Source organism: Arvicanthis niloticus, chromosome 1 (assembly GCF_011762505.2).
Source record: "Arvicanthis niloticus isolate mArvNil1 chromosome 1, mArvNil1.pat.X, whole genome shotgun sequence".
Classification (NCBI taxonomy): domain Eukaryota; kingdom Metazoa; phylum Chordata; class Mammalia; order Rodentia; family Muridae; genus Arvicanthis; species Arvicanthis niloticus.
The window spans coordinates 94,227,498-94,298,065 of NC_047658.1; the positions used below are offsets into that span (position 1 = coordinate 94,227,498).

The 70,568-nt window shown below is 47.7% G+C and overlaps 3 protein-coding genes and 1 long non-coding RNA gene across 8 annotated transcripts; 2 read left to right on the forward strand and 2 right to left on the reverse strand.

Moving 5' to 3' along the window:
- The first annotated feature begins 2,591 nt into the window (after positions 1-2,591).
- C1H16orf54 (chromosome 1 C16orf54 homolog) lies at positions 2,592-5,305 on the forward strand. 3 transcript variants are annotated; one of them, XM_034515458.2, is made up of 2 exons: positions 2,592-2,747; positions 3,479-5,305. In XM_034515458.2, the coding sequence occupies exon 2, from the start codon at positions 3,572-3,574 to the stop codon at positions 4,247-4,249; it is 678 nt and encodes a 225-aa protein (XP_034371349.1). In that variant the 5' UTR covers positions 2,592-2,747; positions 3,479-3,571; the 3' UTR covers positions 4,250-5,305. The 3 variants fall into 3 exon arrangements, with proteins under 3 accessions (XP_034371349.1, XP_076799021.1, XP_076799026.1); XM_076942906.1 differs by having other exon boundaries at positions 2,618-2,747; positions 3,207-5,305; XM_076942911.1 differs by having other exon boundaries at positions 2,644-2,747; positions 3,521-5,305.
- Positions 5,306-19,406: 14,101 nt separating this feature from the next.
- On the reverse strand, positions 19,407-35,630 carry Qprt (quinolinate phosphoribosyltransferase). The gene is made up of 4 exons (XM_034484467.2): positions 35,455-35,630; positions 20,337-20,872; positions 19,951-20,082; positions 19,407-19,858 (listed from the first exon to the last, which is right to left on the reverse strand). Exons 1-4 carry the CDS (start codon positions 35,465-35,467, stop codon positions 19,640-19,642), a joined length of 900 nt encoding a protein of 299 aa, XP_034340358.1. The 5' UTR covers positions 35,468-35,630; the 3' UTR covers positions 19,407-19,639.
- LOC143444057 (uncharacterized) lies at positions 31,952-44,882 on the forward strand. 3 transcript variants are annotated; one of them, XR_013113583.1, is made up of 4 exons: positions 31,953-32,383; positions 32,506-32,840; positions 34,523-34,634; positions 38,349-38,900. It is a non-coding gene; the product is annotated as an uncharacterized LOC143444057 (long non-coding RNA). The 3 variants fall into 3 exon arrangements; XR_013113585.1 differs by lacking the exon at positions 38,349-38,900 and adding an exon at positions 44,613-44,882 and having other exon boundaries at positions 31,952-32,840; XR_013113582.1 differs by having other exon boundaries at positions 31,962-32,840.
- A 1,943-nt stretch (positions 44,883-46,825) lies between these two features.
- Positions 46,826-50,488, reverse strand: Spn (sialophorin). The gene has a single exon (XM_034489950.2). The coding sequence runs from the start codon at positions 50,486-50,488 to the stop codon at positions 49,283-49,285; it is 1,206 nt and encodes a 401-aa protein (XP_034345841.1). The 3' UTR covers positions 46,826-49,282.
- Positions 50,489-70,568: the final 20,080 nt, after the last annotated feature.

Here is a 70,568-nt window from a genome sequence, read left to right on the forward strand (position 1 = left end):
CACCACCTGGCTTAATAAATAACTTTTTGATGTGAAAAAAAGTGGAAAGAGTTGAGTATGTGGAGGGAAAAAAAAAAAAACCCAAGAGCTGAGCAGGTGTACTGAGCAGGTGTACTGAGCGGGTGTACTGAGCAGATGTACTGAGCGGATGTACTGAGCGGGTGTACTGAGTGGGTATACTGAGCTGGTGTACTGAGCGGGTGTACTGAGCAGGTGTACTGAGTGGGTGTACTGAGCAGGTGTACTGAGCTGGTGTACTGAGTAGGTGCTCTGAGTGGGTGTACTGAGCGGGTGTACTGAGCGGGTATACTGAGCTGGTGTACTGAGCGGGTGTACTGAGCAGGTGTACTGAGTGGGTGTACTGAGCAGGTGTACTGAGCTGGTGTACTGAGTAGGTGCTCTGAGCGGGTGTACTGAGCAGATGTACAGATTAAGTGTACTGAGCAGGTGTATTGAGCAGGTGTACTGAGCTGGTGTACTGAGCAGATGTACTGAGCGGGTGTACTGAGCGGGTGTACTGAGTGGGTATACTGAGTGGGTATACTGAGCTGGTGTACTGAGCGGGTGTACTGAGCAGGTGTACTGAGTGGGTGTACTGAGCAGATGTACTGAGCGGGTATACTGAGTGGGTATACTGAGCTGGTGTACTGAGCGGGTGTACTGAGCAGGTGTACTGAGTGGGTGTACTGAGCAGGTGTACTGAGCTGGTGTACTGAGTAGGTGCTCTGAGTGGGTGTACTGAGCGGGTGTACTGAGCGGGTATACTGAGCTGGTGTACTGAGCGGATGTACTGAGCGGGTGTACTGAGCGGGTGTACTGAACGGGTGTACTGAGCAGGTGTACTGAGCAGGTGTACTGAGCTGGTGTACTGAGCGGGTGTACTGAGTGAGTATACTGAGCTGGTATACTGAGCGGGTGTACTGAGCAGGTGTACTGAGCGGGCGTACTGAGTGGGTGTACTGAGCTGGTGTACTGAGCAGGTGTACTGAGTGGGTGTACTGAGCAGGTGTACTGAGTGGGTGTACTGAGCAGGTGTACTGAGCGGATGTACTGAGCTGGTGTACTGAGCAAATGTACTGAGCGGGTGTACTGAGCGGGTGTACTGAGCGGGTGTACTGAGTGGGTGTACTGAGCGGGTGTACTGAGCGTGTATACTGAGCTGGTGTACTGAGCGGGTGTACTGAGCAAGTGTACTGAGCAGGTAGGTGTACTGAGCAGGTAGGTGTACTGAGCTGGTGTACTGAGCGGGTGTACTGAGCAGGTGTACTGAGCAGGTGTACTGAGCAGGTAGGTGTACTGAGCAGGTAGGTGTACTGAGCGGGTGTACTGAGTGGGTGTACTGAGCGGGTGTACTGAGCAGGTAGGTGTACTGAGCAGGTGTACTGAGCGGGTGTACTGAGCATATGTACTGACACAGCCCTGTAACCCCTACACCAGGGAGGTAGCTGGAGAACTGCCACAATCTGGAGGCCAGTGTAGTCTACATAGAGCATTTCAAGCTAGAAATGATGCGTAGTGAAACCCTGTCTCAAAACAAATGGAAAAGATGTATGTGGAAATGCTGGCGGTGAAGAATTGGGCCTCCCTAACATGAACATGACCCATGAGCAAACACTCCCTCCCCAAAAACTGAAAGAGAAGAAAGAAGAGAGAACACAGCTGGGAGAAGGCTCAGTGCAACAGTGCTGTTTGACAAACACGAGGACCTGATTGAGGACCTTAGCATCCACTTCAAAACTACGGGCACCACAGTGTGCTCCTGTAATCTCAGCACTGGGGAAGCGGGGGTGGGGGGGGTCTTTAAAAAATAGCTGGGAACTGGACAGAGCATTTGATGCTCTTGCAGAGCACCTGGGTTCAAGTCCTAGCACTTACAAAGTGGCTCACAACTGTCCTTCAGTCAGCTTCCAAGAGATCTGACTTCCTCTTCTGGTCTCCTTGAACACCAGGCATACTTGTAGTGAAAATACATACAGGTGAGCTAAACACCCAAACACATAAAATAATAGGGTGGAAATCAATTAAGTAGACCTAACTCAGACTCTGGTCTCCACACACAGGTAGACACTACATGTTACACAAAACGTAACGATGGCCTAAACAGTGCCCAGTAACAATTACTCTCAAAGTATTTACACTGTGTTAGGTATAAGAAGTAATGAAGAGAGGAGCCTGGGCATGGTGGCCTAGGACTAAAACCAACACTCAGAAGGCTAATGTGGGAGGATTCGGGGCCAACCTGGGCTACATCTTTAGTCTCTGTCTTGAACAACAACAACAAAATAAAACAAGGACAGGGACTGGGCACCCTCCAAGAAGCAGGCAGAGGGATACACCACAGTATTCTGGGAGCCCCCGAGCCGGTCTTTGTAATCTTCCTCGCTCCTGGGTGAGCGAGCTGAGGTCTGGCGCTTGCCTGTGGGGTGACAAGGCGAACATGCTGGGGTCTGGGGCTTGCCTGCCGGGTGAAACTGACTTGAGCAGAGCAGCTGCTCACTCTGGCTCCACCTTACTCAGGAAGTGGTTCTTCACCACACTGACCACATCCCCAGGTTGCCTTGGAAACATTCTATGGGGGCAGGAAAAGTTGGGGCACAGTCGCCCAGCAACAGGTGGCAGCCTCCCTTCCGCCTTCTTCTGAGGCCAGCCCTCCAGGGCCTTTCAGATAGCTGCACACACCCTCCCGGCATGCACTGGGAAGAAGGGCTCCGAAGACTGAGAAATCCAAGATTGACCCAAGGTGACAGGTGAGGTGAGGGGTGCAGAAGCAACTGCAAATGGGGGGCTGGGGGCAGAGATACGGGCAAATACCAACAAGGGGGGCAGACAGACCAGTGACTGGGCAGAGCTGGGCGAGTTGAGTAGGTGCCGGGCCACAGATCTGGTACAGCCAAAAAGCACAACAGGGCCAACAGCTGGGCCACCTCCAAGAAGAGTGGTAAGGTGGCTGGGAGAGTGGGTACATACTGAGGGGAGGGGCTAGAAGGGGATTCTCTCATTCCAAGTTGCTTCACTTGAGGCTGAGGCAAGACCTGAGAGCCCCAGACCTTTGATCTGTCATGGGGTGGGGGGTGGAGTGTGAAAGGGGGCTGGGAGGGGAAGTGAGGCCTGTGAATGTGCAGGGGAGCCTCAGCCAGCTCTGGCTTGTTCTCCGGCCTCCCCTGGTTTGCTCTTGTCCTCTCTAGGTCCCCTTTGCTTCTCTCTAGTTTTGTCACCCATGTTCAGTAAGCCAATTAGAAGAGCCGAATTGACAGCTGGGAAAGCAGAAATGGAAAACACAGTCAGTGCGGCCACACTCTAGAGAGAGGGGCAAAGAGATCCAGCAGCCCCTACTTCCTGTCTGTCTCTGAGGTTCTGAAGTGAAATTACAGTTTAAATAGAAGGCCAAAGATTTGCAGTCCCAGTGATATGCAGTCTAACCACTGTCTTAGCCTGTGAGATGGTCAAGTTGGTAGAACCGTATTGAATCTCTTTCCAGGACACGGGATAGCCTCTGACTGGTGCCCTTTCCTTCTCCCAGTGGAGACATTCCCTGGCTCACCTATTCTGAGTCCACCACTCTGTCTCCCAGATGCCTGTGACTCCTCAGCAGCCCTCGGGGCACACGGAGGGGCTCCCTGAGCCTACAACTGAGGCAGCAGTGTGGGTAGTAATCCCCTGCGGCCCCTGTATTCCCATCATGCTAGGCCTGGCCTCTCTCACAGCCTTCTTCATCATAACTACTGCTGTACTGGCCGAACGCCTATTCCGCCGCCCGCAACCAGACCCCAGGCAGCGCGCACCCACCCTAGTCTGGCGCCCTGGAGGAGAACTGTGGATTGAGCCCACAAGCAGCGCCCGGGAGCGCTCTGAGGACTGGTATGGCTCCTCCATGCCTCTGCTGATGGACAGAGCTCCAGATCCCCCGACCCCTGGGGGAACCTTGGAAGGCAGAGCAACTGCTCCACCAGCCGCTTCGACCCCACACTCTTCACCCAGCTCTTTAGTTCCTCAGATCCCACCAGAAGCCCCAGCCCAGAGCACCTTCTGGAGACCTCAGACCCAAGAGGAGAGGCCCCATGACACAGGCCTGGTGAGCTGGGTTGGGCCTGAGCCGATGCCAGAGGCTGGCCTCCAGGTTGGGAGCCCCAGGGCTTGGAGGCTGAGGCAAGGGAGCCTTGAGCCTGACTGGGGTCTTCAGCCTCGAGTCACCCTGGAGCAGATCTCAGCCTTCTGGAAGAGGGAAGGCCGGACCAGTGTGGGCTTCTGAATCTTCAGAACCTGTGGGACTAACACCCACCTCAGAGGGGCTACGGGGTTCGGCCTCAGTCTTAGGCCTGACCTTTGCACTGGTTAGGGCCTTTTGTGTGGAAATTTCTGTCTTCTGCACCTGACTGGGGGGCAGACAGAGTGTGGACAGCCTGCACTCCAAGGCTTGCCTGAAGTTCAACTTAGGTTAAAATGCCCAGGCTGTGACTCTGAGAATTAAAGGCAAGGCTAGTTGGCTATCTGCCAGAGGCTTCAAGATGGCACTTGAGGGTGCAAATGTACCTAAGACAGTCTATCAGAATGAAGAGGTCATGTATGGGATGGTGACCAACAGCCCAGAGCTGGTGGTTATGATTGTCAGTCATGTGGGCAGGAGATGGCAGAAATCTTGCTCTCCAGAGCCACAAACCCTATCTGCGTCCAGTCACTCTCTCCCACACTGTGAGGCCCTCCAGCAGAACACAGAAGACAAATGCAGGAGGAGTCTTCGATTCCACACATGCGGCTTTGGCCACATGGAATTTGCTGAGCCAAGCTGGAGAGGCTGTCTCTTGCCTGGAATTGGGGACATAGACTCAAAAGGGATCGGTAGCTCCTCTTCCCATGGGCTTACGGCTGCACGCATCCTGCAGTGCAGTTTTGTCATTCCATGTTGAGAAAAGCGTGGTCTAATGAGAACTGAGTTTGTTCCAATATGGGAATGAAGATTGTCCCAGAGAAGGGACGCTTCCCAAACAGCCTTTGCCATCTTTCCCTCCAGCTTGCTGGAGTGCTCTCGAGAGCCAGGTTTGCTGTGAGGCAGACTTACTTATAGTGATCCTTGCCATAGAAACGGAGTCCCAGATATCTGTGTGCCCGCCAGCTGACTTCTCCCTTAGAAGAGGGATTCACAGTGGGAAAGTTCTGGAGCTTCCAGTCTCTAGAAATCTGAGTTCCCAAACTTCAGTCAAGAATATGAAGATTTTGCCATATCAGTTTACCTTTTGTTTTATTATTTACTTTATATTTTTACTTAAATTGGTTCATTGTTTGCTTAATAAATTTGTTTTAAGGCGAATCTTTTTTGTATGACCTCTGTAAATGGAAAATCATTATTACCAGTATTACTTATTACTTGCCACAAGTAAAAAAAAAAAAAAAAAATGAAGTAAGCCAGGCATGCTAGTGCCTGCCTTAATCCTAGTACTCAGGAGGCTGAGGCAGGTGGATTTCTGTGAGTTCCAGGCTAACCAACACCACATTGAGACCTGACTCAAAAGGAATCAGAAACATGAAAATAAATACAGTGTAGACAATGGAGTCCTAAGGAGACAGTGCTGCTTACAGGAGACGTTGCCCTCAAACTCTGTTCCTTGTTAAAAAAAAAAAAAAAAGAGGATGAGCCAGAGGTGGTAGGACAAGCCTGAAATCTCAGCCCTCTGGAGAGTGAGGTGAGAGATCCCTAGTTCAAGGCCACCCTGGGCTACTTAGTAAGACCCTGTTAAAGGAAAGAAAGGAAGGAAGAAAAGGCATGAGGGACAGGGGACAGAAGGGAGAGGTTTTTGTTCTATCTCTGGCTCATGAGCTAGGGAACAGGCATTTCTCACCATCAGTTAATTACGTGTATCTGTCTGCCTGCGTGTTGGTTTGTGCATTCATTTAAAAAAGACAGAAGAACTTAACCAGAGCTGCAGCCCACTAGACGGCCGAGGGCTGTGGGCATGGCAAGATAAATTCAAGGATGGATATACACTATCTTCCTGACGACTTCCAATTGCTATCCTGAGAACCATCCTTAGAGTCTAAAACTGAGAACATGGACTACAGGGTACAACCAGCTCAATAGGGAGGAATGAATAACAGCATAGATTAACAGACACATTAGCTGGGGAGAAGGCACAGCCCTGGTGAGCAGCGGTGAGCAGCGGTGAGCAGTGGTGAGCAGTGGTGAGCAGTGGTGAGCAGTGGTGAGCAGTGGTGAGCAGTGGTGAGCATGCTCTAGCAGAAGATGTTTACCCTCATAACTGCCTATAATTCCAGTTCCAGAGGATCTGATGCCCTCTTCTGTCTCCATGAACGTCTGCACACATGTAGGGCATACACACATGCACACACACATATACACACATATGTACACACATGCACACACAAGCACATGCATGCACACACGGAGTTAATAAAGAAAAAGAACTCCAGCTCTGGAGAGAAAATCTGCTCCAGATCAGAGTTCTGGTCGCACTCCTCATCATTAGTGACCAGAGTTCACTGTTAGCGTCTTGCCATCGGAGTTCTGGGGTGGCAGAGTCTCTTGACACCTGGTGGGGCCGCCAAGCTCTCCCCCTACTACAAAGTGGCCTAGTTCAGCCCCAGCCCAGGCAAAGCTTCTTTTCCTCTTTCATATGTACAAACCAACACACAGACACACAGGCATATAAATATTTAAAATAAAACAAGTCTTTATAAATATAGATACTAACCTGGGTGGTGGTGCATATCTTTAATCCCGGCAGGGACGGGCAGATCTCTGAAGCCAGCCTGGTCTGCTGAGTGAGTTCCAGAACAATGAGAACCACACACAGAAAACCAGCCTGGCCGGGGGCGGCGGCGGGGGGGGGGGGGGAATGCATTTTACATTTTTCCTTTATTTCAAACATTTTATTTTTATTTTAAAAAGATTAATTAATTTATTTTTCATTTTCTGTGTGTGAGTCTCTTGTCTGAACATGTCTGGTGTCCACAGAGACCAGACAAGGTCACTAGATCTCCTAGAACAGGAGTTACTGATGGCTGAGAGCTGCCACATAGGTGCTGGGAACCGAACCCAGATTCTCTGAAGGAGCAGGCAGTACTCTCAACACTCCACCCCACCTTTGCCTCTGTGCTCCTGTTTTGAGGTAGCCTGGAACTCACAGTTCTCCTGTGTGCTGGGTGGGAGTAACAGGTGTGCCGGGAGCACCTTCTCCTCTTCCCCACTTTACTTTAGTTGTTAATTTTGATGGTTTTCTCTTGATGAGTCCCTCCTTAATGTCTTTAGGAACTAAAAGCACAATAAACACAGTAACACTGTGTCCTTACTGTGCCCTTCTCTGGCAGCTTTGCCCACTGGAATTCTAGGTCAAAGCTAAGCTTTTATGTTCACTCCCCTCTGTGAGACAGACATTCCTTAAGCTTTGTAATTAGGGGCTGTGAGCTCAGCTTCCAAGACCAAGCTTGAGGGCACCCTAATTTGGATCTTAAATATCTGGAGAAGATCAACGCTTACAGGCTTGGTCCTCAGGGTTGTTCTGTTGGGAGGTGAGAAAACCTTTCAAGACAGGGCCTCCTGTGAGTTTGCTGGGGATGTCCCTCAGGAGCCGTTAGTAACCTGGCCCATCCGGTCTCTCTCTACTGTATGGCTCCCAGCCTATAAGTGACTTTGCTCTGAGAGCATTCCTGCAGGATGTGTGGCTGCCTAAACGCAGGCAAACGCACCTACTATTTTCTCTCAGTGGAAACATTCCCTCCAGGAAACTAGAGTCTCCCATCTGGAACACCCACCCCTTTTCTCCCCCCATCTCCTACCCCCTGTCTCTCCATCCCCCAACTCCCTTCCTCCCACCCCTGCAAGATTGTATAATGTGTAATGAGAAATGTCAGAAGAGAAGACTTCCTTGGAGCTGCCAGCCGATGCTGCTGTGGCTCTCCCAGGTTAGCCCCCATGCTGAGGTGGGTGCTTCTTTGACTGCAGCTGATTTACTTAGGTCCACCCATGAGTATAAGCTCATGGGCTCACATGCTGGATCTGGGTGAGTAACTTGTCTGTTTGGTTGTATTCTGTATACTATCTGGGATGAACAGGCATTAGTTCACAAGTCTTCAGGAAAAGCCTGTGATTCAGACCAACTGATGAATGGATTGAAACCCACAGACCTGAGACAAGGTACGCACCTGTGTCTGCAGGTCCATCTAGGCAGGCCAGTCATCAGGCTGGGCGGAGAGGATAACATGAGCCTTTGGGTTGAAGTCTAGTTTGAGCGGCATAATGAAATTCCTTTTCAAAAGAGAAAAAACTGAACTGAAAGAATTTTTGTTTCGAGAGGACAGAGGAGTTCTGTTAGGGATTTCTCTGTTTCCACCACAGTGAATGCAGATTTACCAAGTAAAAGCCAGAGACAATTTTCAAGAGTGGGGGAGGTTCCAGGGGAGGAATATCAGTTTTTTGGGGGGGTTGTTTTCTTTTATTTTAATTTCTTTTTTAGATTTTTCTATTTTAGTTTGTGTATGGGAGTTTTGCCTGTATGTATGTATTTGTGCCAAATATGTTTACAGATGGTTGTGAGCTACCATGTGGGTACTGAGAACTAAACCTGATTTCTCTGCAAGAACAGAAAGCACTCTTACCTTCTGAGGTATCTCTGTAGCCCCAGTTGGTTTTTTAAGACAAAGTCATGTCATGTTAGCCCGGGCTAGTCTTTATAACTACCAGTCCTCCTGCCTTATTTTCCCAAATATTGAAATGACAGACAGACATGTAATATGTGGAAGTCAGAACTTACCATCAACTATTTTCCTAGAACACTCTCCATCTTATTACACACACACACACACACACACACACACACACACACCATGCATGTGAAGGTCAGAGGACAGCTTACAGGAGTTGGTTATCTCTTTCTACGGTGTAAGTCCTTGGAATTGGTCTCAGGTTATCAAGACTGGCAACAGGTGCCTTTACCCACTGATCCATCTCATTGGCCCTCTGTCAGGCCATGGACGTGTATCCTGGTTCTTAGTTGGCGTGGGACCCCCTAGACGGCAGGTGTTCGGCCACGACCCCAGAACCCAGGGCCCTGACACATGGTCTAGACTCCATTTTACCTGCACCCATCAGTCACGCAGGGCACAGGTGGAGGGCGTGATTAACAGGTCTCCACCCCGAGAGGTTTAAATCTAAAGGGGGGGGGGCGTAGCTAATTAAGTTATTCCCTCCACTTTTCCCCTCCCTATAAAAACCAGTTCCCCTGGCTTTTAGGGGGGACGCACCATCCAGACCCACCCACCACGCCATGAACAATAAAGCTTCTAAAATCCCTTTTGGAACCGGACTTTCTCACGTTATTGGAACCCACCGGCATGTGACCAGCGCAGCGCGTGCACCCTCCTCCTGCATGTGGGACCCAACCGCCGCGGGACTCCCCCTCAGGACTCCCGCGCAAGTTTTTTCCCACAGCCCTCTCCACTTATTTGGTTTTTAAGTCTTATTTTATGTATACTCGTCTTCTACCAGCACACATGTCTATGTACACCTGTGTGCAGTGCCCAAGGAAGCCAGAAGAGGGCGTCAGATTCCACTAGGATTCTCGTTAGGGATGCAGTGAACCACCTAGTAGATGCTAGAAATGGAACCTGGGTCCTCTGGAATAGCACCCTGTGCTCTCAATCACTGGGCCACCATCACTCTAGTCTAACCTTTGGTATTTGAGTGTGTTGAGCTCACAGTCTTCCTGCTGTCTTACCCACTGAGCCATCTCTCCAGCCTGGCATTAGATGTGTTGACTCCACTCTTGAAACCTCTTCCCTCAGCTTCTGTAACTCTATGATGCCTGTCTCTCCCCTCCTGTCTTCTTAGGGATCAGTCCTGACTAGCTCTTCTCTGTCTCCACACACTCTTCCAGGCAATTTTACCCTTAGCTTCAACTTCAACTGCCTTTTGCCTGAATGATCCCAGAGTTTCTACCTCCAGCTGCAGTAGACATGGTCCCCATAAATCTATTCTCTTATTATTCTGCAGGAACAACAGTATGCTTTGTAACAGGCTTCATAACCACCCAAAATAAAGGCCCCACTTCCCAGAATCCCTTGCAGCTAAGAATGGCTATGTAACTGTGCTAGAATCCAGACATGGTATGAAACATCACTGTTGAGGGCGATATCTTAGGGACAGCTGATCAGTTAGCTAGAAGGAACTGGAGGGTCTATGAAGCACCACACCAGTCCTGAATTACCTACCTAGTACTATTGCATGTTAAAAACCAACATTTTATTTTATATAAATCACTGCCACTGTGGGTGTTTGTAACCTAAAGTCAAACCTATGCCTTAACTAAACGCTTCATGTTCCTGTAGCCATATTTTCTCTTCTGTGAGGGACCATACCCTCAGGTCTCTCAAACTCAAGATTCCCCTAGATACACCTAGCCACTCCCTCACAATTATCTCAGGTACCCTACTACTCCTACAAACACTCAGGGAAGCTCTCTTCATGCCCCACCCCCAACCATCCCAAACGACCCATATTCTGCCCACTTCTGTCCCTACCGGCCTCCTGGGTTCTGGCTGTCTGTCAACCATGATTCCTGAGGTCATTCACAATTCACTGGACAGTACCGAGTTACCTTCCTGTCTCAGTTTTTCACATTGTATCTTGTGTTAGTCACTTGTCTGATTGCTGTGTCAAAACACCAGACAAAAACTACGTAAAGAAGGGAGGGTTTATTTTGGCTCCCAGTTTGAGGGTGTGGCCCCTCATGGAAGGGAAAGTGTGGCCACAGGAACATGAGGCAGCTGCTCACATTCAGTCTACAGTCAGTGTGGTATTTGAATGAGAGCTTCCATAGGCTCATGTGTTTGAATGTCTGGGTCCCAGTAGGTGGAGTGTTTGGGAAGGATTAGGAGGTGTGGCCTTGTTGGAGGAGATGTGTCATTAGGGTTGGCTGATAAGATTTTTAAAAGCCCAGGCCATTCCTAGTAGCTCTCTCTGCCTTGTGCCCGTGGATAAGATATAAGCTCTCAGCCTCTACTCCAGCGCCATGCCTACCTCCGTGCTCCTGCCATGCTGGTCATGGGCTCACCTCTGAAACTATAAGCAAGCTCCCAACTAAATGCTTTCTTTGCTGAGTTGCCTCAGTCATGGTGTCTCTCCTCACAGCAATAGAACACTGACTTAGACAACCAGGAAGCAGAGATCAATGGGAGTTGGTTCTCGGTTCACTTGTTTCTTTTGATTCAGTCCAGATGATACCCACAGCTAGGGTGAGTCTTCCTACCTCACTTAGCCCAATTCAAACTCCATTATAGACATGCCCAGATGTTTGACTTCTCGGTGCTTCTAGATCTTGTCAAGTGATCAGTGTTCACCGCCAAGTATCTAAAATGTTCATGCCCTAAACCTCAATAAACACGCTTCCCCCCTCTGTTTTTTTCTGGGGGGGGGGGATTGTTTGTTTGATTTTTGGTTTTTCGAGACAGGGTTTCTCTGTGTAGAACTGGCTATTAAAAAAAAAAAAACACTGTCTCTGTTTGTGTGAATCTGTGCATATGTGTGTAGCTGCAAATGCAGTGTGTAGATGTGTGTAGGCCAGAGGTGGATGTCGTGTCTTTTTTAAACCACCTTCCACCTTATTTTTTGAGACCAGGTCTCTCACTGAACCTAGAGCTCTCTGATTGGCTGGTTGGATGGCCAGAGAGCTCCTGGGACCCACCTGTCTCTGCCTACCCAGGGCTAGGGTTATTGGATGCACACCTTCATACCCAGCCTTTAGGTGAATGCTAGGGATCTGAACTCAGGTCCCCATGTGTGTACAGAAAGTACTTCACTGAGCATCTCCCAACCTTTCTCCTGCTTCTCACAATGTGTCCCAGTCTGGCCATCTTTGTCCCACGTGCCCGCTCAACGTTCCGATTCTTCTAGGAGAAGACAAAAATAGATTTTTAGCCGGGCAGTGGTGGTGCACACCTTTAATCCTAGCTCTTGGGAGGCAGAGACAGGCAGATTTCTGAGTTTGAGGGAAAACAAAAAACAAAACCCATAGATTATAGATTTTTAGGTAAAATAAGATAAAACAACAATTTATTAAATGTTTATAAATCTTTACCTCAAAGATCCAAATGAAATAAATCTTGGACATATGGATCATGTCTATCATCAATCAAAGGTCTGTTCCACACAAAGCTGAACAATTTGTGTTGAATGGCTTGATGCATGGATGTGCAGAGCCCCTTGTCTTGGCCTTTGGTGGTCAGAGTCGGGGCAGCCTCTCTCAAAACACTGCCCCCACGTTAGCACTATCCACATGTTGAAGCAGATGATTGTTCCTTGTGACAAGCTTTCTTGGTATTTCAAAGTGTCTCTACCAGCTAGGAGTCAGTAGCATCCTCTTAGCTGTGGCAGTGTGACACTGCCAAGTGTCCTCCTGACAGGGGAGGGAGCAGGAGCCACTGATCTAAGTGGGACATCTTGACCAATTCACACAACTTCCTGAATGGCATGCAATCTACTCAGATGCCAAGATAAGGAGGGTTCTGGAAATTATGATGACTGCAAAAATTTTAATAATAACATTGGTATTAGGGGAGTGAATTCAAGAAGAAATATTTTTCAACACATTTTATGATATAAAACAAAATGGTTTTAAATAATAAGAAATAGCTAGGCATGGTGACACATATCTTTGATCCCAGCACACAAGAAGCAGAGGTGGGCAGATTTCTGTGAGTTCAAGGCCAGCCTAGTATACAAATCTGCATAGTGAACTCCAGGCCAGCCAGAGTTACACAGTGAGACTCTGTCTCAAAAAAAAAAAAAAAAAGAAAGAAAGAAAGAAAAGAAAAGAAAAAAAAATCAGAGAAAATGGAAATGGGGCAAAACCAAACAGGAGTCTATTAAATGTAGAACAGGTTTGTTTTCCTTGCTCTCCCTGCCTGACAGGGTTTCCCTATGTAGCCCTGCCTGTCCTGGAACTCACTTTGTAGACCAGGCTAGCCTACTCAAACTCAGAGATCCACCTGGCTCTGCCTCTTGAGTGCTGGACCACCACTGTCAGCTTGGAGAAAAACTTTTGAGGCAGGAAAGATAGTTTGTTGTCTGTCTACACACTACATTTGTACATCTACACACTGCATTTGCAGCTACACACATGCACAAATTTACACAGAGACAGTGTTTTTTGTTTTTGTTTTTTAAATAGCCAGGTCTACACAGAGAAACCCTGTCTCCGAAAAACCAAAAATCAAACAAATTCCTCGAGAGCAAACTGGAATCATCTGCAATTTCACTCCTAGATGCTGGGACTCCAGCTTCAGGGCAGAATGGAGCCACCAGTAGCTGGATTTCTGCAGCCACCACAGTGAAGCCACAAAAACTCAGGAAGCAACAGATCACAGGCAATAAGAAGAGCAACAAGATTCCAGAACGGAAGTGAGCAGGTTTGTGAGGAGCTGCCCAGAGGACTTTCTGAGCTGGAGAGACAGGGCTGAGAGAGAACTGGCAGGCAGAGGCTTGGAGATGGTTCCCCAGAAGAGAGAGCCCAGCAGCCTGAAGCCCCAGTCCTTAGAGGATTTCTCTCAACTGCTCAGCAAGAAATCAACAAGCATGTCTGTGTGCATGAGAGCAAGCTACTCAAGGCCAGGGAAAGAGTCACCTGCTGGAACCAAACCAGTGCCAGGACTGACACAAAGCCAGGGCAGCTCCTGCCAGATTAGGCATACTCAGAGTTCTTGAAACTGGGTAAACATTCAGGGAGGCCTTGCCTCAGTGGTGGGCATGACTAACAGGAGACCAGATGTCTACTCCTTATCATAAAGATGTTCGTAATCATAAGGATTATGTGTAGGTCTGGTGTTTATCTGACAAGCAATATAAGATTAGCAGGCATAAGGAGGCAGGACGAAGAGACAATATAGAGTTGGGAGAAAATATTTGCAAGCAGCATTTGATAAGGGGTCAATATTTACAAAGCATAAGGCACTTAGGCAGAGGAGCTGAAGCCACACTCTCCTTTACACTGAATCTCATTTCCAACTGCAACAACGTGACTCACAGGAGCAGAAGGGAGAAGGGAGGACTCCTGGGCTGGGGGTTAGGGAGAGATGTGAGCTAAGGGTAGAAGATTAGAGTCAGACAGAAGTAAAAATTTAAAGTGATGGGTGGGTAGCTTAATTCAATCATTGGCATCGTGTACAATGTGGCAAAACAGAAAGATGAAAATTACAGAGATGAAGGAGGGGGTAGAGGTCCTGAGTCTGGCATAAAATTAGCCACAGAGATGATGTGTGTTTTCCCACAGGGGTCTCCAGTGAGATTGCTAAAAGCAACAAGCTAGCCTGATGGCATGGTGGTGGTGGAGCAGACAAATCATTGAGTTTGAGGCCAGCTTGCTCTTCCATAGTGGGTTTTGGGTCAGCCAGGCCTATACAGTGACACTTTGTCCAAAAACAAAACAGAACAGACAAACAAACATAAACCAAGCTAGAGACCAGTAAAATCATTCAGCTGCTAAGGACACTTGCCACCAAGCCTGATGATCTGAGTGTGACCCTGTGAGCTCATGAGGTGGAAAGTTGTGATTCTTTTTGAAATGACAACATTTGAATAATTATAACTTGGAGAATCATAAAACCCTATCTGTAGAGATACCACAATGAAACCCTCTCTCAGGGTCTCACGACTGAAGTGGATAGTGTACTTTCTTAAATCTCTCAGTCTCTGTCTCTGAGTCGCTGTCCCTCTGCTCTCTCCCTCTTCCTCTCAAAGCTCATGTTTAAACACAGAATTCATAATATTCCTTACTTTTTTTTTTGAGATAAGGTTTTACTATGTGGCCCTGGCTTGCCTCAAACTAATAGAGATCCCCCTGCCTCTGCCTCGTGATTGCTGGAACTAAAGATATGTACCATCATACCCACCCTCATCCCTTATCTCAATAAATTTGCTATCATAACTTCATTCTGACTTTTTATGAAAACTATTTCTGTGTTATAGTCAAGAATCCAGCTTGAGGGACTGGAGAGATGGCTCTGAAGTTAGGAGCACTGGGTACTTGTCCAGAGGACCTGGGTTCGGGTCCCAGCAACCACGTGGTTCCCTACTACTATCTGTAATTCCAGCTCCGGGGCATCTGACCTCTGACCTCCACAAGCACCCACATGCACATGACTTATATGCATACCCACATGCAAAACACGAGGTTTTTTTTTTTTTTTTTTAATACGTTGGCTTTGTTTTTAATTATTTTATGTTTATGGATGTTTTGTCTGCACATCTGTATGTGCACACATGTGTGTGCAAGGCACTGATCTTTTGGCCTCAGCCTCTTGCTACTCTACCATGCTGGGCCTGGGGCCACTCTGTAGGACTCCTGAACCTTTTAGCTGAAGCACTGGAGAAGGAGGCTGCTCCAGGCCCACCACACTGGAGCTGTATCATGATGATCTCCTCACCGGCTGCTCCCTGCAAGGGCTCTGCGAGTTTCCACTGGAACATGTTAAAGACAGCCCTCACCGTCAGAAGAAACCTGTGCAGGGGGTGGGTGCAAATTTACCAATTGTCCAGCGGTCAGATTTTCTAAAGTTCAGAATTTGGCCTCACAGAACTGAGCTGCTCAAGGCCTCAGAGAGCAGAGCTGAAATATTAGGAGCCGTCAAAATGGTCTATCACTCCAGACACCACAGGAACAAAGCCAGGAGATGCCGAAGCACTTGGAGATTTTTACTTCCTTGGAGAGCTAGTGGTAAGTAGTGTGTGTCCACGTCATCAACACGACAGTGAGATCTTTTTTTAAACGCAAAATGGTTTCCAGAAACATTTTGGCTTGCTAAGAGGTCTTGATGGTTTTAAATGTTTCCACCCTTCCTTGGCCTTGGCACATGACTGGAGTGCGTGGAAGCAATCTCCCTCAACTTAAGTTTGAGCTCTTGCTGTCCTTGAAGGAAGACCTCTCCGCTCTGGCCTAATGTAGCTTCAGTCAGTGGCTGGATTGAGCGGTGGGACAGGGTTGAATAGATGGCGGCAGCATAGGTGGGTGGGTAGGAGAGCAAACATATGTAGATGGGTGTGTTGATGGGCCAGCGCGTGGATGAGCTGGCGCTGAACCTGGGCTTTGCACATCACTAGGCTACCTTCGACAGCTGGATGGATGTCTGATGACAAGACTGGGCTGCAAGGAGGTGGAAGAATTCCCCTAGCTTTCTACTCTTTCCCGACCAAAGTTCTTTTGTTTTGTTCTTAGTTTTTTCCGAGACAGGGTCTGTGCAGCCCATTTTGACCTCCAAAATGTGATTCTCCTGCCTCTGTTTCTTGGGTACTGGGATTATAGGCTTGAGATACTAGTCCTATCCCTGGCTTTCTTCTCCTCTGAAAGAGTGTCTCAGTCTCCAGTCCAGGCTAAACCAGAACTGACTATAGACCTGACAGGCCTTGAACTGGCAATCTTCAGGCTCTGCCTGGTGAGTGCTGGGAACACAAGCAAGCTCCACCACCCCCAGCGCTGTCTGATACTTTGTATTCCTAGCCAACTGGCCTATTGTCTTTTTGAATCCCCAAGAGGGTGGAAATCAAGCCATGTGGTTGCATTGCCCTCTGGTGGTCATAAGGCCATTTCTATGAATTTCCCTGAACTGCTTTTCCATTGTTCTTCCGGACTCCACCCCAACCCGAGCTCAGACACAGGCTCCACGAGGACAAATCTCTCAATCCGTTTGCTCCTTGCTCTATGCACCTGGTGCACTGCAGCTCCTGGAATAGAGCCGAGTGGACACAGAAGGGGTGAGGAACCACTGTGTTGCTATGTGACCACCAGCAATGCTCTTAGCTTCCAAAGCCAGTTTCTTTGTGGGTAACATGGAGATGTTGACATGACACCCCTCCCCCATCATTAAGTGAGGGATGGGACCTATACGTCTGGGACTAGAGAACTCAGTCCCTGCTTCTTCCCTTCTCTTCCTCCATGAGCACCGATGATGTCACAGAGGATGGCAGTAGTCACCTTCACTTAACAAGTCAATTCGGCCATTTGTCAAATGGCTTTCACACTGGACATGGGGTAACCTTGAGAAGTGCTCTCTAGTCCTGGACCCAGGCTGAATGGGAAACCAACCATCAAGTGGAAGGGAAGACTCCTATTCCGCCATGTGTTCCCTCCATACACACCCCCAAGCCATACCTAGCCTTCCTCTGCCCCCTGAGCCCTCCCTCCAAAAGATTCTAGCCTCTACCCCAGCAGTTCTCAACCTGTGGGTTATGACCTCTTTGGGGTTTGAACAACAGGTTCACAGGGGTCCCACATCCGATATCCTGCATAGATTCATAACAGTAGTAAAATTACAGGTAGGAAGTAGCAATGAAAATACTTTTATGGTTGGGGGTCACCACAACATGGGCAACTGCATTAAAGAAATGTGAAGGTTGAGGACCACTGCTCTACCCACACTGGTGCCTGCTCTGCTGGCAAGACCCACATCAAGCCTTCCCAGGCAGCTTCCTTCCAACTCCTGCAGCCACCCTGCTCCTCTCCAAATGCATCCTCCTTCAGAGGGCTGAATCTGCATTGAAAATGGGCTTAGGTTATTTTCCAGCTCGAATCCAATTGTTCTTGGGACAGAGTCCAAATCCTCTGACTACCGTTTTGTGGTCTGGAGCCAGCCCATCCCTAGTCATCTTGTTTTCCAGGGCCCAGCTTCAACCATTTCAGCAACAATGCAAGCCATTACCTTCCTCTGGGCCTCTGCCCATGCTGTTGCCTCTGCCCGGAAACCGTCTTCTCTGCTGCATGGAGAGCGTGTGCTGCTTTGGCTGGCCTGGAGTCTATGTGCTTCCCTCTGGTAATAGAATCCCTTCCCAGTTCACAGACTTCAGAGAATCCTGGAAGGGCCGACCCATTTCTGAGTTCAAAATTGAGCTTACAATTCAGCCTGACAGCGTCCCTTAAAAAAATAATTGCAGGACAATCCAGGCACAGTGGCTTATGCTGGTATCCCAACACTTGGGAGGTGAAGGTTTAGGGGTTAGTAGCTCACAGGCAGCCTTGGCTACACAGTGAGTTCCAGGCCAGCCTAGACTCCATGAGCTAATGAGACCTTGCATCAAAAGGCAATAACAAAACAGCAATTCTGCGGAAGAGACATGTGCAGGGTGCAGTGTGCTCCTACTGGATGCAGTCCAAGCCCCCTCGCTCTGCTCCGGCCTCACCCACTAATTTTAGATTCTGGAGCAAGAGTTGGCTCTCCTTAAACTCATTTCTCTGCTGTCCCTCTCAGGCTCCGATACCACCCACAATTCTAGATTTAGGACTTCCTGGTTACCAGAGCCTCCCATCACTTGGGGCTCACATTTCCTGGACCTGTACCTGTACCTGGCAGTGCCCAGTTCTTCAAAGACTTGGTTCTCCCTCTTCAGAAGTAAGGAGCTGGACCAAAGGTCTCTGGAATTGGACCACTTAGCTAAGAGCATCCATGCTGCCCCTGGAGGAAGGACTGGACCAGGAGGGGGTGAGAGACAGTAGGTGCTATCCCATGTGGCACATCCAGGCTGTGTCCATGGGAACCACCCCCTTGGTTCAGGACATTGGCCATCTCTGCCCAGTATCTCTGCCAAGTAAATCTCAGCCTCTGGATGCACCACCTGTCTCCACCTCTCCCCTAAGTGACACTGGGTAGGAACTAGAGTCTTGTGGCCTAGAGCTGCATTTCTCCTCTCCTTGTGTCCAAGTGGGAAATGGGCTCTGAGAATGCTCCTGAGAGGAGTCGCCTCATGGACCACCAGCACTTAGGACCTCTCATGGACATGTTCCACCTTAGGATCCAGGCTTAGGTGAGGTCAGGGTAGCTCCACAGACATCAGTCAGGGGGAATGTCCCAGCTGGGTGGCAAACCTGATGCCACACACCTTCAAATATAAGCTCCCTCCTGGTATTAGAAGTGCCATGCACTTCTAACCAGTGGCTTATTATTGACCACGGCTTCTGATTTACATGTGCGGAATTGTTTTAAGGCAGATGCAGAGAGCATAGTGCAAGCAGCTGAGTCAGGACCACACCTAAGGCCAGAGGTTCACGGCCAGCCTAGGCTACATGCTGAGGCAGAGCGAGAATGAGAGAGACAGGAAAGGCAGAGGAAGGGGAGAGAAGAGAGAGGGCTGAGGACAGCTGTGCTAGGACACTTGTCCATGGCCCTGGCTCCATCCTTAGTACCACAGAAACAGAAAAGAGCACTTTGGACTGTGTGAGCAGCTTGTTTCTTGTCACGTGTCCCTAGTTACACATACAGGCTATGTGACGTCAGCTGCTGGTTGCCAGAGTCCTGCTATGAAGCACCATCTGCTGAAGGGGCAACCTTTCCAGAAGGTAGTGTTCGGAATCAAGTATATGTCTTAGGATAGATGAGCGGTGCTAATTTCTAGCCTTTACCAACCACTCACTGTGTGGTACTTGTCATCAACAGCCCAGTGAAGTTTATTAGACCTATTTCACAGATGAGAAAACTGAGGCAAGCAAAATCAAACTCAGCCCTGGCAAGTCAGACAAGCTGGAGATTGCAGAGCTAGTGGGAAGCCTCGGCAAATGCTAGGTGTGTCCTGTCGGCCTCTGAACCTAAAGATGTGTGACCCAAGGGGCCCAACAAGCCGCAATAATCCATTCTGGTGGCATCTTCTTAGGTTTTAGGACCGGTGAACATGAGGCACTGGAGTATCTCCTTCAGCAAACAGTTTGAGGGAAAAGTCCAGGGCTGGAGCAGCCTGGGTCAGCATTCCCAGTGAGATGACATCAATGTGTGTCCCACAGAATTGGGGGAGGTTGTCCAATGTGATGCCCCCACTGGCTTCCACAGACACGCTGGGGAATTTGGCTTTAAGTACAGCTGCTGTGGGGTGCAGCTCCTGTAAGACAGAAGCCAAGGTGAGGTGAGAGCCCCCCAACCTCCATCCCACATTGCGCACAGGCCCCGCCCAGGAGTCCAGTCTCATCTCACCTCAGGCTTAAAGTTGTCCAGCATTACCAGGTCAGCCCCAGCCTCTGCTGCCTGCAAGGCCTCCTTCAGGCTGCTACATTCCACCTCTACCTTCAGGGAGAAATCAGCTGCCTGCCGGGCCTTCAGCACTGCCTGCCATGCCAATAGAGAGAAGATGAGGTTGGGTAGCCTGGCCCTGGACCCTGGGGGGGCGGGGGCAGAGAGCTGTGCTTTGAATCACACACAAATAGGAAGACAGTCTCCTCCATCTACAGCCGGAAAGGCTTGGAGGCATCCCTGACGCTGGGATCACTTGTCACCAGGCAGTGGCTGGTCTCCGGTGGAGGGACTAAAATGCCTGTCAGAGGTGGACCAGAGTGAGAACAGAGACTCAGCGGGGTACTTACTTTTTCCATGCTGCCGGCTGCCACCACGTGGTTGTCTTTCACCATCACCAGCCCTCCTAGGTCGTAGCGGTGGCACGCGGCCCCACCTACTAGGAGCCCATACTTCTCTACCAGTCGGAACCCCGGCGTGGTCTTCCTCGTGCCCGCCACCTGTCCAGTCCAGCCGGTGCTCCTGGCCACCTCCACAGCTGTCGCTGCGGCGCTTGCAATTCCACTGCAGCGGGCCAGGGTGTTAAGGGCCACCCGTTCCCCCAGCAGCAGGTGGTGGGCAAGTCCCCTGACCTCTGCCACCTTGACCACAGGTACCAGTTTCGATCCCTCCGGGAGGAACCAGGACACTTGGCAGTTGAGTTGAGTGAAGATGGCGTCAAAGAAAGGTCGCCCTGCCAGATACCCGGGGGATTTGGCCCACAGCACAGCCTGTGAGGGCGCCGACCCGGTAACCAAGGATGCAAAATTGAGGCCCGGGCAGTCCTCTTGCAGCCAGCTGTTCGCCAGGGATGCCAGGGTCATAGGGGGCAACAGGAGCTGCAGGTCTGGGGAGGAAGCAGAGAGACCTCCGTTGGGTTTACACTTCCTCCCATGTAGCTAGAAGTGGTACTGTAACGTTCAACAGCATGGTCAATAGGACACTAGCCAATCAGGGCAGAGATAGAACTCCCAGGGGGCAGGCTGGGCAGAGCCTGGGGTCTCCAAGACGACCAGTATAAAAATACTAGCAAAAGTTAAACTTGGAATAAGTATCAAAGCGGTTTAGAAAGAAGCTGGGTATAGTGGTGCATGCCAAGAGTCTTCACACTCTTGGGAGGCTGAGGAGGAGAAGCTCACCAGACCTGGTATTATAATGATAATGATAACAACAATAATAATATAGAAGTAGGTGTTTGCTCCTTCTTATCATCACCATGCCCCCCTTTTGTATTTTTTTAACATTTGGTGTGTGTGTTTGTGTGTGTGTGTGTGTGTGTGTGTGTGTGTGTGTGTGGTATGTACATGTAGATGTCACTGCTCTTGAGTGAAAGTCAAAGGACAATTTGCAAGAGTTGGTTTCTAAAGGATGTAGGTCCTGGGACTCCAACTCAATTGGCCAAGCTCAGCAGTGGGCATCTTCACCCACTGAGTCATCTCCCTGCTCGCCTTGGGTTAGCTTTAATTAACTTATAGTTAAAGGAACAAGGGGCTGGAGAGATGGCTCAGCAGCTAAGAGCACTGCTTGTTCTTCCAGAGGTCCTGAGTTCAATTCCCAGCAACCACATGGTGGCTCACAACCATCTGCAATGAGATCTGGTGCCCTCTTCTGGTGTGTCTGAAGACAGCTACAGTGTGCTCATCATATATATAAAATAAATAAATACAATATTAAAAAAAAAAAAAAGGAACAAGGACAGGCTAACCCTCCAAACACATGTGAGTCCAGCAGTCATACCAACACTTACACAACTCGTTCCTCCTGCAGAATTAAAGCTCTGTACCCTGGACAGCAGCTGCTTCCTTCCCCTCCCCCTCCTGCTCCTCCTCTTCCTCTTGCCAACCTCCTTTCTGCTTTATGAAATCCGATTACAAAGGTGCTCAGGTCATTTTTCTGTATGGTATGTCCCAGGTGACACACTTAGCAACTTGTAAGTAAACATGACCTGTTACTTGAAATTCAAATGTAACTTGGCATCTTGTATTTTATGCATCCAACCTACTGTTGGGTCCAAAGCTATTTACCAACAAGATATTTAATATTCTTTTGTTCTTTAAAGACATAGCTTGCTTATGTAATCCAGGATAGCCTGGAGGCCCAGCTAACCCACCTCCTGAGTGCTGGGGGTCATGCACATGCACCACCAAGGCCCTCAATATTTAATAGCATGGGCAACCGACTTGTGCACACTGGTAGGGTGCCCTGCCTCTTTTCCATCCTCGTTACCCAGAAGGCTTAGCTATTTTTGCCCTGAAGCCCTTCAGCTGACCATGAGTGTATGTATCTTTCCTCCTAGCCGTCTCTAGGACATCAAGTACTTTATGGTCGGGATCTAAACCAGGTCCTTGAGCTTTTAGAAAACACTCTCCTATGGAGCCTCACTCACAGCCTAACACCAAGTATTATATAAAGCTGGAAGTTCAGGTGTTTACAGCAACAGAGAACCACAGAGAAAAGACAAATCAGCTGAGGGTGCTGGCAGCAAAGTGGCCACGGATTCAGAACAAGAAGCCTTAGTGCGGCTGTAAACTAGGCTCGCTATGTTGTTTCAGAGGGAGTGAAGGGTAGAGGTGTGGTTTCTCCTAAGTCCTTCAACTCAATGTGTAGCATCAGCTGAAGGGCCTTTCAGCCTCCAGGGCTGCAGAATCTGGCCTCTGCAGAGACAGAACCCAGACACGACGCAACATTGCCACCTGTCGGTCTATATAAAAACTGCAGCCTTCACACAATTTATCTGGTTCCCTCTATCCCCAACCCCCTTCACCCAAGCTGTCCTGGAATTTACAATGGAACCCAAGCTGTCCTTGAAATCCAGCCACTCCTGCCTCAGTTTCCCAAATACTTTTGGATTTCTATGTTGGTCTCTGAATTGCAATTTTGATGAGAACCCTGTTGGATTGATCTAACCGAAGGTCTCCTTATCCCCCAGGACTTTCTGTTAGTAATTCTGCACCACTGACCTCTTCTGTGCTCCCGGGCTGTAAATTCCCACTGGCCCACACTGTATTTAGAATTTTGTTTTGAGTTCTTGCCTTACAGTGAGAGCTCTGTTTTATTACCTGCCTCCTGTTCACTTCTGCTTTGTTTATTTGTTTGTTTGTTTGTTTTTCTAAGACTGGGTTTCTGTGTGTAGCAATAGCTGTCCTGTAACTCCCTCTGTAGATCAGGCTGGCCTGAAACTCACGAGACCCATCTGCCTCTGCCTCCTGAGTGCGGGGATTAAAGGCGAGCACCACCACCGCCCCGCTACTTCAGCTGTATTTAACAGCTCTGCGGTGGTGAAAACTGAGTTCTCCGCTCCACTTCCCATTCAACTTCTGACTGAGCAGCCGCCGTGGAGATGAGGGTGGGTCTCCTTTGTCACTCTCAGGCCTCAACCTGAGCTGGCTCACATAGTGTCTGAGCCTCACAGTCCCTCCCCTTGCTCCTGTCGGCCCTTTCCCCTCATATCTTTTTACAGACCCCTGCTAGGTTAGAAGTCCCAATTATGTGCGCCATACTGTCCAGTATTCTGCTGTAGTCCAGTCGCTGGCCCAGCAGGGGGCGCAAGGTCGTAATCCCAGCACGTGGGAGGGTGAGGTAGGAAGATTTCAATAAGGTTGAGGACAGCCTGGGCTATATATACAGTGAGTTCCAGAACATCGTGGCTGACTGTGTAAAATTCTGTCTCAAAAACAAGCAAATATAAAATAAAGCAACCAAATACCGAGCGTGGTGGCATGCACCCTTGATCTTAGCACTCTGGGGTGGGGTGGGGCTGCAGAACAGGTGGATCTCTGTGAGTTGAAGGCCTGCCTGGTCTAGAGTTCCAGGACAGCTAGGAATACACAAAATCCTGTCCATAAAACAAACAAACAAACAAACAAACAGGGGCTGGTGAGATGGCTCAGCAGTTCAGAGCACTGACTGCTCTTCCGGAGGTCCTGAGTTCAATTCCCAGCAACCACATGGTGGCTCACAACCATCTGTAATGAGATCTGATACCCTCTTATGGGGTGTCTGAAGACAGCTACAGTGTACTTACATATAATTAATAAATGAATAAATAAACAAATAAATAAATAAACCTTTGGGCCACAGCGAGAGGAAGAAGGAAAGGGGGTAAACCACCACCCTCCCAAAAAAATTTTAAAGGCCAAATATTGTTCATACTGCTATAGCAAGTAGGTAGTGAGATTTATGCCACCAGAGCACCCACTCGGTGGAGTGACTCAGCACTCCAGAGCATGACCTGAGTCTCAGTAGTGTCTCAGCCTCTTTCAGCTCAGGCCAGGACTCAGCCTCTTATTGTCTGTAACAGGGATAATGATGCAGAGACCCTGGGTTCCTAAGCTCTGAGGGAGTTTATCTGGCAAACAGTAGATGTGTTAGCTAAAGAAATGACTGAAGCCTTCCCCAAGTGTGGTGAGCACTGGAGGAGATGCCCTTGTGTCCCTGAGGAGGACAATTCATGTTTGCCAGGCAGAGGTGGCTGGGGTTGGGGGGATTGGAGCTGAAAAGCAGGAAGAGGCCGGGTGGTGGTGGCGCACGCCTTTAATCCCAGCACTTGGGAGGCAGAGGCAGGCGGATTTCTGAGTTCGAGGCCAGCCTGGTCTACCGAGTGAGTTCCAGGACAGCCAAGGCTATACAGAAAAACCCTGTATAAAAAAAAAAAAAAAAAAAAAAAGCAGGAAGAGGGGGTGAGTTTGGAGGAATGGGAGGTTTGCCAGAGTCTAAGAGGATTGTGCTATTTAGCTTGGGAACCTGGGCTGATCCCAGGACCCATCACAGAGCTGGAAGTGGTTATGTTTTTTCTAGAAGGTTCACCTTATCCACCAACTGAAGATGAAACAGGAGACAAAGGGAGGCTGAGGCAAGCAAGGAAAAGCTGTAAAGCTCCAAGCTTAGGCAGCAGTTGTAGGAAGGGAGGGAAGGAGAAGTGAGCCGCCTGAGGTGGGATCTGCCCAAAGTGGCTGCCGTCAGGTGTCAAAATTTCGGTTTCCTGTCCCCAGTGGTTGAACACAGACCTCAGGTGTCATCCCAGGAGAGAAGTTTGGACAAGGGAAACATGAGGGGAAGGTGGAAACAGTCCCTAAGTGCAGCCTCATCTGAGCCTCCCCAACAAGGGTTCTTCCCATTTCAAAAGCATAGAAACCAAATCTCAGTGTTTCCTATGGTGCTGCGTGCTGGTGCTGAGGCTTCTTGCAGCACAGCTGGGGAGGGAACCAGGCGGTTCTCTGCAAGTGTTGGCATAGATGCCTTCCAGAAACATGAATGGTGCATAGACAGAGTAGGAAGATGGGTATGTTCCCAAGAGACACTGGGGTGAGGACTAGTGAGAGACTGTGGGCATGGTGTCTGAGCAGAGCTTGGTAGGAGGCACAGGCAGAGGTGTGGTTGACGAATAGAGAAGAGTTAAGAGCGGATGTTTGGGGGTTGTGGGGAGAAGATTCAATAAATAGTGCAAAGTGGAAGGCAGAAAATGGGTCACTGGACTTAGCAATTTAGTGGCTAGGAGGCCTTAGCTGAAGCAGCCAGGCAATGTGTGATGGAAACAGAGTTGCAAGGTCACAGTAAGAAATTACACTGTGAGATGAGGAAGTGGAGGCGGTGGCTGTGAGTCACTGGCCTCAAGGGCTGAGCAGCATGGCTGGAGTCATCTGGAAAGGTTGTTTTAACTCTTAGCTGCTTGGGTTCATTGTAGACCAACTGCATCAGAATCTGGAGGTGAGGGTGGGAGGGAGATCCCAGGTATATAGGTTTCCCAAGTCCCCCTCGAATCCTGACAAAGACTGATACATATCTTCAAATGTTAAGAATAGTGCACAGAACCAGAGATGGCTCAGAAGGTAAAGGTGCCTGCTGCCTGGCTTGATGATCTCAGTCTGATCCCCCGGAGCACATGGAGAAAGGAGAGAACTAACTCTCACATGGTATTCTCTTGACACACACACACACAGAGAGAGAGAGAGAGAGAGAGAGAGAGAGAGAGAGAGAGAGAGAGAGAGGGAGAGATACACACACAGAGAGAGAAATAGAGACAGACAGAGACAGAGAGGAACAGAGTCAGAGAAAGACACAGAGAGATATACACAGAGAGAGACAGACACACAGAGAGAGAAACAGAGACAGAGACACAGAGAGAGAGAGAGAGACAGACACAGAGAGGGACAGTCAGAGAAAGACACAGAGAGATATACACAGAGAGAGACAGACACACACAGAGAGAAACAGAGACAGAGACACACACAGAGAGAGAGAGACAGACACAGAGAGGGACAGTCAGAGAAAGACACAGAGAGATATACACAGAGAGAGACAGACAGACAGAGACAGACACACACAGAGAGAAACAGAGACACAGAGAGAAAGACAGAGACAGACACAGAGACAGAGAAAGACACAGACAGAGACAGACAGAGACAGACACAGACACACAGACACACAGACACACACACACACACACACAATGTTAAAATGCAGCAGCTGGGATGTAACTGGATGGTGCAGCACTTGAAGCCTGCTGCGGATCCTGGCTGGGCTCAGTTCTCAGACTCAGAGGGGTGAGGACAAACCTATGCTCATTGTGTGTTCATGTCCCACCAAGTCATGGAGTCAGCCCCAGTGCCCATCAACAGAAGGGTGAATGAAGAAAACATGGTGTATATGCATAAGGAATCCTTAGCCTCCAAGAAAAACAAAAGTATGCCATTTGCAGGAGAATGGTTAGAACTGGAAATTGTGTTAAGGCAAACACACTTGTGGACTCTAGACTAAAAAGCCATGACAGTAGAAGGGGGTTCTCTGGGGGATACAGGGGCAGGGCTAGAGGCCTGAGGGATGGACAAGAGGGTGATGGCTGGAGAAGACCGAAGTCCAATGTATGAAACTCTGTTTCGTACAAATAACATATTCTGATAAACAGGAATGAAAGGGGGCAGAGAAATAGAGACAAAAAGGAAGCAAGCCTGGGTTCATCAGCTCATGACTTCAATCCCAGCACTCAGGAGGCAGAGGCAGGTGGATCTCTGTGGGTTTGAGGCCATCTGGGGATAACAATACCCTGAGCCAACAGTAACAACAAAAAACAACAAACAAAAACTCAAAACCTTCGAGGCTTAGGGTCAGCAAGATAGCTCACTAAGGAGAGACACTTGCCACCAAGCTTACCCACCTGGGTTCTATCCCTGGACCTACGTGATGGAAGGAGAAAAGCCACTCCCATCCTCGGCTCTATACCCCCAAATGATAGACAGACAGACAGACAGACAGACAGACAGATTCATACATACATATAATTTTTAAAATTAGAAAATTAACTGGGCATAGTGACACGCGCTTTTAAATCCCAGCACTCAGGAGACAGAGGCAGGTGGATCTCTGTGAGTTTGAGTCCAGCTTGGTCTATACAGTAAGTTCCAGGACAGTCAGGGCTATCTACATAGAGAGACATTTGTCTCAAAAAATAAAATATATTAAAAAATGTTAAAACTCCAGTTTGTGTGATATGACATCATCTGACTCCACTGATGCCAGGAATTGATAAGGTCAAAGTAGTGATTGCTAGAAGCTCAGGCTGAGAAAAACATGCCTGGGACCTGATTAGGATGAAGATGGCAACTCAGGGGAGTTACTAAAACTAATTGACATGTTCATAAGTAAACAGGAAGCAGTGTTCTGGCCAGTGTCACAAGCCATTCTCCAGCCATGCTACAACCATGCCCCTAACTGAGCCTCAGATGGCAGCACTCAGAAGTCAAGTCACGAAACCTCAGGGCTCCAGAGGCTGAGGCATAAAGGGAGCCTTGAGGCCAGTACCTGTCAAGAAAGAAGTGGGGGGTGGGCAGAAAGAACTGAGGTTCAGAGCCCAGATACAACCACCTACCATGGCCTTTCACTTGCCAGGTAAGTGCCCCACCAAGAAGCAGCACCCCTAGCCCTTACTTCAGGAATTGGGGGGGGGGGGGAATGCGGTTTAAGACAGGTCTATCTGTGTAGCTCTGGCTATCCTGAAACTTGCTCTGTCTTCAGGTGTACCATTGCCTGGCAACCTTAGGGATTTTTGAAAGTGGCTTCACACACACACACACACACACACACACACACACACACACACACACACGATGGGTTATTAACTCATTCTTCAGAATCTGAGAACAATGAAACCCCTCCCAAAAGACTATCCTAGTGCCAGAAAATCCAGATGGTTAAGGAGCTGTGCTGGGAAACAGACTATTAGAACAAAAAAATTTTCTAGTTCTCCTACTGCTCCGGGTTGCAAGAATACAATGACTAGGAACCAAAACATTTCTTGTTCTATTTTTCTTAGATTTATTTATTTTGTGTGTATGAGTGTTTTGCTTCCTTATATGTATTCACTACATGTGTACCCTTAAAGACCAGAAGTTGTTGGAGCCCCTGGAACCGGAGTCACAGATGGTGATGAGCCACTGTGTGGGTGCTAGAGACTGAACCCCAGGCCTTTGCAAGAGCAGCAGAAGCTCTAACTCCTGAGCAATCTCTCCAGTCTCTGTGTTTCTGGAACAGCAGAAGCAGTGGAGGTCTGTGCAAATGTTGGTCCCTGGGCCCCAGCAGCGTGTCCGGGAACCACTCGGAAGAAGTAGCATGAATCTAATTTTGAGCAGAGCTTCTCAGTCTGGGAAGATTGATCGCCACCACACACTTTGTGTCTGCCATACCAGGGCACTGGCTGTGTGCTGCTGTGTGTGTGTGTGTGCTGCTGTGTGTGTGATGCTACCAACAGTCCCTACGGTACACAGTAGTCATTACCCACAACCCCACAGTGCACAGCAGTGGTTCCCGACAGCCCCTCATGGTACACAGCAGTGGTATTTACAGATGGGGAACTGAGGCTGGAAACTTCCTCAAGAGCAGAACTGCACAGTGATAAGGCACGAAGCTTGACAGGCAGCGACTGCTCTTCCTCTCCACAGTGAGTACATTCAGGACAACGCAGCTGCTTCAGCCCCCAGGCTTCCCCCACACAGACGTCTAGGAGACAGGCTGCTCTGGTTGCCTGGTGTAGGGCACACTGTTCACACTATTTCCACTTGAGGGAATAAAACAAACACATCTGGTGTTCTTTAAGGCCCATTGGCTAACATTTCCAACAAAAGGGATTTCTGAGAGCAGTTTTGAATATCCTGGCTCTCCTAATTAGCAGCTGTCCCTGGAAGGCGCTAACCTCAGAGGGAAGCTTCACTGAGCTTGGCGGGGAGGGGGAGCGGGGCTGTCTGCAGTGAGCTGTCTGGTGGGGACAGCTATCAGTCACTACAGACTGTAGTCCTTGCCATGCTATCTGTGGAGAAGTTCCTCGTAGGCACCTGGACTATGAGGAGGATAATCTCACGCAGCTGTAAACCTGATCTCTCACAGGATACCTTTGTTTAAAAAAAAAAGATTTATTTACTTATTTTATGTATATGAGTACACTGTTGCTGTCTTCAGACACCAGAAGAGGGCATTGGATCCCACTACAGATCGTTGTGAGCCAATATGTGATTGCGAGGAATTGAACTGGGTCTCTGGAAGAGCAGCCAGTGCTCAGGGCTCTTAACCTCTGAGCCATCTCTACAGCCACTTGGGATACCTTTTTAGGTTCTTTTTCTGTTTTGTTTTGTTTTGTTTGGGGGGGTGCTTGTTTGTTTGTTTTCGAGAGGGTTTCTCTGTATAGCTCTGGCTGTCCTGGAACTCACTCTGTAGACCAGGCTGGCATCGAACTCAGAAATCCACCTGCCTCTGCCTCCCAAGTGCTGGGATTAAAGGCGTGTGCCACCACTGCCCGGCTTCCAGATACCTTTTTAATAGGTTATCTGGGATGAATAAAACTCTGATAAAATTGGCATAGCAGCCATGATAGCTAATTTGCTAGCATGCTTACCTGGCATGCAGGAAGCCCTGGGTGCCATCTCTAGCACACCTATAATACCAGCATTCGGAGATGGTGGCAGAAGGATCAGAAGTTCAAGGTCACCCTTAGTAATATAGAGGGTTTGAAGCCAGTCTTGGCCAAATGAGACTTTTCTTTAAAAATTTGTTTTAAATGAACAAAATAAAAAAGGTGTTTCAGGTGTGGTGGTATGAGCCTGTAACTCTAGCTACTAAAGATACCAAGGTGGGAGAATTTCAAGTTAAAGGCCAGCCTGCGCCATCACTGGGATCTTCACCTGAGGTTTAGATTAAATGCCGGGCAAGAGGCAGGAATAAACTGACCAGTCCTGATGGGCGTGGTTGTGCCCATCATCACGCTCCTCCGACAAGGAGGTCTGACCTGTGTGCAGCCGTGTGCAGCCTCCATCCTGCCCCTGAGCTTCAGCATGAGGTTCCCAGGAAATTCTAATTTTTTGGAGATCATTACTTCAGTAATGTCTCATCTAAAGAGAAGGCACAAATATCTCCTTAGGATGACTTCATTGTGACATTGAGTGATGACACGGTGATAAAATGCTGGCTGTGAAAGTACGAAGATCCCCAGAACCCGCAAATAACACACACAGAAACCAAACTAAGATGAATGGCTCCTGAGGAAACACCTCTGATCTCCACATGATCTCCACATGATCTCCACATGATCTCCACATGCACCAACACCCCCTACTGCCCCAACAAACACACACACACACACATACACACATACACACACACACATACATACACACACACAAAGCATTCAGACTCAAAAGGATTCTCACCAGGATATTTATAATTTAATCTTGATGACCACAATTATACCCATTTCATAGGTAAGGAAATGGAGGTACAAAATATGTTCACACAACTGGGAAGTACAGGCTTGGTCATAAAGCTAGGCTGGTCATACAGGATCTCACACAGCCTGCCATGGGGAGGAAGCAGTAGTCACTAATCTAGCTCCTATTTTTTTTTTTTTTTTTCATTTTGTCCTCTTTTCCTGAGTCATGTCTGTTGTCACCTTAGATCCCAGGACAGACAGGAATGAAGACAGAAATCTGGAGACAAAGGACCCGAACTGCCTCAAGCAATGAGTCCTCCAGGTCCATCCCCCTGCTGTGGGACCCCTGGCTGTGGTGATGAGGCTCCACCAGAACTGGAACAGTCCTCTTAGGGAACCAGAAGTGCTCTGGCAAAAACTTCTTCCAGGTCAGAAAAGAGAAAATGGTGGGCCAGAGCACATGCCATATTAACACAGGGTTCTTCAGGACCCAGGGCTTGGCTCCTGGCCTAATGAGAATGTATTTGGTATGAGTCAGAAACATCTGGACTGCAACCCTGACTCTGCCCATGTTCCCTTGGGCTCTCTGAAAGTGTCACAGGGGTCACAGGTCGGCCTGTTGTGAGGCAGGGGAACAGCCACATCTATGTCTGAGATCAGGCCTAGCCTCCAGCATAAGGGCTCAGGAGTTAGTCTCCCAGCTCCATTCCTCTCTCTGCTTGCTTGTTTTGTTTTTGTTTTTGTTTTTTTGAAACAGGGTTTCTCTGTGTAGCCCTGGCTGTCCTGGAACTCACTCTGTAGACTAGGCTGGCCTTGAACTCAGAAATCCGCCTGCCTCTGCCTCCCAAGTGCTGGGATTAAAGGTGTGCGCCACCACCGCCCGGCCATGCTTGCTTGTTGATTCATTGGACAAACAGCAGGTGGAGACAGAGGCCAGTCAACACTGCTCCTCCCGCTACCTTCTTTCCAAATATTCTCACTTCCTAAGGAACAGAAATGACGTCCAAATAGGACCCAGTAAAGACCCCTATCACCCAGGGCTGGGGCGGCACACACTTGGAAGGGAGGAAGGGTGAGTTGCTGATGAAGTGAGGGCAAAGGAGAGGCTGCAAAGGGCTGGCTCTGCACACAGGTTAGACTTCGTCCAAAGAGAGGCCACAGGCGCCCTGGAGAGGTGGTAGATACTGGCAGATGTGGTTCAGGTACTGAGAAAGGAACAAGGGAAAGGGATGAGAAGCAGAAAGAGCCAGGCAGAGCCAGGCTTGGAGGAGAATTCTAAGCCCGGTTCTGCTCACTGCAAAACAAGAAGTCACTATAGAATTTTGATTAGAAGTCAGAGGATTAAAAAAAAAATGAAGATTGAGGTTTTAATATTTAAGGGCCAGTGAGATGGCTCAGTGCTCAAAGGCACTCTGTCTGATGACTTAGTTTAATCCCAGAACCCACATGGTGGAAGGAGAAAACTGACTCCAGGAAGTTGCCCTCTGACCTCCATTCCAGGGCGCATGCTTGCCTGCACACATGTGTCTAGGGTTCTTGGTTAGGAAGCTGTTGAAAGGGCTTTGGCAAGAGGCAGTGAACCAGAGTGAACTGTGACAACGGGGTGTGCTTCTAAAGGTCACATCAAGGTCACAGGGACAGGGGTTAGCCATGCTCAGGCCTTGCTCAGTATGCCCACTTTATCTACTGGCTCCCCCGTACTTCTGGACTGGCCCTTTGTTTCCCTGACTCCCCAGCCTGGGTGTCATGCCCTTTCCTTTTCTACCTTTGTCCTGGCTTTTTTAATGCAGGTCACTGGTTCTCACCAACCTTCTGGCTGAGCCAGAGTCAAACATCAGATGTCACATGTGCGAGGCAGCAATGGACCAGAACCTTGAGGACAGAATGCTCTGAAGAGGGAGCCAAGAGAGAGGACTGGATGCTGTGAGGTGAGTCCTGGGATGTGAGCACTGGCTACAAGAGGCCAATAGGGTGAGTGGGAAGAACCTTCATCTGCAGCTCAAGATGAAACAGGAAGAGAGTCTGATACGCCAAACCTGGGGATAGAGAGTCAGAAGTGGAACCTAATCTCTCAGAAGGCAGAAGCAGGTGGATCTCTGAGTTCAAGGCCATCCTGATCTACAGAGTGAGTACCAGGACAGCCAGGGCTACCTGTCTCTGATTCCTAAATGCTGGGGTTAGCATGTACCATCACACCTAGCTAATGTCTACTGTGTTTTTTATATTATTCTCCTTTGGTTTTTATTTGTTTGTTTGTTTGTTTGTTTTGTTTTTTGTTTAAAGACAAGGTCTCTTGCTGAATGAACCTGGAACTCACAAACTGGTTAAACTGGCTGGCTGTTGAGCTCAACTCAGGATCTGCCACCCCCTCCCCCGTCCCTAACACACTCAGTGTGAGGATTTCGGACTAGCTTTTTGTGTGGTCTTCATGCTAGTAAGTCTGGCACGTCACCCACTGAGCCATCTCTCTAGACCCCATCCTCGAACTTGTGAAGTTTTAATTTACTCTTATTAAAAATTTGGGTCTGGAACCTGTTGTGGATCACACACCAGTAATGTCAGCACTTGGGAGGCTGAGGTTCACAATAATTCTGAGCTATGTAATGAGTTGCAAGCCATTCTGGGCTGTGAATCAAGACCCTGGAGATACGGCCCTGAAATCAGTGAGGCTGGAGAGATGGCTCAGAGGTTAAGTCCACACTGTTCTTGCAGAGGATCCGAGTTCTATTCCTGGCGCACACATCGGGTGGCTCACAACTGCCTGTAACTGTAGGTGTTAGTATTCTGTCTAAACTCCACCTTCCCAGTTACCTGGCAACCGCCAGGTAGGCCTGATCTATAAACTATAAAAGGGGCTGCTTGCCCCCTCCTCACTCTCTTACTCTCTTCCTCTTCCTCTTCCTCTCTCTCTTACCCTCTTGCCTCTCTGTCCCCTCCCCCACCTTCCTCTCTCTCTCTCTCCACGTGGTCATGGCCGGCCTCTACTCCTCTTCTCTCTTATCTCTTCTACCTTCCTCTCCCCACCTTTGCCCTATCCCCTGAATAAGCCTCCTCCCCCTTGGAACCTCGTGGTCTGGAGTGGTCTGTTCTGAGCTGCGGTCAGACGTCTTAAAACAACTAGCAGCAGGGATATCCAATGCCTACGGCCTCTGGCAAACCAACACATGTGCACATACCTCCTGCCATGCATACACATAATTTAAAATATTAAAGCCGGGTGGTGGCGCACGCCTTTAATCCCAGCACTTGGGAGGCAGAGGCAGGCGAATTTCTGAGCTCAAGGCCAGCCTGGTCTACAGAGTGAGTTCCAGGACAGCCCGGGCTATACAGAGAAACCCTGTCTCGAAAAAACCAAAAAAAAAAAAAAATAAAATAAAATAAAATAAAAAAATAAAAATACTCTGCCTTAAAATTAAATGAAATCAGGCACACACCTTTAATCTCAGCATTCGGGAGGCATAGGCAGGAGGATTGCTGAGGGTCCCAGCCCAGGGACGGCTCCATAGTGAGGCCCTGCCTCAAAACTAAGTGAATAATCAGAGTGGGAGGCACCCAAGCTCCATCCCCAGATACATACAAAGGTGGAAGAGAACAACCTCTGACCTTCACACTGTGACATGTGACACTCCTATCATCACTCACACACAGTAATGATATCATAAGTTAAAAAATTTAGAAACCTGGGTGGGACGAAAATTATTATTATTGAACCCCTTTCTCAAAAAAAAAAAAAAAAAAAAAAAGGACTACATGGCTATTTTCTCAGAACTTCATATTCATATGTCCTCCCTGTAAACCCATCCACAGTTCCTCAGTAAAGAACTCAACCCCACGGGGCCAGCCTGGACACCTGCAAAGGCGCAAGCTTCCCTGCCACTCTGAAGCGTCTTCCAGATGCAGAAACCTAGGATCCTACTGGGTGAGTAACTTCCCAGGGGTCCCACAGCTGTGAATACTCCTGGCCTGAAATCCAGGTCAGTGTTAACATTAGGAGGAAAGGGTAGACCCGGCGTAACACACGTGTTTGATCCCAGCGCTTGGCAGGCAGAGGTAGGCAAACTTTGAGTTTGAGGTCAGCCTGATCAGCACAGGCTATTCCAGGGATTCTAGCTAGACCGACAAATCCAGAGCAGGCTCCACAGGCAAGCCAGAGGAGTGGCATGTAAACCAGCAGGAAAGGGTGGAGGATGGGGGAGGAGGCTCCAGGGAGGAAAAGGAAACACAAAAGATTCAAGTAAGAGCGGCCTCCCTACTAGGCTGGAAGGTCTTAAGCACGCTGAGCTGAGCAAGTGCTGGGCTCAAGTGCACGCTGTGACTTCCAAGCTAGACTCTGCGCTTGATCACAGGTTCCGACTTCATCCCCTCCCCCCACTTTACTGGGATGAGACCGGACTTTGCCTCTGCTTTCCTTGGCTGCTAACAAGGGGCAGAGTTCAGGGCTGCCCCCCTTTCCAAGTCCCACTACCAGTTCATCTGACCCCAGCACAGCAACCCCATCCATTCTGTTCCCAAGCCTCTGTCCTTCTGTAGGGGTCAACACAGAAGGAACGGTGAAGCAAGAGGAGAACTTTGGGGGTTCAACCAAGTCAGAGAGAAGCGGGCTTGGGAACAAGGTCGAAGGAGAGGCGGGGGGGGGGGGGGTCTTTAGAAAAGAGAGAGGCAGATGGCTGGAATAGGAAGAGAGGCGGGCATTAGCCCCTATGGAAAACAAGAACACAAGGCAGAGACACTTAGGTCACCTTCAGGGTCCATGGTAACTTGGAGCAGCCAGCAGGTCAGTGTGTCCACCACTGTTCAGGTCGAAGGTTCCCAGAAGCTGAGGCTGGGGGTGGGGCTGCCAGAGAGAGGGGAGGGAGGGGCCGAGCTAGGTTATTCCTTCCAGTCCTTCCCAAGAGCCCTCCGGGGACACCTCCCTGGACCCTCGCTATGCCAGCCCCATTGTGAATCCCAGAATCAGTGGGGAGTAATCGGCTGTGAGATTTAGAAATTCTGACTCCTCTGGCACCAAAGAGGCCCTGTTTTTTCTCCCATGACCAGCCCTTCTGGAGCTCTCTCAGAGTGCAGGGCTATGAACACCTGACCTCACTCTCTTATGAGGGCTGGAAAGCCTTGTTAGTGGTGCGCTGGGAAAATCGTGGGTCCTAGACCTAGATTGCAGTCAAGTTCCAATTCCATTCTCCCCACCCCCACCAGAGAGAGGATCTCACTATATAAATCCACCTGCCAGTGTCCCCAACCCCCTGCTAGGATTAAAGTGCGCACAACCCCACAAATGTCCCCTGATGCCCCCACTCTTCCTGAGAGCTACAGTTCCTCCAAAGTCAGTGTGTTGAAAACTTACCCCCCAAATTTAGAGATATTTGGAGAAGGGGTTTTGGACGAGGTTATAGGGTGACAGCGGACTGTATGCCGTCAGTGGCTTTGTAGTAAGACTGAGCAACATTGCACGTTTTGAATCATGTGTGGCTCCTCGTTCTAATTCTTCGGCTTTGTATGTTTAACCTGGAGTCCATGTGGGAGCCAGAAAACTAGAGATGGATCACAAGGGTGGATACCTGAGAGCTGGGTCAGTAAAATAGAGAAGGATGGACGCTGGGCAGTGGTGGCGCACGCCTTTAATCCCAGCACTTGGGAGGCAGAGGCAGGCAGATTTCTGAGTTCGAGGCCAGCCTGGTCTACAGAGTGAGTTCCAGGATAGCCCGGGCTACACAGAGAAACCCTGTCTCGAAAAACAAACAACAACAAAAGAGAGAGAGAGAGAGAGAGAGAGAGAGAGAGAGAGAGAGAGAGAGAGAGAGAGGGGGATGGAAGAGGGGAAGAAGGAAGGATCAAGCCTGGGGATGGGGGGTGAGGTTACCCAAAATAAAAGGTATATGAAAAAGCCATAGGGAAACCTATCATCTTCCAACCCAAGAAAAAAACTATTAACAAAGACAGTAGAACACTGAGACATGAAACTAGAGAGAGAGAGAGAAACTCAGGGTTAAAGTGGAGAAAAGAGATTCAGGAAAGAGTGGGGGGAGAGGAAACCCAAACTAAGCATCTGTGAAGAAGCATTACAGAACTCCACTGGTCTAAAGGCTATTTTTAAATATATAATATTTTTTAAATACGGAGTTAAGCAGAAGTACCCTGCGTAGGTGGACAGTGCTTCCCAGAAGATGTGAATTATTGAATGAAAACCTCCATGCCAGGGGCGGGGCACCTCCCTATGAGTTATTAGTCAGGGAGGCTCCAGATGCTCCCAAACCAGCACAATATCACCATTGCTCTTGGTTGTACACCACAACTACAGGATAAGACTCCATTGCCGAAAATACCACTCCAAATGCAGAACACAATGAAATTAACCTTGAGCTGACCAGGAAACTTTCTCCCTGTTGGCTAGCCTACATCATGTCTGATGGTTCTATGCAGGCTTCTGGGAGAGAAAAGGCATGTGTCTTACTCTGTGCTGGACCCTTCATGCTATAACTGACAGGATAAGATGAGAGAGAGGGTGGTGGGGTACTGTTGAGGGGGGTCATGCCAAGGTACCCCTGAGAAATTACTCCACAAAACAGATCTAGTATAAGAGGTTTATTGGGGAGGAGAGAACGAGAACGTGAAGGAGAGAGAGGCAGACAGACTGACAGGCAGACAGACAAGGAGAGGGAACAGGAGAAAGAAGCATGAGACAAGGCAGAGAGAACAGAGAGAGCCACAGGAGAAGACAGAGAGAAAGATCTGGGGTGTCTGGGATCCCTTTTATGCACAGCTCACACCTGGCACACCATACAGCTCACACCTGGCACACCTGGCACACCTGGCACACCTGGCACACCTGGCACACCTGGCTGTGGCAGATGATGTAAGCAGCTGCTAGGTCCCTGGGAGCAGGCCAGTGGGATCGGCTGTTTGCCAGCAATAACAGTGCCCTGTGGATAAGATGTGCCCTCTAATGTTATAGTGTGTCTTAGGATTTCCTTTGCTGTGAAGAGACACCATGATCAAAGCAACTCTTATAAAGGACAACATTTAATTGGGGCTGACTTGCAGTTTCAAAGGTTCAGTCCATTATCATCAAGGCAGAAACATGACAGTGTCCTGGCAGACATGGTGCTGGAGAGTTCTACATCTTGATCCCAAGGCAGGCAGAAGGAGCATATTTAAAAAAACTTAAAAAAAAAAAAAAAAAAAAAAAAAAAAGAGTCTGGGAGGTGGGGACTAGAGAGATGGCTCAGCAGTTAAGAAAACTGACTATTCTCCCAGAGGTCCTGAGTTCAATTCCCAGCAACCGCATTGTGGCTCACAACCATCTGTAATGGGATCTGATGCCCTCTTGTGGTGCATCTGAAGACAGTAACACTGTACTCACATACATGAAATAAATAAATCTTTTTTGCAAAAAAAGTCTAGGAGCCAGAAATGCTGCTGCACACCTTTAATCCCAACACCCAGAGGGCAGAGGCAGGGAGGCGGATCTCTGAGTTGGAGGTCAGCTTGGTCTACATAGTGAGATGCCCCCATCTTAAAAACAAAAAAATCTGGGCAGAAAGATGAAATAGAAACATCTGGGGGTTTTTTTGGGTTGTTTTTGTTTTGTTTTGCTTTTTTGAAAGTTAGTTATGTCAAATTATGTTTTCTGGAGCAGACACAGGTGAGAGGATGTTTGGACATAACAGACACGTGGAAGAACCTGTAATGAAGGAATGTAAATATGACCCCACAGACAGTGAGAGGAGCACTGAGCATTGGTGTGATTGGCTTCGCCTCGATTTTCTTTGAATGTATTGGTTTGCCTTACATAGTGTTGTTGAGCTCACCTCGTGATAACACAACCATTGAGAGAAACTCGCCCAAGAATTGCTTGTGAGATCCCTGTGGTAGCTTGCCACTTCTGTGGCCTCGCCTTAGGCCGGTTGGTGACCTTGGCAGTTTCTTTGGGATTGAACTATAGCTGTCTGATGTCTGCCCGCCTAGAGGACTGGTCTGCAGCTGCTGAGTTGTGTTAGGTGTTTGCTACAGGACTGAACTGCTGCCCAAGAAGATCAAGCTTGCACCCAAAGAACTATTGCAGTACAGGTCCACTTCCTCCATATCCTAATAACTTTTCTGCTGCCTCTGCTGGGTGGTGGCTAGAGGAGAGGTTGAACCCTTACCTAAAGTAGGTTGCAATAAATTTATGCCTACAGAAAGAACTTTATGTTTTTTCCTTGTTAATAAATTGTTAGCTAAAATATGCAGATATTTAATGATGAATATGTTAGGAGTCGAAGAGATGGCTCAGCTGTTTAAGGGCACCTGTTGCTTCTGCAGTGGCCAGCTTTCCATTCCCAGCTCCAATTGGTGGCTCACAAACATCTGTAACTCCAGTTCCCTGAAATCTGACACCCTCTTCTAACCTCTAAACAAGGCAGGCATCAGGCACACATGTAATTGATATACATACATACACTCACACAGGCAAAACACTTTTACACATAAGTCTTTTTAAAATGTTGATGATTAAATATGTATGCAATAGTAAATCTTAACATTATGTGTATGTTTAAAATTTGATTTAATCGTATTTTTAAAATTTTTAAGAAGAAAGAGGAGGAGGAGCAGAGCTTGCATGCTCTGTGCTCTGGCAATGTGACACCCTGCCCTGACCTCCCCTGACCTCTCCTGACCTCCCCTGACCTCCGCTGACCTCCCCTGGCACCAAGCACACATGCGATGCACACACAGACGTGCAGTCAAATCTCCCATACACGTCAAACATTAAATAAAGACTGATGTATTTATATGTTTTATGTATGAGTGTTTTATCTGCATGTGTGCCTGCACGCCAGAAGATGGCATCACATCCTATTGTAGATGGTTGTGAGCCACCATGTGGGTGCTTGAGAATTGAACTCAGGACCTCTGGAAGATCATCAAACCTTAAATAAATAGTCCTAAAATGTTTTTGAAAGAAAATGAGGGGGAGGAGGAAAGAAGACGGGAGAGAGAACTGGACCTGGGATGCTTTCACCATCTTGAGACATAAGCTCCTGCTAAGGGCCAGTGGGGTCTCCATTTCTTCACTGGGAACCATTCTTGCTACAATTTTCTGGGGACTGATTACCAAAGCCTCTGGCATCTTCCAGCCCCCGCACCCCACTTCCTGTGCCCCTTGACTAGGGAGAAAGGTGAAGCAAACCAGGCCTGGAAGGTGCAGAAGTTAAAGGTTCCTCACGAAGGCCCTTTCACCCCAGCCCCTTGCGAGCTTCCTTTTGGATCCCGGAAGTGCTTCCCATCGCTCTTCACACTGCTGTTTCCTGTCCTCCCAGACACTATCATTCTCTCCTGGCTGATCTTTTGTTATGTTTTGGGTTGATTTTTGAGACAGAATCTTGCTGGGTAGATCAGGCTAGCCTGGAACTTACTATGAAACCCAGACTGCCCTCAATCTTCTTGCCTCAGCCTCTCAAGTGCTGAGATCACAGGTGTGTGCTACTACATTAGGCTCTGGGTCACCTTTGAAGTTTTTCTTCCTTGTGTCTTGCAGTTCCTTTCCACAGCAAATCTTCCATTTTGGTATTCCCTCCCTGTGGTTGGGATTATTTGTTTTTTTCCTGGACACCCAACTAAACTACATTTCCCAGCATTCTTGGTGTCTGAGGCCAACACAGGCCAGAATTCTGGTTAATTGAAGTATGTGTACAAGTGCTACAGATTCTTCCGGACTTGGATTGGACAAGCCATCAGGCATCTTTCTCTTCTCTCCTCCATGCTGGTAGAAAGCAGAGCATTTTCTGACCTTAGCAGAATAACAAGAGTACAAAATGGAAGGAGGTTAAGTCCCCAGATGCTCCAAATCCCAGTGGTAAATTGTTACATAAGTAACAGAAATACATTTTCTCCCTTCCTTCCCTTTGCCTCCTCTTCCTCATTTAAAAAAATGTAAACATTTATTTTTTTTAAAGATTTATTAATTTTATGTATATGAGTACAGATGCACCAGAAGAGGGTATTGGATCCTACTACAGATGGTTGTGAGCCACCATGTGGTTGCTGGGAATTGAACTCAGGACCTCTAGAAGAGCAGTCAGTGCTCTTAACTTCTTCTTGGTTTTTTTTTTTTTTTTTTTTTTTTTTTGGTTTCTCTGTGTAGCCCTGGCTGTCCTGGAACTCACTCTGTAGACCAGGCTGGCCTCCAACTCAGAAATCCGCCTGCCTCTGCCTCCCAAGTGCTGGGATTATAAAGGCATGCGCCACCACCGCCCAGCTGCTCTTAACTTCTGAGCTATCGCTCCAGCCCCCAACATTTATTTTCAAAATAAAAAAATATGTATATGGGTGTTTTGCCTGAATGTACATCTGTGTACCACCTGCATGCATGGTGCCCAAGGAGGCCAGAAAGGTGTGTCAGATCTCCTGGGACTGACGTTACAGTTGTGAACTGTCAGGTGGATGCTGGGAATCGAACTGGGTCCTCTGGAATTATAGCCAGTACTACTAACCACTATGCCATCTCTCTAGCCTTAGTCCTTTCAAATTTTTAATTAATTAAATTATTTATTTTGAGACATGGTCTTTCTCTACATACCCCTAGCTACTCTTGAATTCACTATGTAGACCAGAATGGACTCAAGCTCACAGAAACCTACCTGCCTGCCTCTGCCTCTAGAGTATTGGAATTAAAGCATGCACATGGCAGGTCCCAGCCTCCAGACATTTCTTACAAAAAGTTAGAGTCTTTATATGTACATAGCTCAAACTGGGTTCATGCCTCGGCCTCCTGATTGTTGGGATTATGGGGCAGGCTAACCACTATAGCATACAGACCCCAAATGTCAGCATTTTAACTCAAGGGGTTTTTCTGCTGGCACAGTGCATAACTGCATGCAGTAAATGATAAACATCTTTATTTATACACCACACTGTTATTACAGCTGATCATAAACGGGTCACCATAGTTCATGCCTGTAATTCCAGCTGCTCCAAAGGGTCACTTGAGCCCAGCCTGGGCCACAGAGACTACCCAGAACAAAACTACAAACAACTAGAAACCTCCCTCCAACCCTGAAGCACTCATTGCTAGGCCTCTAATCATCTCCAAAGAGTATTTTGTAATCCATTCCTGTGCTTACACCTCTGTGCAGTAACCATGTATTCTGCAGCATGGGTGTTGGGCTCTCTGCAAAGATGGCACAGCATTGGAGGGCTCTGACGTCCTCACAGCCCGGCCTTGGAACGCAGCCGGTGGCTCACATGCTCAGTGCCCTGAGTGGGATCCCCAGCACTGCACACACCAGGTACGGTGGCACTCACCTGTAATGCCAGCACTCAGGAGGTGGAGGCAGGGGGATCAGCAGGTCAAGGTCAGGGCCTAGGGAGGTGGCTCTGGGTATAGAGCACTGACTGCAAACTTGAGGACCTGAGTTTGGATCCCAGTACCGATGTGAAAAAGCTGGGTGTGGCCATGCTCTCCTGTCACTCCAGTGCCTTGGGTAAGGGGAGGTGGTAGAGACAGAGTCACTGTTGCTTTCTGGCCACTAGCCAAGCCTCACGCCCCCCACCCCCACCCCCAAATGCCTGACAGCTCCAAGTTCAGTAAGAAACCCCATCTCAAGGAGATATTGTAGAAACTGTCTATATAACATATATGAACATAGCATCCTCTGTCCTCCACAGGAACACACACACACACACACACACACACACACACACACACACACACAGAGGTGGAGGAGGGAGTTTTTAAAGTCATTCTCTGCTATATAATGAGTTAAAGCCACTCCTTGGTCATATGAGATTGTCCCCAACAACAAACCAACAAATCAAAAACCAAAAAACCATACAGCCTAGTCATTCACACCATCACAGGAGGACCTGTGGGAGTGTAGACAGTCTGTCTGCAGAGGGGGCAGGGCAAGGGGACAACTTCACTAAGGACTGACATTTGAGTCAGAGCTTCATGGTTGAGGAGGAATCTGGTGAGAAGTCAGACGGGTGTACTTCGGGGACAACTGGTGGTGGGCTGGTTTTGGGCAGAGCCTGTACAAACGCAAAGGCAAGCAGGTGGCTCTCTTGGCTATCAGTTCTGTTTTCACTAGGATCTTGGCCAAGGTGCAGCCAGCCTGTCTTGATGTCACAAACCATAGGAAGCGAGCTGGGCACACAGGGCCTACTTGTAACTGGCTGTTGAGAACACTAGATGGCTCACCGCAAGCTCCTCCCCACTGTACAGTCCTCCTCCTAAAGGACCAGTTTCTTCTCATTTAGTTTCTACTCTGGTTTAGAACCATGTGGTCGTATTCCTTTCTTGCTTGTTAATAGTGGAATATCTGTACCCTGCCACACAGTCTGAACATGGTGAGTCAGGGCTGACAGAGACCCTTCATCCCTGCCCCAGGAAGCCCTGTCTTTCCATCCCAGGTTTTGCCTACCACCACTGGATAAACAGTCAGGGTCAGCAATGGGACTGAAAAATAGAAGTAGCTATGATGGTGCACGTCTTTAATCCCAGCACTTGGGAGGGAGAGGCAGGCAGATTTCTGAGTTCCAGGACAGCCTGCTCAACAAAGTGAGTTCCAGGACAGCCTGTGTACAGAGAAACCCTGTCTCAAAAAAAAAAAAAAAAAAAAAAAAAAAAAAAAAAAAAAAAAAAAAAACAAAGAGAGAGAGAGAGAGAGAGAGAGAGAGAGAGAGAGAGAGAGAGAGAAAGTAGCTATGAATCCTCATTGTTAGGAGAACAGTGCTCTCATAGCTACACACTGGCTGCTTCTCATGTGGGATTTTGTAAAACCTCTCCTATCCAGATCTTCTATCTGGAATTTTCACTTAGGAGAATAAAGCTTATTTGAAGCCGTGATTCCCTCCCTCTCCCTCCTGCTCTTCCCTTCATTCTCAGAGCTGACAATAGAATCCAGAATGCAGACACTAGGGAAGTGCTTCCAAGTCCCATGGCCATGACCTTTTTGTCTGGTTGGTTGAGTTTCTCTGTGTAATAGTGATGGCTGTACTGGAACTCACTCTGTATACCAGGCTCAAACTCATAGAGATCCACCTGCCTCTGACTCTCAAGTGCTAGGATTAAAGGTGTGAGCCACCATGCCTGGTAAGGTTGATTTTTATTATTTAAAATGCAGTGTGCTTATGTTGCGAGCATCTGAGTTAGAGAATGTGCTGTGTCCATAAGAGGCATTGAATCCCAAGGGCTAGACTCATGGGTTGTAGTCACATGACATGGGTGCAGGAACTGAACTTGGGGCCACTGCAGAACAGAGCATGCTCTTAACGGCTGAACCATCTCTCTAGCTCCCAGTATGAGTTCTGATGCATGTAAGAAAGACTGTGATACAAGACAAGACAGCACAAAGTGATGATGATATTAAGAATGTGGTCAGTTCTGACAATAAAGTTTATAGTTTAAAAAGAATTTAAAAGTGGGAGGAGATGGCTTGTTTGCTAAGTTGCTAGATGCACAAGCATGAGAGGACCTGAGTCCCATCCTCAGAACCACATAAAATAAACTGAGCTTGGAGAGATGGAGAGATGGCTTGGTGGTTAGAACTTGGGACCAGAGTTCAGTTCTTAGCACTCACACTTGAATGCCTCACAACTGTCTATCACTCAAGCTCCAAGAGATCTTATATCCTTTTCTATCCTTCAAACATACACACACACACACACACAGAGAGAGAGAGAGAGAGAGAGAGAGAGAGAGAGAGAGAGAGAGAGAGAGAATCAGTTAAAGCAACCAGAAACTTAAGAAGAAATGACGAGATCCCCAAACACAGACCCTACGGATTTTCTGACCCTGACAGGCCAGCAGAGGCCCTGCCCCTTCCCTTCCCTGAGAAGGAGATTCCACCAGGGAACGACACCTAAAGGATGCTGCCTGTCCTCAAGGCTTGTCCTCCCCTTGCCTCTTCCCTATACACAGGATCCCAAGGTAAAGAAACCCCCTGGGCTCTGACCTGGAGCAGCGGGCCCTCTGCGTCATGATGTGGTGTCCTTATTGCAGATCCTTACTGCCTGCTCAGGGACTACTCATGCTAGCCGGCTGCAGGGACCCTGGATGCCAAACTCCACCAGGAACAATGCTTTGTGAGTTTGTTTTTGTTTGAAACAGAGTCTCACTATGTAGCCCTTCCCACCCTGGAACTTGCTGTGTAGACCAGGACAGTTTTAATATATTAATTTTTATGTGCAATGTTGTTTTATCTGCATGCATATGTGAGGGTGTCAGATCCCCTGGAATGGAGTTGCAGACAGTTGTTAGCTTCTGGAAATTGAATCCAAGTCCTCTGGAGGAACAGCTACTGCTTTTAACCACTGAGCCATCTCTCCACACCACCCACACCTGCTTTTTAGGGTTTTGTTTGGTTTTTAAAGATTTTATATATGTGAGTACACTGTTGCTGTCTTCAGGCACACCAGAAGAAGGCATTGGATCCCATTACAGATGGTTATGAGCCACCATGTGGTTGCTGGGAATTGAACTCAGGACCTCTGGAAGAACAGTAAGTGCTCTCAAGCACTCTCAAGTACTGAGCCATCTCCCCCACCTTTTTTTTTTTTTTTTTTTTTTGAGACAAGCTTTCTCTGTGTAACAACCCTGACTGTCCTGGAACTCATTCTGTAAGACAGGTGCCCCCAGCACCTAGCCTTTACTCTTAATGGCTGAGCCATCTATCCAGCCCTGTGATTATGTAGCTGTTGAACTATTTGAGTTCCAGGTATTCATTTTGAGACAGGTTCTCTTTTTTTTTTTTTTTTAAAGATTTATTTATTTATTGTATGTATATGAGCACACTGTAGCTGTCTTCAGACACACCAGAAGAGAACATCAGACCCCATTACAGATGGTTATGAGCCACCATGTGGTTGCTGGGAATTGAACTCAGGACCTCTGGAAGAGCAGTCAGTGCTCTTAACCGCTGAGCCATCTCTCCAGCCCCGAGACAGGTTCTCATGTAGTTTAGGATTGCTTCAAACTTGCTATGCCCAGGATGTCCCTAAGCTCCTGACCCTTCTGTTATACTCCCCAAGTTCTAGGAGCCACAGGCTTGTGCTACCAGGGCTGGCTCATGGTTTATGTTCTAAAATGACTAAAGAAAGGATTTTGAACATTTTTATCTGAGTGGACAGGGATGTTAATCACCTGACTTGGTCACTCTGTGCTGTGCATACATTGATATTGATGATATATCCGTACCTCATAAAACCAATTCAAAATAGAATAAAAGTTTGTCCGGGTATACTTCTGTACTCCCAACACTTGGAAGGCTGACATAGGAGGAGAATAAATCCCAAGACATCTGGGCTAATGGCAAGACCCTGCCTGTCTCAAAACACAGCAAAACCAATAATCCAAAATAAACCTCTCCTTCTTAAAACAAAGGAAATAACAGCTGGATATGGTGGTACACCTGTAATCCCGGCACTTGGGAAGCAGAGGGAGAAAAGTCAGGAGTTCCAGGCCAGTTGAACATCCCAGGCTACATGTCTTAAAATATAAAAACAAACAAACAAAAAGAAAAAAACCTCAATACTAGAAGAAGAGGAAGAGGAGAGGGGAGGAGAACAAGAATAAAATAGAACATGGGGGTGGGACTGCAAAAGATCTCAGAAGAACACAGGCAAATGAGACCTGAAGGAAGGACCCAGGGGGAGGAGGAACTGTCCGGTGGGAGAGTCATGGACTTAGGACCAGGGAAGCAAGCACTGGGAAGTTTGAGGATGTCTCTAGACATGTTGCCTGGCAGCGGGAGGAAGAATGGCACCGATTGTCCACAGAGGCTCCATGGGACTGATGGGATGCCCCGCCCCTTCCACCCCAACACTCAAAAGACAACTCAAGACTTCTGAGGGTCTCCATGGCTCTCTTCCAGCCACGCCCTCCCCTCCATGGCTCTCTAAAGAACCATCTGTTACACCATTTTTTTAAAAAAAGATTTATTTATTTTTATGTGTATGGGTATTTTGCCCTTGTAGGTCAGAAGAGGGCATTGGATCTCCTGGAACTGGAGTTGCAGACAGTTGGGAACTGCCATCTTAGGTGCTGGGAACAGAACCTAAGTCCCCTGGAAGAGCAGCCAGTGCTCTTAACCAATGAGCCATTTCCCAGCCCCCCTCACCAATATTTTTCATAACTGTAAAAGTAAAGACATTTATTGTGTAAAACACAGAAAAGGTAAAGAATCACAGATTCCTCACCTTTAGGAGGACCACACTAAACATTCAGAATTTAGCTTCTATTACGAATGAGATGATACATACGTATTTACAGATCTTTGACTTTTCCTACCCCCCGTGGCAGCTGCAGGCATCTCTGAGGTCATTACACATTTCTGAAGACAAGGCCAGGATGCCACAAACACAAGCCACTTACTATAGTTTCATAACTGATGGAGTTGAAACTGTCACCGTGTTTTACATTTCCCTGTTTCTGTTGGCCTGCTTTTTTTTTTCTTCTATTTTTGCTTTTCCCGTATCTATTGCTTACTGGGCTTTCTCTCTCCTGAGCTAAAGGACACCTGTCTGTGCTGTAATCCCTGCGCCACTTACTTATATACTTTTGTGATGCAAGTCTTTGTGTTAAATGCCTTCCTCTTGCTGCCAATACCTCATTCATTCATTCATTCATGGAAGCATGCACTGAGCGCTTGCTGCCTGCCAGGCACTGGAGCCACTAGGAAGAGAGATGTGGCTAAGACCCTGGGACAAAAACGTTAAGCTTCTTTGTCTTCCTTCAGAGGTAGAAATACCAATCACTTTCTAGTTTTGGTCCTTTTGTGACATTTTTGTCTGTCATTCCACTTAGCACCCAGAAGACTTGACCCTGTCTGGGCTAAGATCCTGTTGGGTGCTATCTGCCATCTCTCCCCCATTTCCTTGTCTTCCTTCCTGCACCTGAAAACCTGAAACATCTCAGAAGTGACAGTGGAACAAAACATGCTGAGCCACTGATCTCCCAGCTCGGTGACATTCTTTTCTAAGCCTGAAATCGGGACACTTGGTTTGTCAAAAATCAACCACAACAGTTGCTGTGTCCCTTACGGGACACTGCAGCTCACTTGAGCCATCTCTGTTGTGGCTGGTCTACACAGCACCTAGTGAGAGCATCAGAGACAGGGTCAGTGTGGCCCAGGTGTACCCATCTCAGCCCTTCCTCTTTTCCACACACTCGGGAGGGGACGGTGACAGCTTGATGTGGTGGCAGCTGATCCATGTCCCTTTCTATTTCTTGTCCCCTCCCTCCCACCTTCCCCTTTCCCATCCAGGCCACACACAACTGCACACATGTCTCTTTTTGTAGGTCAGGCTGTTCTCAGGGACAGGGCCCTCTGACTCAACAACTTCCTCTTGCACATCGCCTCCAGCAACCGCCTTTGGACCATGTGCCAGGCTGGTATCAGGCTGGCGGGTCAGAAGCAGCACAACTGTGGCCTGTCCCCTCTCTCTACCTCAGACCCTTAGGGACTCTCTGGTATCCGTGTCCCACCCCCTGGGCCTGTCTTTCATTTAACTCTCTCTTATTCCCCTGAGACAAAGGAAAGATTTAAGCCTTGGAATGGAAGAGGAAACAGACAAACTGAGCCTGTAGGGGAAAGCCTCAAAACCAGTGGTTTTGCACCACCCAGTCCCTGCATTGGGCTGACTCTTCTCCCCTTCTTGCATGTGTGCCTGCTGGTGTGTACAAGGTATGGGTGTGTGCTGGTATGAGAGAGCCTTTGAGGAGAGGGTCTGGCAGCTTAGCTGAGGAACTCATACTTGATGGCACATTCAGTCCCCATCCCCTTTGCATTCTTCTGGGGGCTACAGACAGACTTGCAGATTTGCAGCCGTACCTGACTGAGCACTGTGAAGGGATTTGAGTACTCAGCATTTCCTGCGTCCCTCCCTTTGGAACTTACCAGCCCTGCCCTGCTCTCTCCCGTGGTCTATACTCACCAGTACTGTTCGCAGCCATCACCTAAATTGTCCTATCTTGCACACAAACCACGCTTCTGAGTGGACACAACAAGGTGTGGGGACTACATGGAGCCAGAAACTCTCCTCATCCCTACCCCAAGGAGAAGTGTCCAATCTCTGGCAGGCTCCCAGTGGCAGCTTCCAGCCAGCCCCAAATCAGAGTGCTCTGGGAAAAGTCACAGGTCACAGTTTATCCAAGAGCAAGCTGGATAGCCCTATCCAGGCTCTAAGCTGTCTGGCAGCAAATGGTAGTTGAGAGGCAGTCCTGAAGGGGCCCCTGCTGGGGAGGGTGTGTGTGTATGTACTTCACAGCTTCATCCTAGGGAGTTTTCTGGCTTCTCATTTCATTCTTCTTGTCAGATCCCAGCATTCCAAGGGGGATCATTGGAAATAATGTGGGTCAGTTAAGATTATCCTGGTGAAGATTCAGCAACTGGTTGCAAAGGGAGCACGGAGGAAGGGGAAGTGGGAGATGAGGGTGTGGGAGGGGGAGAGGAAATGAATGGATGAAGAATGAATGAATGAATGAATGAATGAATGAATGAATTTGGTCCACAAATATTCACAAATGCAGAGTGTGAGGCAGCTGACAGCAGGATCCAGGGTTAAGGAGCAGGTTGGACGAATACCTGTTGCTCATAGAGACTGAGGTGCAGCCCCATCTTTGGCTTGTGGCCCATCAGAAGTTGGGGTTTCCACAGCTTCATCCTCACTGCCCACAAGGGGCTCTTCCTCCCCCTTCAGGTTGGGACCGGACCCAGGCTTCAGCTCTTCTAGTACTAAGGAGCCCTGGCGAGACTTCCGTCTGCTGAAGAAAGTGGTGAGTGTGGGCCGCTGTCCAGAGCCCTCTGTCTCCAGCACCCCAGAGCTCTTGTTGCCCCCTGACCCTGATGCAGTTGTGGCCTCTTCATCAGGAACCTGGGCTGGCCCAGCCCAGGCATCCACCGCCCCATTTTGTTTTCCACCTCTGCTCAGGGTCAGGGCCCCAGTCCTGCTCTTCTGCCTATGGCGCCATAACAGCAGTAGAGCCACGATGACCAAAACCACCATCAAGGCAATGAGCACGGGCACTAGCAACATGCTACTTGATTCCTGGAGTGGCGACCTAGTGGTTATGGGCTCTGGAGTTGAAGTTGTAGTGGTGCCACGGGTCACACTGGAACTCTTCACAGAACTGGTTGCTTTGGTGGCAGGGAGTCCATGCGTCTCATTGGAGGGCCCCAGAGACATGGTGACAGGGGGACCACTGGTCTTGGAGCTTACTGTTGTAGCCACAGAGGGTCCATTGGTCTCATCAGAGCTTGTTGTCACAGTGACTGGGGGTGCACTAATCCCTGTAAAGGTTTCTAGAGAGGTAGATACCACAGTTCTGTCAATCACAGAATTAGCTATAGTGACAGGAGGAACACTGACTACATCTGGTTGTTCTGGAACCAGTACTGAGGTCTCGTTGGAAACTTCCTGAGAAGTTGTAGACTCAGGTACAGGGGTGGTCACGATGGCACCAGCAGAAGTCCCAAGAGTCTCCTTGGAAACTTCCTGAGAGGTTGTAGACTCAGATACAGGTGCCCTGGCACCAGCAGAAGTCCCAAGAGAAGACAATTCAGTAGTTCCCAAGGAGGTTGAAAAAGCTGGGATTGGGGTCTGCCTCAAGAAGCTGATGGTCTCCTTAGGGCCCACTGTCACTGGCCCCATGGAGGTTGATGAGTTGACACTCAAGGCTTCAGAGGTATTTGAGGTCTTGATATGTGGAGCAGATGCCAACATCGTTTTGTTCTGCAGACTTCCTAGGCTCACTTCCTGGGCCCAGAAGCCCCCAATGAGGAGGAGAAGCAAGGCCATCTCCAGAGCGACAGGCGGGAGCAGGAGCTGGGACCTGAATGTAGGGAAGTTACAGAAGAACACACAGGGGTTGGGGAGGGAAACCTGGCTGCCTCCCTCCTTCTGCCCACTTCCCTGACAACTGCCAAGCCCAACTTGTGGTTTAACGTTTTTTTTTTTTTTTTTTTTCCTTTCTTGCTTTCACTATTATCAGAGACAAGGGAACAGATGGCGCCGGTGGCTCCAACCCTGGCCTTGGCAGCTCAGACTCCAGAGCAGCCATGTCCTCCTGGCCTTTACCCCTTGTTCCAGCCAGTGGCTCTTGACCCCTTTTCCCCATCACCCCATTTAACCTTTCAAACTATAGGTCCATTTCTCCATCCTCTAAGCAATTCCTCCCCCACACACCTAGACCATATCGTCTTACCAGCTTAATGGTTAAGGCACAGGGCCAGGGTGAGTACCTCCAGTTCTTCCTGAGGCTTGGTCAGGACTGGGGCAGACTGGGCCCCAGGGGGAAAGGAAGTGGGTCTTGGCTCCACCCACTCCACCCCTGCATCCTGCCCCACCCATTCCTACTCCCACAGTTGCTTGGTGGGGGGACCCAAAAGGGTTCAGTGGAGGCATGAAGAGATGCTCGGGGTCCAGAATGGGAATTCTTAGGTTTTCACTGGTGTATAGAACATCAAAGGGTCAGAGATGGGTGATGGGGACTAGGGGATGGAGTAGAAGATATAGAGGGGAGAACAGCTGCCTTTCCATCGTCATCCCTCAAGCTGCTTGGCCAGAACCTGAGACAGTGGGTGTACTTCCTGCCGAAGAGCTCTCAGGAAGAAGCAGGGACAGGGGAAGCATCTGCTCATGGTCCTGAAAGATTTTTCAGGCTGCTGAACCTTGCCAGAGCCACGAGGAACTGAGGTCACTCCTGTGGTCCCCCGTTTAAGCTAGTACCAACACTGCATATGCTATGGTCTTAGGGAACTAGGAGGGCTGGAGAGATGGCTGAGAGATTTGGAGCCCTAGAAGGAGACCGTCTTGGTGGCTCATGACCACCTGTAATCCAGGGGATCTGATGCCCTCTTCTGTCCTCCAAGGGCACCAACACACATAGGTACAGATAGGCACTCATATACAAATATGAAAATAAATTAAGATTTACTTAACAGCCAGGCATGGTGAAGCACACCTTTAATCCCAGAACTCAGGAGGCAGAGGCACGAGGATCTCTGTGTGTTCAAGGCTATCCTGGTCTACAGAGTGAGTTCCTGAACAGTCAGGACTACAGAAAAACCCTGTTCCAAAAGAAAATAAATAAAAAAGATTAAAAAAAGAAAACTTCTAGAAAGACCTCTATTTTTAAAAATTAATCATGGGCTGGAGAGATGTCTCAGTGGTTAGGAGCACTGACTTCGAATTCCAGAGGTTCTGAGTTAAATTCCCAGCCACCACATGATGACTCAGAACCAACTGTAATGGGATCCAATGCTCTCTCTGGTGTGTCTGAAGATAGCTACAGTGTACTCATTGAATGAATGAATGAATGAATGAATGAATAAATAAATTTTGCTTGTTTTTTTTTTTTGTTTGTTTGTTTTTTGTTTTTCAAGACAGGGTTTCTCCGTGTAGCCCTGGCTGTCCTGGAACTCACTCTGTAGACCAGGCTGGCCTGGAACTCAGACATCCATCTGCCTTTGCCTCCCAAGTGCTGGGATTATAAAGGCGTGCGCCACCACTGCCCGGCTATAAATCTTTAAGAAAGGAAAAAAAAAAAAAATAGCCAAAAGTCTTCAACTAAGTGAGAACTAGGGTCTGGGATCATTTTTTTACAGATTGATCCCAGGGCCCTGGTACTACATAAGTCCTCTACACTGATCCCACCCCCAGCCTTGAATAAGGAGATCTTATGCACTCTTTCTTTAAATGACTTGTCACCTGACTTGAGTTAGGAAAGGGATTCTTATGGTATGTGTCTGTTTCAGTGCCTTTCCTTTTAAAAATTCATAACTGGTTTTTATTCATAAAAAGAGTTCTGTGAATGATTAAAAAAAAGAAAAACAGGGTGACTCTCCTTTGAGGGGCTCACACCCACATTCTCAGGCGTGTCTTTATTTCTGAACACCTTTCTTTGTCTTAACCCTAGATCTTACAGATCTATATTTGTAAATCTCCAAAACAGGAAAGAATTTTAAAATATATCTTAAAATCTCTCAATAAGCCTGAATTATGTAACAAACACAAAAGGACTAAAACAAGTCTCTGGCAGAGTCTGGACTTGTACTATAGTCATTCAGTACTGAGACTGTAGCAGGAGACCCCAGGTCAGGTGCAGGGCACTGCTCACAGGACAGCAGGCAACATGAGCATTCATTTGCATGAACATTCTTTACTTAAGAGTTCTGGGAAACAAAAAATGGCCCAGATTTCCATCCTGTGCACAGTAGGTCCACCCAGGAATACCAGGTTTGGGGTAGGGTGCTTCATTTATGGCACAAATAAGTAAGCTACTGTGTCCCTTTAGGAAAGTACACTTTGCTCACTGTAACCTATGCTAGAAATGGCTTAGAAGACAGAGATTGGGGCTTTGCATCCTAGACATACCCAGCAAGCATGCTCAGGGCTGCTTGGACCTCCGGGTTGCCTCTCCCAACAGTCAACAGAGAGGCTCACATAAAAAGAAAGGTTACCTATAGCAGTCAGGCATAGTGGTACATGCTGTGATCTCAGCTCTACGGAGGCTGAATTTTTAAAAATAAAAATAAAAACTTCGGGGCTGGAGAGATGGCTCAATGGTGAAGAGCACTGACTGCTCTTCCGGAGGTCCTGAGTTCAATTCCCAGCAACCACATGGTGGCTCACAACCATCTGTAATGGGGTCTGATGCCTTCTGCTGTGTCTGAAGATAGCTACAGTGTAGTCATATAAATAAATCTTTAAAAAACAAAAAAGCTTCAAGCCTAGCAGCAAACGCTTTTAATCCCAGCACTTGGGAGTCAGAGGCAGGTAGATCTCTGTGAGTGCTAAGCCAGCCTGGTCTACAGAATGAGACCTGGGAAAGCCGGGGCTACACAGAGAAACCCTATCTTGATAAAAAAAACAACAGCAGACAAAACTCCTGTCCTCGTGGTTGTGTGTGCAAGTTCTGCATCCCACTGGGCACTTTTGTTACCAATGTTAGTTCAGAGTATACTACTGGGGATACATTTCGTGTCTACTGCACAACTGCCTGATAGTTCATGGCATGCATCATAGCAGAAGTCAACCCTCTTGAGGAACACTGTTTACATTGTTTCCAAAGTTTCCTGATTAAAACAGAGCTCAGGTTTTCCTTCTTTCCTATTTTTATGTTCTGTATTTTGGGGTGTTTATTTGTTTAGATAAGGTTTGTACATTCCAGGCTCAATCTGTATCTGAGGATAAACCTGATTCTCCTGCCTTTGCCTCTGGCATTTTGGGGGTGGTGTCACCTACCCCAGTTTCTGTGAGGCTGGGCATCGAATCTAGGGCTTCCCAGATAGCTAGCTATATCCCCAGCCCAGCCCTAACTATTTTTCTGTGATTATATTGTTTTGCTTTTTTTTTTTTTTAAATATGTCTGAGTGTCCTGCTGGCATGAATGACTATGTGCTGTGTGCATGTGGTGCTGAAGGAGGGCCAGAAGAGGGCATCAGATGCCCCTGGAACTATAGATGTTTGTGGTGGGATTAATCCTGGGTCCTCCAGGACAGCCAGTGCTCTTAACCACAGGGACATCTCTCCAGCCATGAGTTGTTTTAACAAGAAAGACCAGGGATGATGGAAGACAACTATAATCTTCCCATGGGAGGAGGGGGAAGAGGCTGGAGAATCGAGAGTTCTAGACACTCTTGAGTACATAGTAGCTTCAAGGCCACTGTGTGATGTATGAGACCCTGCCTCAAAAAGAAGAGAGAGAATGGCTGGTGAGGGGTGGAGGTGGGGCAAAGGAGAAGCAGGGGGCAAAAGGGGTGGGGTGGGAGTGGGTGTGGCAGGGTGTGGTAGAAATGGTGGGGCAGCTAGAGATGGGGGAGGGGAAGGAGGAAAGGAGGGGAGAATGGAGGAAAGGGAAGATGGGGGAACAGCACCCCACTGTAGGGTGTGTGTTTCTTTTACCACTAGAAACAGAAAAGCAGCCAGCTGCAAAGAATTAGCAATTGTTAATTAGAGATGAAAAAAATGTTTTAAGACTGTAGGATAGCTGAGCAGTGGTGGCACATGCCTTTATAATCCCAGCACTTGGGAGGCAGAGGCAGGCGGATTTCTGAGTTCCAGGCCAGCCTGGTCTACAGAGTGAATTTCAGGACAGCCAGGACTACACAGAGAAACCCTGTCTCAAAAAAAACAAAACAAAACAAAACAGACTGTAGGATATTGGGCTTGAGATAGCTTAGAGGGTAAGAGCATTCACTCACTGCTCTTGAGCAGACCCTGTGCCAGTTGCTTGTGTTCACAAGGCAGCTCTCCTGCCTCTTTCTAGCAGCGGCTGGTTGTGCACAAACATACACACCAGCAACATAAAACAAATCTCTCTCTTTTTTTTTTTTGACAGTTTTTTTTTGTCTATTTTTTTAATAAAAGGATAAGATACAGGGATGGAGAGATGGCTCAGAGACTCAGAGCGCTGGCTGTTCTTGCAGAGGATTCAGGTCGCGTTCCCAGCACCCGTGTGGTAGCTCATGACCATCTACAAATCTAATTCTATGCGGCCTGACCCTCTTCTGACCTCTGGCACCAGGCATGCACATGGAATATATACATACATTCAGGCAAAACAATCATATATATAAATGATTTCTACATAAAGTGTAGAATATAGGGGAAAATGTTCAAAGGTGACAAAGGTACCCAACGTTAGAGAGAAAAAAAACTACTAAGGCAAAAAAAATTCTGTTTGGCAAAATGGCCATTTCAAACAAGCTGTGGCTGACAGAGCTGAACGAAGACTGGACGTTATCACTGTCTGTTGAGTATCAATTACCCTTGACTCAGGAGACAGCAGAGAGGGAAAGAGTAAATCCAGACTCAATCAAGCTTGGCCTGGTTGAGAAAGCTGGCATCAGGTGGCTCACAGTAGGGAGACAGTGAGGAGATGGGATGTGGAGGCGGGGCCACACCCACCGTCAGTCAGGCCAAGTGCAGACAGTTCTCTGCCTCATCCACCAGCTCCCTGCAGCAAGCCTAGCTACACTAAACAAGGCACAGTAAAAGAAGTTAACTAGCTGCCACTGCATTTGGGGCAGGTCAGGCTCAGTGGCTCACGTGATACTACTACTACCTAATTTTAAGGTGAAGAAGACAAAAAACAAATCTGAGAAACAAAACGTCGGGAGAGATTTGCCCAGGCAGTAGGTCCTAGGCTGGTTTTGAATCCTAGGAGATTCAAAGCTGGGTTTACTTAAGGCGGGAGACCAAAGGCCAGGCTAGCTAAACTGTGCTACTTAAAGACCGAAGACAAGGGCCTGAACTGTGCGGATCAGGGGTTGCTGGTATTCGAATAAATTGTATAATACTTATTAAAATAGGGACTAAAGTCAGACTTAATAAGCAGACATTTTTATATTTTGGAGACAGGTCCTACTAAGTAGCCAAGGCTAGCCTCAAACTTGAAATCACCCTGCTCAAATCTCCAAGTTTTGGGGTCATAGGCGTGTGTTGCCGTTCCCAACCTCAGAAAAACAAGGTGCTTTAGACTGACCTTTAGAAAGCTAAAGATCGGGATTCCTCTCCTCTGATAACCATGTCTAAACTATCTAAGAATTCTGCCATCTCTAACTTCAGAATGGGTGTGGCACTTGCCATCACACTTCTGAATGCCATGCTCCTTGAAGGAACAGACTCCTTAGAAATAGCTGAGGTCTGGAAAGCATGAGCTAAGGAAAATACTTTAAAATTGTTTTATTAGGTAGCTTTGTGGCAGAAGGGAGGAGAACAGAGTTGTATACAGGGGTCAGAGGTCAATCTGCAGGAAGTGACTCTCTCCTTCCAACTTCTGGGTGGAACTCAGGTGATTAGACTTGGCTGCAAGCGCCTTTACTCACCGAGACATTTCAAAGACCAGGGAAATGCCTTTCTGCATCAATCAAGTCCTTAAAGAATGATTATGATACATCAAAAAGCCAAGGGACAGTTTGAAGGAATTAACAAAGGTCAGAGCAGAGGTGGGGGTTGTCTCTGTGACAGTGTGGAAAGTCAGGTTTGGGGTATGGCTCAGTGAAACAAGTCTTCTCTTGCCTTTTGGGACCTTGAGTTCTAATCCATATCAAAAGAAGGAGAAGCAGGAAGAAGGAGGGGATGAGTACCCAATACAGGCAAGGACAGAGAGACAGAAACCTATAATTCATCCTGATTCTGAAAAGAGTTGAGAGACAGAAGGAAGGCAGCGAGGAGGCAGGGAAAGGCGGGACAGGTGTGAGCGAGGCAGGAAGGAGGGGAGAGGGAGGCAGAGGGCAGCAGCTCTTTCACCCTGGGAAAGCATTACCAGCACCTGGGTCAAGAAAGAGTGGGGTTCTAAACACTGGGTGAGAGAGGCCTTAGTCAGGCCTGGAATCCCAGCAGGAGGATCTGGAGCACGTAGCCAGCTTCTGTGGAAACTGTGATCCTCTGGGTTTGACCTGGTCACTACCATATTGGGACAGGAGCTACACCAGCTTGAAGCTGAGTCAAGAACATAAACCATGTATCAAATGGGTTGGTGGACGCCGCCACTGGGAACCTGCTGGGGAACAGAGGGCAGTGCTGTAAAGAGCCTCCTTCTGGAGGAAGGGGTGACCAGCACTCATTCCCTGCCTGCCCTCTGCTGCCGGGAGAGAAAAGAAAGATATAGTTAAGGGGGTCAGACTCGACTGAACCACTGCCCAGGGTCACTTGGCACTAACTGTATAAACTCCTCAATAGGCATTCTCTCAGCAGGCTGCATTTGTGTGAGGCACTCTTAGGACTGTCTATGCTGTCCCAGTTTGGAGAAGGACACTACATGTTTCTGGAAAACCCACATTCAAACAGCCATGTCTCAAAGTATCTCCTCACAGATACATTTTATATTATGTGTGAACTGCTGCTGCTGGTGGAACTTGCCTTTAACCCCAGCACTCCAGAGGCATGCTAGCAGATCTCTGAGTTCACAGCTGGCCTGGTCTACAGAGCAAGTTCCAGGACAGCCAGGGCTACACAGAGAAACCCTATCTTGAAAAGCAAAACAGAAATTATGTGTATGATGAGTGTGTGTCTATATGCAAGTGTGTGCACATGAGTGCAGACACCCAAAGAGCAGAGAGGCATTGGATCCCCTGAGACCAGAATCGCAGGCTGCTGTGAGCTGCCAGATACGGGCACTGGGAGCTGAACAGGGTCCTGTGCAAGAACAGCAGGCACTTCACTTTTAAGCTATCTCTCCAGTCCTAAACAGACTGATTTTAAAAAGGGAAGCCAGGAACTTTATGATGGAAAAATCTAGCAAATACCATCTTAACCAAATAGGCAAACTTAACAATAATAGGACAAACCCATATCAACAACAACATAAAAATGCCATAAGGACTCAAAGTTGTATATTAGCTCAGTCACTAAGACACAGGCAGTGGGATTGGACAGATGCCTCAGCAGTAACGACTTTGTGCTGGAGTTTGGTCCCAGCATCCCTGTTGGGAGGCCTGTAACTCCAGCTCCAGGAGGTCTGATGCCTCTGGCCTCCGTGGGCACCTCTGCTCACATGCACACATATGCACAGACACATAATTTAAAATAAAGTGAAACCAGGCATGGTGATACAAGCCTTTAATCCCAGTGCTTGGGAGGCTGGACAGGCAGATCTCTATGAGTTTAAGGCTAATTTGGTCTGCACAGTGAACTGGATCCAGGCCAGCCAGGGTTACATAGTAAGACCCTGTCTCAAAAGAGAAACAAATAGAAAAGTTAATCTAAAGAGAAAGAAAAAAAAGAAAGAATGAGAGAGAGAAAGTATAGAAAGAAAGAGAAGAAAGAGAAGAGAAGAGAAGAAAGGAGGGGAGGGGAGGGGAGGGGAGGGGAGGGGAGGGGAGGGGAGGGGAGGGGAGGGGAGGGGAGGGGAGGGGAGAGGAGAGGAGAGGAGAGGAGAGGAGAGGAGAGGAGAGGAGAGGAGAGGAGAGGAGAGGAGAGGAGAGGAGAGGAGAGGAGAGGAGAGAAAACAAATGAAATGTCAGGCCTGGGTTCAGAGGACGGCTTGGTTGTAAAATGCTTGCCTTGGAAACATCAGGCCAAGTTCATCCTCAGAATCTGTGCATAAAACAAAACACAACAAAAAGCAAGCAAGGAATGAGAGGGTATGCCTACAATCCCAACACTGGGGATATCAAGACATTCAGATACCTGCCAGCCTAGCCTACTCCAGCAAGCTCCGGGCCAGTGAGAGATCCTACATCAAACAAAGGTACCTGGTTAATGACACCTGAGGTTGTCCTCCGACCTCCACAGTGATGTGTGTCAGGCACAGTGGCTCAGGCCTATGGTCCCAGCCACTTGGGAGGCTGGAGCAGCATGGTCACTTGAGCCCAACCTGGACAACACACTAAAAGCACATCCCTTAAGAAAGTAAGAGAGACAGAGGTGGAGGGACAGAACAGGGTTAGTAGAAGAAGCTCTGACTGAGTGAGCATTAGTAACTCTTGTTGTGACACCCGACAAAAGCATCATCCTGAGGGAGGAAAGGCTGTTCCCTACTTACAGCTGGGTCCACTGTGGTGGGGGTCTTGACAGCTGGAGCTTGAGACCTCTGCTCACCTTGAATCCGTAGCTGGGAAGCAGAGGACCCAGGGTTCCTGCTCCTTCCTTCCTCCCTCCCTTCCTTCCTTCCTTCCTTCCTTCCTTCCTTCCTTCCTTCCTTCCTTCCTTCCGCCTTTTGTGCAGCTCAGGACCCAAGGCCACGGAACTGCTGAAGCTTCTAGGGTAGGTCTTTCCACCACAACTTAATCAAGACATGTGCCAGAGGCTGTTTTCTAGGGGATTCTAGATCCCATCAAGTTAACAGACAACACTAACCATCATAGTAAGAGACTTTGTCTCAGGGCATTGGGCGGAGAGTGATAGGACAGGAAGTCTGTGGTCCTTCTAGCTGTCTGCAGACATGTGCACATCCACTTCCTCCACCCCCACCCACCACACGCACACACAAAGGAAAAGAAAAAACAACATGGTACGCTACATGAAGGACATTTCACAAAACAACCGGCTGGTACTCTTCAAGTCAGAGAGGGAAAGGAGGGATGAGGATATTCTTCCAGATCTTAAAGCAGAGAGAGCTAACTGCCATACAGATCTTAGATGAAGTAAAAATGTTAGCAACTGTTAGCAGTGCACCTCGGGAGAGTGCTTACCTTCACGCACAAGTGCACCTCGGGAGAGCGCTTACCGAAGCTCAATCAAATCGACTACATAATCAGACAAATAAGCTGTCAAGGACATCATCTGAATAATTAGCAAAATTTTAATATAAATTATAAGTTAGAAAATAGTATTTAATTGGTATTAGCCTTCCTGGTTTTGATCAGTACGTTAATGGATTATGAAAGGGGATATCTTTGTCCTTAGGAAATACATATTTGGAGTATAAAGGGGTGAGTAATCACAGTATTGGCAAATTTCCTCTTAAATTGTTCCTATAGATAACTAGTTAATATCAGCTGGAGAAGATGGCAGCCTATGACATCATGACAGCATGAAGGCCTGAGCTTGGCTCCCCAGTACACAAAATGACAGACATGACTGCACATGCCCATCCTCTCAGACCTAGGGGTGGGACTGAGACAGGAGGGTTGAGGGGATTTTCTGGTCAGTCAGTCTAGCCAATAAAATAGCAAATACACAGTGAGAGACCCTGTCTCAAGAAAATAAGGGGAGAGAGATAGAAGAAGATAATGCAACATGCTTCTCTGGCCTGTACATACACATAGCAGACACATGCACATGGAGTTTCACACAGCCCAGGCACACACTAAAGGTTTTAACAAAAAAAAAAAAAAAAAAAAAAAAAAAAATAGTAACACTAAAAACAGTAAAGTGAGAGCTAAAACTGGACATGACAGTCTGGGCTTTCCCAAATGGAAGTCCCTGTTGGAGCCCTGGCTCCTTCAGCACCTATCACCCAAGCCCCTACCCTAAACCTTCCCAGCCCCTGACTCTCAAGTCCCTTCCCCCAGCTTCTTCCTAGAGAACCCAGACATTTTGTCACATGCTCCCTCTTGGTCCCTTCTCTTTGGTCCCACTCTCTACCTCTCTACTGTTCCTCTCTCTCCTCATGGCCCTCTCCAGTCTGGACCCTGCCAGTTGCTTCTAGCTGTTTTTCCCCTCATATCTACAATTTTCTCATTTTCATGCGGTAGGGAAACACATGAAGGGGCTCTTGATGTCTGCTGTATCGTTCTTAAGACTTCTCTGTAAGTCTGGGTTTTTAAAAGTAAAATGAGATGGTTCTTAAAATGTAAAGATAGCAATCTGACCACTTATCCCCAGCTTCCGTCTTCTATCGTGTGTGTGTGTGTGTGTGTGTGTGTGTGTGTGTGTGTGTGTATGTGTCTGGCCTCCCATATGTTTGACCTCATTGTTCCTCAAGCCATTATTCACTGCAGCCAGTCACCTAACTTCATCCCTCTTTCTGTCTAAGACATGACACAACTCCATCCTGTAATGCTGGGCTGACAGGCAGGCCCAGTTTCTTATTTGTTTTGTTTTTGTTTTTGTTTTTCCAGACAGGGTTTCTCTGTGTAGCCCTGGCTGTCCTGGAACTCACTCTGTAGACCAGGCTGGCCTTGAACTCAGAAATCCACCTGCCTCTGCCTCCCAAGTGCTGGGATTATAAAGGCGTGTGCCACCACCGCCCGGCAGTTTTCTTGTTTTGTTCTTTGTTTTGTTTTGTTTTTTAATGGCCTGACAAAAGCAAGCTGGCTCACAGGTCATACATGACACAGTCCACTGTGGCAGGGAAGTCCCAACTGTAGCAAGTCATTCTGTACCTGCAGTCACCTAGGGTATGGTGCACTCCTCCATTTAGGGCTCTGGTCTGCTATGCTCACTTACCGTACTTAGCATAACCCAACAGGCAAGGCCAGCAATTTACCTAACCTGGATAACTATCCTGTGTGCCCAAAAGCTTGTTTCCTAGGTGATTCCAGATCCCAATGAGCTGACAACAAACAGCAACCACCACAGACCTCCACTTTATTCCTGGGGAAGTGCATGAGCCTCAAGGGCTTTGCACAGCCTGCTTGGCCTATCAAAAGGCCCTTCACTCAGATGTCTCGATGGCCCCTTATCTCACACGGTGACTCACATGTCACCCTCTCTCCAAGATGGCCTTGTTCACTTACCCCTTATATAGGGAAGGGGGAGGGGTGATTGAGGAAGACATGGACCATCATCAACACCAGGTCTCCACATGAATCTGTATACACCAGCACGTAATACAGGAGAAATTTGAAGTAATAAAACTGATGCGTGCTGGGCAGTGGTGGCGCACGCCTTTAATCCCAGCACTTGGGAGGCAGAGGCAGGCGGATTTCTGAGTTCGAGGCCAGTGGTCTACAGAGTGAGTTCCAGGACAGCCAGGGCTACACAGAGAAACCCTGACTGGAAAAACCAAAAGAAAAAAAAAGAAAAAGAAAAGAAAAGAAAAAAAAACACTGATGCTATAGAGGAGTTACTAATAAACTTGCTTAGGAAACATTAAGGTACACAAAGTAGAATACAACTATCCCAGTTTCAAAGAACACTCCTCTAGGGGACAACTCAAGGGGACAGCACAGAATCACAGCCACCATTAAGTCCTGGTCTATCTTTTTAAGTCCCCTGTCCTCTTACCAGGAAAAGCATAATCCTGCCAGGCAGGCAGAATGGACCTGGGTAGCAACCACTCAAAAAGAACAGCACAAGTGTACTTAAATAATCCTGCAGCCAGACATGGTGGCACATACCTTTAATCCTAGCACTTAAAGGCAGAGGCAGGATCTCTGTGCTCAAAGCCAGTCTGGTCTATAAATCTAGTTCCAGGACAGCCAGGGGGAAAAAACCAATCCTGGCAATATTTAGCAGTATAAGTCTTTCATCTGCCCAAGTGGTCAGAATTACAGTCTCCTGTCTCTGTTTAAATTGTTTAAAGTCACAGGGCAATGGCAGTGCACAATTCATCCCAGCATTCAAGAGGCAGAGGCAAGTGGATCTTTGAATTCTAGGCTAGCCTTGTCTACAGAGAAAGTGCCAGGAAAGCCAGGGCTACACAAAGAAACCTCTCTCAAAATAAATTAATAAGTATATATATAGTATAATCCAAGGCAGGCCTGAGATTTAAGGATGATTGTGTGTGTGTGTGTGTGTGTGTGTGTGTGTGTGTGTGTGTGTAATTCATATGCCTAGGGTGGACCTAAGCTAGTGAAATCTTCTGTTAGTGGCTCCTCTTTGGGCATCAGCCAGAGCTAGAATGCACTATAATTACAGAGGGTTTTTTTAGTTTTTGTTTTCCCCTGAGGGTATTGAGTAGATTTTTACTGGGGAGGCAGCATAGTTCTGCATCACACAAGCATTTGAGAAAGCATATACACAAACACACACTGTTCTAGAATTACTATGCCTTCCCAGTGAGAAATCATAAGCTAAAGGGAGGCCCTCAACAGCTCCCAGTAGTCTTTGAGCAGCTACTGGAATTAGAAGCTTGGTCAGTCTCTGACAGGGCCTTTTCCTGTAGCTTTAATTTTTTTTCAAAGTCTGTTTTAATGATGGTTCTTAAGCGCTTTTTAACCTACATTTTAGCCTACCACCCACTAGAGGTAGTGGAAAGAAAGGATATTGGGGAAGTGGACCTATTTAGAAATGGTTCTTTGGAACAACTCTCATCTGTGTTGTCAGGAAGTCAGCAGTTCAGTTCACAGGTCAGCAATGACAGCTTAATCCACTCACAAACACACCAGCAGTCCAGTTCTGCAGACCAGTTAGCAACGACTTAGCAGAGACAGTCAGGTCCCCAGCCTGGACACAAGTCAGCAGGAGGGACCAGCAGGAACACCAGGAGAAGTTCTCAGCTGTGCCTCTCTCAGGGAAGTGAAGACCAACGAAAACCAACAAGTGTTGAGCAGCTAACACTATAAGCAAGCCAAGCTCCGCCTCCTTCCAAACAACACAAGTCCTCCATGTGTCTTGACTCAGTATGTGAGTCTGTCTCAGCTGACGTCACTCTGCCAATCAGCCCAGTCTGTGGAATCGGCAAGAAGCCGCAGCACACCACCAGAAGTTTTTTGGTGCATTTCTCTCTATGGAGTCCTGACAAATGCAGCTCAATTATGTGACATAAGGCAGGCCAACATGTGCCTGTTATTAGGGAAGAATCTTTCATCACGTGTCCTTTCACATGCTTGTTTTAGCAGGACATCCTCTCTCCTGTGTCTGCTTCAGTTAAACATTCCTCCACGAGTCTGCCTTAGTCTTTCACCTGTGTCCACTTCAGCTAAATGTTCTCATGTGTTTGCCCAGCAAAGCACCTTCCCACACAATTAGCTATCCAAAGAGTCTTAAGTTTCCACTTCATTTTCCTCTGATCTTCCTAGGCCTGTCATTCAAAACGTACATTCTGAAATGTTTTGAACCAGTTCCTTAACACTCAGATAGAGGCCATTGAACTACAAGTGGTCTGACCCCAGAGACAACTTATCAAATGGTAAGTCAAGAGCATTCCGTGCTGCTCCCTATGGCACAGAGCTTTTTCCTTTTTGTTTCTTTGTTTCTTTGTTTGTTTTGAGACAGGGTCTCCCTATGTAGCCCTGGCTCTTCTGGAACTCACAGAATCCTCCTGCCTCTACCTCTGAGTGCCAAGATTAAAAGCATGCACCATGTACTATCACCTCTGATTTTTTTTTTTCAGTGATCTCACTGACCCTGAGAGAGTTTACTACTCACCAAGAACTTTAGAGAAAGCAATAATCTTGAGTGAGAGAGCATTTTTTCTTAATAAGAATGTTAGGACCTGCTGGGCAGTGGTGGCACATGCCTTTAATCCCAGCACTTGGGAGGCAGAGGCAGGCGAATTTCTGAGTTTGAGGCCAGCCTGGTCTACAGAGTGAGTTCCAGAACAGCCAGGGCTACACAGAAAAACCCTGTCTCAAAAAACAAAAAACAAACAAACAAACAAACAAACAAAAACCCAAAACCAAAACCAAAAAAAAAAGAATATTAGGACCCAGGTAAAATATTAAGGCCTAGATGGAATGTTAAGGCCTAGGTAGCAGTTACCTGGCTAGCCTGCCATTATAAGGAAACATTCTCATATGTTTCTGCTGTGACTAAGAAACTTTCAAATGCCAAGATTGATTACATATTCTGTTATGTTCTTTGCCCTTGGAAACCAATCAGGATAGAAGTTAGTACAACTGTTTTGTATGGTTACCCACAATAAGCTTGGTCTGGAACCAACCACACACTTCCTGTACCTATGCACAAGCTTTTACGGCATCTGTTTGCTCTATAAACTGCTCCTGGGCTGGATCCCAACATCAGAGAGACACTAGATTTTGCTTGTGTGTGTGTGTGTGTGTGTGTGTGTGTACATGTGTGTGTGCTTGTGTGCACATGTGTTTCTTGGTTTTGATTTTTTTTAATAATGAGACAGAGAAGAACATAAGGATGAGAGTCGGGGAGCTGGGAGAAATCGATGAAAACATCAACATATATTATATGGAAAAAAACATGTTTTTGTTGTTGTTGTTGTTGTTGTTTTGTTTGTTTGTTTGTTTTTTGGGGTTTTTTTTGTTTTTTTGTTTTTTTTGGTTTTCAAGACAGGGTTTCTCTGTGTAGCCCTGGCTGCCCTAAACTATCTCTGTAGACCAGGCTGGCCTTGAACTCAGAGACCTGTGTGCCTCTGCCTCCCTAGTGCTGGGATTAAACGGTGCACCACCACTGCCTGGTGAAAAAGTATTTCAACTAAAAATATTATGTTATTATAAAGATATTTTTAGGCACTCTTGTCTCTTTTATCTTTCCAGGTATGAACAGCCTATTAGCTAGATTTATTACAGACATCTTCGTGCCATGATAAGCAACTCAGAGTTTCTACTAGGAACAGCTCACCACTTGGTCATTCTCAAGTACATGATGCCTTTCTTCTGGCCTGCTCTGCTCTTCTCTCTGTCAGAGAATTGAGAGGCCAATCTGACTCAGAACAGGCACCATGAAGGAAACTTTGAGACAAACATGCTTGAGTCATAAGTGAGAAGGTCAAATCCCAGGTCTAGAGTAAGTTTCTCATGACTAAAAATAGCTTATGGCAATTTTCCAACATTACCCATATGCAAAAAGGCATCTGTTTTCCTATAAGACCGAGCACAGTGATAACCAGTGAGTGTATGTCTGTCTGCAGATGGGGCAGACAACCTGCAAAGCTTGGTAAGTATTCTCTGTAATGATATTTTTGAGAATTCTGGAGTTTTAGTTTCTTTAAAAAACAGGAAAACATTATCAAAATGTGCATTTGTTGTAACCCCAGGTGTGGGGATGGGGGGCTGCTTGGGAAGGTCCACAGTAGCAGACTATGATCTGTATCAAAGACCAACTATAACTCTCCCTCTTGAGAAGACATCAATTCAGGATAATATAACAATTCTATGAGACAGGGAGGTCTCAGCTCCTTCATGAGTCAAACTTCTGATATATTTTTTCTCTCTGACCCTTTTGAACTTACAAGTGTTAGTCCCTGTCTTAGAGTTTCCATTGCTAAGAAGAGACAACATGACCAAGGCAACTCTTATAAAGGACAACATTTAATTGAGGCTGGCTTACAGGGTCAGTCCATTATCATCATGGCGGAAATCATGGCAGTGTCCAGTCAGATGTGGAGCTGGAGAAGGAGCTGAGAGTTCTACATCTTCATCTGAAGGCAGTCAGAAGAAGACTGTCTTCTAGGCAGCTAGGAGGAGGGTCTCAAAGCTCACTCTCATAGTGACACACTTCCTCCAACAAGGCCACACCTCCTAATAGTGCCACTCCCTGGGCCAAGTATATTCAAACCACCACAATCCCCCTGATCAAGAATAAGATAGGACGGCCCCTTTGGAGTCAATACAGTACACACCCAGTCACCAAGTTCTCAGCACAAAGCAAATTTGTTACAGTGGAAAGTAGGGGAGGGGAGAGGCTGCAAGGACAGACAGCAAGCAGCAGTAGCAGCAGTAAGCAGGTGTTTTTGCAGGAGTAGATCTTTAAAAACAAAGAGGGGGAGTCTGTCCTAGAATGAGCAGTAAATCCTGATTGGACATATTAGCCAAATAATGGATTTTGATAGTTGGACCTTGGCATTTCTGTCTCAGCACGGGGATGGGTGGAGCAGGAGCAGCCAGGGCAAGGACAGGATGGCAGGTAACAGGGTGTGTGGCTGCGTAGTTGTCAGCATAGTTGGGTTAAAGTAGATGTGAATCCTGCCAAGCTATAGTACAAGAAGCTTTTTAATAAATACACCAGGTCTCCCTGTCATTATTTCAGAGCAAGGGCAGGAATAGAAAAGTCTCAAATAGTACTTTTACGTTTGGTGTCCAAAGGCACAGAATCCAAACTCAGACAGATTCAGGTATTAGAGAAGTCCTGGGTGGCAGGTGCTAACAAGTACTCCCTGGAAACAGGAGACTCCTCTGGAACCCTGCTATATGTTGGGGTTCAGGAATCTCCCCACAAACCACACAAACACCAATATCAGTTAAACAGGGATGGTTTATTGAATGCACACCCCAAGACTAATCAACCGGGGCAACAGCTCAAAGCTGTGTGCTGGACATTTCTCAGGGCCAGCTTATAAAGACCCTGCTCTGAGTCAAGTTATTTTTCTGTATCAATGACTGGCAGGCACATTACAGCAACAATATATAATAGCTGGCGGTCATGGAACATGGTGACCACATACCCTGATGTGTTCTGTGGTGACCACATACCCTGATGTGTTCTATATGCTACGAGGTTTGTTAATCTTAAGAAATCCCACAACTATAAGCTTCATATAAGACCCATGAAATTAAAGGTCAATATGAACAGCTGTAAAGTGGCTTGAGTCAGGGTGGACCACTGGGCAGCCTTCCGGCACCTGTGTATTTTATGTATATGAGTACTGTAGCTGTCTTCAGAAACACCAGAAGAGGGTATCTGATCACATTACAGATGGTTGTGAGCCACCATGTGGTTTCTGGGAATTGAACTCAGGACCCCTGGAAGAGCAGTCAATGCTGTTAACCGCTGAGCCATCTCTCCAGCCCTACAACATACTGTATTATACTTCAACTTTTAAGGTATTGTATGTAAAAGTGGGACTTTTTATTCCCATCCCCAACCTCCCAGAATAAAGACTCTGAGACTCTAATTATGTTTACAAATACCTTGGCCATAAGCTTTGTTTGTTCGCCGACTGGCTCGTACATTAACCACCCCATTATTTTATTGTAAGTCCTGCCACGTGGCAGGTCACCTCTGCTCAGCTCCCCTGCTTCTGTCCTTCTCCATGTTCCCCGGTGATCCTTGAGCACTTGGCTCTCTCCCAGAATCCTTACTTCCTACCAGAACTTCCTCCTTCTATTTCCTGCCTCGGCTATAGGCCAGTCAGCTTTATTCGACAGGTGAAGCTTCCAAACAGACAGAAGAGATTCCTTCTGCAATTGTACCTATGCAACTCATTTAAAAATGCAATGTGAAGTTCTGGTCCTTGAAAACTGCTATTACAAATTGTTTGGGATAATTGAAGAATGCCAGTCAATCAAACTTACGGTCATGTTAGGTACTATTTTAGTTAGCTACAGAAATAAGCTTTTATTTAGCTTCCTGTAGGTGTTTTCAAAGTTGAACAGATAGTGGATAACTAAGAAAAGCCACATTTGCCTATTCAGCTATACTATAGACAGGTGGTCTTCAAAAACCTCAGAGATCTCCAAAATATGGTATTTTAAAGATATTTTTTATTAATAAAAGGCTTTCATGACTATAAGACATGTCACCTCCTGGCAGCACCCCCATTCTTCAAAGAAGACGGTGAGCATTGAAGGCCTCCATATGGAGTTTGCTTCAAGTCTGGCAAGGGCTGGGGTATAGGCAGCATAGTAGGGCTATAATAGATGTGAACCCTGCCCAGCTATAGTACAAGAAGCTTTTTTTAAAAAAGAAATTATTTTATGTAGGTGAATACACTGTCACTCTCTTCAGACACATCAGAAGAGGGCATCAGATCCCATTGCAGATGGTTGTGAGCCACCATGTGGTTGCTGGGAATTGAACTGACGACCTCTGGAAGAGCAGTCAGTGCTCTTAACCACTGAGCCATCTCTCCAGCCCAATAAGCTTTTAAATAAACATACTAGGTCTCTGTGTCGTCATTTCAGAACAAAGGCAGGCATAGAAAAGCTTCAAATAGTACTTTTAATGCCGCCACCCCAGATCTCTTCTCCAAGTTCTTCTCTGAGCATGCTGTCTCTTTCTCTCCATCCTTCCCTCCCTCTGCCTCTCTATCTACAAGGTGATTTTCCTGGCCTTGTTTTCTGAGACCAGCGAACCTGCCCAAGAGCTGCCCTAAATATACCTGCTTTTATACTTTTAATTCAGCTTAGACTGGTTTATTACATCAGCAGAGAAAACCTATTACTAGCTTGAGGAATGTAATCTAATGGTTTAGCAAGGGGAGAGGGGTAAAGGGCAAAACCTGTTGGTGTCATGGTTGCCATGCTCCAGCCTCCTAGAGCCCTTCGACTACCACAATTTTGAGCCAAATTTGAAGCGAGTTTTAATTAAATACTGGTCAGTATTGTGGGGCACGAGGACCGTGCCGCAAGAGGAACCAGCATGGAACCCACCAAGTGAAGCAAGCTCATATCTCAGAAATCTCAGAGCTTGAGACCAGCAGGAGTAGAGTTGGTTCCTTCCCTGTTTTCATGCCTGCCTCGGGGCATGTAACCACAACCCCCAACTAGGTGATCACAAGCAATAAGTCAGGCAGCACAGCACCTGGAATCTCCCCCCCCCCCCATGCAAATAGAACATCACTGGGGAAGCCTCAGTCAATAGAAGGTATTTACACACCCCTCCCCTCAAAATTCCATCCCACTCCCCAAGGTTCATACAGTCCCTGTCCATACAGAATAAAGTGCACAAGTTATTTCACTGGGGATCATCTGAGCCTGGCTGTCTTTATTGAGTGTCTGACTGTATGTCTGCCTTGCTGCTGGGATGCGGGAGCTCTGTTGGCCGGCTGCTCAGGGATGCAATCAGAGGATCTCTAGCACTGCTGGAATGAAAGGGTCCTCTTGGCTCTGGCCTGGCTGGAATGGCCAAAGTGTTACAACTCTCGGAGTGGAATACCAAACAGAGCAGGCACCCGGATCTCTTCTGCTGCTACCGCAGCCCCAGTGCCAGAGCCAGCAGTCCTGATGAGCTGCGGCGGGTGACCAGAAGCCCGAGCCAGAGCCACTATGCAAGTGGTGGGTTGTGGCTGCAACCCACAGCGAACAGCAGCCATAGCTGCTGTGCCGACAATGGTTGAGCCCGGCCTGCTGGATGGATCCGAGGTCCAGCGATGAATGCTTCGGGGGAGAAAGTTCTTCCCTCGAGTGTTACAGCTCAATAAAACAGCCATCCTCAGAGGATCCTTGGTGAAATAACTCGTGAACTTTATTTCATGTAGAAAGGGATCTAATAAACATTTTAAGAGTAGGGTAGGATCCAGGAGTAGATGCTTCCCATCGGCTCAGTCTGAGATGTCAGGGATGCTTTATTTGCCCCACAACTGAGCTGTAACACGTGGGGGAAGGATCTTCTAACCCCAAAGCACTCATCAGCGAACCTTGGACCTACCTGCCTGGCCAGGCTCCAGTTGCTTGCAGAGGCTAACACCAGAGTGTGGTCTCCCAACATTGCCACCACAGTCACAACTGCTGCAGGACCCCAGCCGCCTGCCCATGCCGGGTACCCAAACTTCCTTCTTCCTTTTCTAAGAGCGGTAAGACTTCCAGCATTCGCAGCTCCGGACTGGAGCCCTGTGAACCTTATGTGTTCCAGACTTCACTTCACCCTCTTTGGTCTGGTGTATAGCAACATCTCACACACACCCCAGACT

Bases quoted from the DNA above. Each gene is read 5' to 3' on its own strand.
- Qprt (XM_034484467.2), bottom strand. The intron at 20,083-20,336 runs GTAAGTACCCCG...TTGGCATGGCAG, and splicing joins CAGCCGGCAGCATGGAAAAA to GCAGTGCTGAAGGCCCGGCA. The intron at 19,859-19,950 runs GTGAGATGAGAC...TCTGTCTTACAG, and splicing joins TGGACAACTTTAAGCCTGAG to GAGCTGCACCCCACAGCAGC.
- Spn (XM_034489950.2), bottom strand. From the start codon at position 50,488: ATGGCCTTGCTTCTCCTCCTCATTGGGGGCTTCTGGGCCCAGGAAGTG.
- C1H16orf54 (XM_034515458.2), top strand. From the start codon at position 3,572: ATGCCTGTGACTCCTCAGCAGCCCTCGGGGCACACGGAGGGGCTCCCT.